At 40.3% G+C, this 55,179-nt stretch overlaps 3 protein-coding genes across 3 annotated transcripts in view; 2 read left to right on the plus strand and 1 right to left on the minus strand.

Moving 5' to 3' along the window:
• Positions 1–964, plus strand: part of CCR6 (chemokine (C-C motif) receptor 6) — a 15,352-nt gene extending 14,388 nt beyond the window's left edge. Inside the window, exon 5 of the mRNA XM_008947220.1 lies at positions 4–964. Coding sequence (XP_008945468.1) covers positions 4–964 — 961 coding nt within the window. The remainder of the gene's footprint in view (positions 1–3) is intronic.
• Positions 965–2,954: 1,990 nt separating this feature from the next.
• LOC103779584 (centromere protein J-like) lies at positions 2,955–46,882 on the plus strand. The gene is made up of 14 exons (XM_008947222.1): positions 2,955–3,074; positions 18,390–18,486; positions 20,578–20,673; positions 21,545–21,683; positions 22,764–22,835; positions 23,441–23,549; positions 33,470–33,685; positions 38,746–38,904; positions 39,160–39,258; positions 41,621–41,719; positions 43,929–44,069; positions 44,774–44,858; positions 45,220–45,340; positions 46,693–46,882. The coding sequence occupies exons 1-14, from the start codon at positions 2,955–2,957 to the stop codon at positions 46,880–46,882; spliced, it is 1,743 nt and encodes a 580-aa protein (XP_008945470.1).
• A 3,147-nt stretch (positions 46,883–50,029) lies between these two features.
• On the minus strand, positions 50,030–51,685 carry TTLL2 (tubulin tyrosine ligase-like family, member 2). Its single transcript, XM_008947223.1, has one exon. It carries the CDS (start codon positions 51,683–51,685, stop codon positions 50,030–50,032), a length of 1,656 nt encoding a protein of 551 aa, XP_008945471.1.
• Positions 51,686–55,179: the final 3,494 nt, after the last annotated feature.

The raw sequence follows: 55,179 nt of genomic DNA on the forward strand, positions 1-55,179 counted from the left end.
GATTTGCATCATTGGTCTAGTTGGTAACATCTTTGTAGTGATGACCTTTGCTTTATATGAAAGAAACAAGTCCATGACGGATGTGTACCTCTTCAACATGGCCATAGCAGACATACTGTTTGTTCTCACTCTCCCACTGTGGGCAGTGACCTATGCTGCTGACGAATGGATTTTTGGTGATTTCCTTTGCAAAATGACCAGAGGTATCTATGCAATCAACTTTAGCTGTGGCATGCTGCTTTTGGCCTTCATCAGCGTGGACCGGTACATTGCTATTGTACAGGCAACAAAGTCCTTTAAACTCAGGGCAAGAACCCTTGCCTATAGTAAACTCATTTGTCTGGTCGTGTGGGTATCATCCATTCTGATCTCTAGCTCCTCTTTTCTATACAGTGAAAGTTACAGCTTCTCCATCAATGAAACCAAAGTGATCTGTGATCACAGATTTGACAGAATGTCTGAAAGCACGATGCTGAAATCATTGCTGCTGTTCCTACAAGTTGGATTTGGATTTTTTATACCTTTCATATTCATGACGTTTTGCTATACATTCATTGTCAAATCCTTACAACAAGCTCAGAATTCCAAAAGAAACAAAGCAATCCGTGTGATCATATTAATTGTAGTTATATTCCTAGTTTGCCAAGTACCTTACAACATTGTTCTTCTTGTGATGGCTGTAAATATGGGCAAGCTAGGCAAATCCTGTGACAATGACAAGATAATGGCCTATGCAAAATACACCACTGAAGCCATAGCATTTTTACACTGTTGTGTGAACCCTGTGCTTTATGCATTTATTGGAGTGAAGTTCAGAAGTTATTTTGTGAAGATAATGAAGGACCTATGGTGCATGCGGTACAAGAAATACAACAAACGTGGCTCAAGGACAAACTCTGATACTTATCATTCAAGACAGACTAGTGAAATTCTGACTGACAATGGATCTTCTTTTACCATATAATACAATTTGAACAGCACTATTACTGAAAGACTCTTCTCGCCGAGCAGCCCAAAACAGTGCCACTGTGCCTATGACAGCAAGCCATTTGGGCTTCTCTGCACCTTTAAGGTAGCTCCCATGATCTACAGCTTGTTTCAGGAAAAGAATTAAGAAAAAAGAATAACGCCACCCTGTGGAAAATTGAAATCGTATTTACCTCTCTTAACATTCACATTCTTCTAAAGTACACTCTCTTAGAATTATCAAAAAAGTGAAGTTTACAGAGGAGCCCTCTGAGTCTTTTAAGGAAAAATTTAATCTCATCTGTCCTACATCACTGAAATATCTGCGAAGTACTAAGTAAATGAATCAACTTATGTCCAGGGTCATTCTCCATACTTTTATGTTCTTTCTGTTAATTAATTCTACCTGGAAATCCTATGTAAGTGTAGGTCTCCACTGTGCTTTTGTTGCAGACAGGTCATGCTGTGGCAATACTAACCTGAAGAGAAGGCATTTTGAGCAAGGCATGGCAAAGGAAGTAATCAGAGAAATGAAAAAATGCACTTAAGACTGGTGACATAGGTGGGCTTAGGCGTCAGGTCTCATAAATCTTTGCCCAGTTATACACTCCACCTGCTCATCAGGTGAGCTCCAACAGCTTACACCAAGTCTGTGGCTGGTGAAAGCCAACAGTGACACAACTAATAAAGAGAACACTGTAATATCCATTGAAAGGTTTTCTGACATCTGGAACTTTGCTTGGGAGAATGGAGCTTTGCTTGGGAGAATCTTCTCTTCATTTGGCACATGATTGGTGCTGGAATCCATCAAAGATGATAATCTGCTGAATGCTTCTCTGTGAAAAGTTGATTCTTTCTGGTTGCCACTCACACTCCTCTTCTTAAGAGGTGACAAACTGGATAGTACTGCAATTATTCCAACACTTCTTGTCAGAACTTGGTCAGTGACAAAATGAATTTACCAGCACAAATACGCCTGTACAAAATATATTTCATTAGCTTCAGAATTATTAAGGACTATACCTAAAAATGAGACCATAATTTTACTTAATTTGGCCAGAATTTTTACTGAGTGAGCATTTATTTGAGTCACTACAAATATAAGAATATTTATAATAAATTAGTTTTACCCAGCCGTGAGTTTTCAGTGAATTCTCAGTGGATCTTCTGCTCCTTCAGTAAAATTCATCACACTGCAGCAGTCGCGGTGGTATGGTGAAGCAGAGAGGAGGAGCAGGAGCTCGAGGGCAGAGGGCAGAGGGGCAGAGTGGAGGAGAGAACAGGACCACCACTGTATGCAGTCTCCTGAAGTACCTACCAGTCCTCTACACTTCTGCTGCAATGGGAGCATAAGCCATGACGATGTCTGGATTTGTCATTGTGTGGGACTTCACACTCCTACGGCTGTGTAAATTAATGCAGCTTGCTCTTTACCTTGGTTGTTTTTTTAAAGAAAAAGTTCATGGCTGAAGACACAGTAGAGCTTGGATCATGAACCACATTGTTCAGTGGCAATGTAAAAGGCCAAGAAGGACGGTGCTGGAGCTGAAGATCCCTTGAGGAAGGGCATTGAGATGGCATGACACAAAACTAGTACTGCCTTGGCTGGTGCAATCCATCCTTGTTTACAGTGCGGTGTGAGGTTCTTAAATATCAAGGCCAAGTGTGATAAAGATTGCATATATCTATCTTGACTGAATAACAACTTCGGCAAGAATATGATACAAAATTATGTAAATGCAGAAGAGGCATTTGCTGTATATAGCACTGACAATTTTTTCTGGAAGAGAATTTGAGAAATAAAAAAAGTAACTGAAAAGGAAAAAATCCCTTCAGATTAATTTATTCCTTCATTTATTGCCTAAAAATGTTCTCTTATTTGGTGCAAAATCTCTCATACCTGAAAAATTTATCATCTCTCCCTCAGCGGATGCGTGAGGAAGTGTGTCCTAGGGTGGGAAGTCCACGACTGAAGCCCACTGACCGCTATGGCGGCTCTTGGGCAGAGCCCCACACGGATACCCCCACCCTCCTGGTGGCCCTGCTGTCATGCCTGCATCAGCCTTCAGCCACCAGACTACCCAAACACTGCCCTGGTGGCCAACAAGGTGGGGCTGGGGTTGACTTGTCAGCCATCCTCCTTCAGGGGTGAGGGATGAAGGTCTGGGCCTTCCCCAGAGAGAGCGGCCCACCGGGTTGCCTCACGGGTGGGCAGTCCCTGGTAACCGTGAGGGACCCTGGTGAATTGGAAGTGGTGGTGCCTGGGCATCTGTCTCATGTGGGAAAGAACACAGACTCCTGGCTGCTGTCTTGTGGGAGGGAAAAAAGCTCACTGAAAATGATGTTGAAACATAGAAAACATACCCAGCTGTTCCCAGATCCTTGTGAGTGAGAGGCGTTGATAAGAGAAGGGGAACATGGTGCATGTGTGGGAGTAAAACAGTATTTGAGGTATTGAAGGGCTGCAGTCTGAACCCTAAGCCCTGAATTACAGTTGACATATGAATGATTCTTAGAATCATGCAGAGGATTTTTTCAATAGTAGGAGAAACCTTCCTCTTGGTTTTCTCTCCAGGCCTGGCCAGTCTTGGGGGGAAAAGCAATTAGAAAGTTAACACCAGGTGACCCACCTTTGAAGTTAATGCCAGGTGTCCTGTCTTTGAAGTTAATAGTATAAAAGCTGGTTCTGGTTTCAATTAATTTTGGAAGCCCTATTTGTGGGTGGATGTGTGGTGTAAGGTGTTCTTGTTAGTACAAGGGCTTTTTGACTGTCCACTGCAACCAGAGTTTGCAGCAATAGTGGGACAGGACTGGGAGCTGGACAGAGTGGAGATGGTGTGTCTGGTGGTGCATCTCCTTGGCAAGTGCTAGGGTGCCTTTTGTGTGATTGGACTTTTGGCTTGGCTTACTTCTTGGGTGCATTATCTATATGAGTGATTATGTTGATTTGTTTGTTTCTCTTGCTGTTAACTGTATCATAATTTTCTTGTATTCACTGGAATTGGATAATAAAGTCTGTTTTCTGTTGATGGCCATATCCTTTATGCTGGGCTATGTAATTGGCAAAATGAGTATGAACCATGCTGATGTCAAGCCCTTGTTAAAAAACCCACTTGAGGTACAGCTGAAATCTCAATTGCCACAGATGTTCACCCTGTTCCTGGGAGAAACAGGGGTGAAAGGTTGGATGGACTGTCAAAGGGCTGCTGAGCAGTGGAGGAGGAAAACCCCACTGCTTGGGCTTCAGCAGCAGGAGGCTGTAGTGGCCAGTTGGCCAGTGGATGTTGCTGATGGGCCCTCAGATACTCTGCTTTTCCTTTGGTGACATTGTCAGGAGAACTGACAGGTGGCCTCAGGTTGATGCTGGGAGTTTAGAGCATGAAAAGAGTACAGATTTATAGCAGCTTGGGTGTTACTTTCACTGCTTATGAAATAACTTTTCACTGCTTGCTATAGGTGCTGCTTTTTATTATTTTCATGTTGTGGTATCTGTGCAGTACACTGCCTAGTAAATAAATGATGAAACTTTTTTTGTTGCATCTATTCCATCTATTATTTTTTTAAGAAAAAAGACTTAGGCTGAGACTGGCTTGTGACATTGTTTGCATATAGAAGGTCTCTGCTTGTTAGTGGGTTCTGCTCTACTTTTGGTGGCTCCATGATGGCCCTGGTTGATGCTTCCACCTCAAGCAGTTCAGAAGGAGGTAGGTCACCAGTGCACACTGTTAAGTAAAAGCAGAATATCTCAGTGCAGACAGCCTAAAGCTAAATCTGTTTTCTGACACATGTTATCTTGAAAGTGGGCCTAATTTATTAATTGGTACCCCATTAAAAAAAGGCATTTCTTTTCCCACAATTATTACATTTCGTGTGCTATCTTTTCTACTTTTATATTAATCTTCTTAGATGAATGATAACTATAAGTTGGTGAAATTGCAAGAGTCACGGTAGACTGAAGAGGTCAAAGCCTTGCTACTAGCAAGGAAAGGTAGAGGAAAGAAAAAAATTATATACAGAGATAGATAACAGTTTGAGAGGATAAGTGAAAACTGAAGAGGAACAGGAAAAAATTTAGTCTAGAGAGGAATGTTTTTGTGATGGAAAGTTATTGATAATGATTAATTACATAACAGAAATAACTTTTTCTTATTTAGACCAAACTCCACTTTGGATCTTTGTATGGCAATATTTTTGACTAGAATTGTGAAAATCTGGGGGGAGATTTGCTGCAAAAGTAGCAAGAAAGTGGTATTTGAAGCTGTCAGAATTTGGACTGAACTGGAAAAAAACAGTTTTAGATTAAGTGGAAATGATAAAATTTTTGAAACGTCAAAGCATTTGTCTCATGAAACATCTAAAAGTTTTGACATTTCCGGTTAGCTTTCAGATACTATAATAAAACCCAAGGAAATTATTTCACAAAACCACTGAAAGAGGCTCATAATCTGTTTTTTTGTTATGCTGCTGCCAAGCAACCAGGGTATTTCCTCTACTGTCTCCTATGGTAGGTACCACCTTCTGACGTCACCTGTGGGTTAGGAGCTCATATCCTCTTTGAAGCAGTCTATGTGAAGTACAGCTCCAACAACAACAACAACAAAAGAGTATATTTCACTCTTAAATTGTACTACACCAATAGGTCTTAATTCTTTTCTGGGTGGTGCATCTGCACATCATCTTCAGGCTGAAAAGGGAATTAAATAATATTCCCTCTACTGTAGGTGAATGACATGAGACTTGATGGTAATGATGTGACCACTAAGCAAGGATTTGTTCTCTGGGAAGCTTTGAGCACAGCTAAGTTGGTTTTTTTTTATGAGTTCCTCTAAGCTAAATTCTCCATTTGGGGTTGAATGAGCTCCATTCTCTAATCTGAGTTGAAAATGACTTGGTTTTATTTAGTCAAGAAACCAAAAACTAATTAAAAAGTTATTTTCATGGTGAAAGCTCTTGTCCACGACGTCAGCAACCCTTTTCCTACAAACTAAAAACCTGGTGCTTGTACAATTTTCTACCTCATATCCATAGCCAGTTTCCTTTGGATTGCTGGTATTATGTAACCCAACTATATATCCTGATGTGTCATTCATATTTTTAATTGTATCATCTTCTTCCATTTATTTTCATTGTCTTTTTATTAGAAATATGCACTGAATTAATACATTCAATTGATCAATCCATTTGATTCAGTCAATTTGATCTATCTACATAGAGCTGAGCTAAACCAGTTAAATTAATACTCTTCTATCAAAACTTTATAAAGCTCTTATTCAGTTTTAGTATAGCTTTGTCATTGCTAGACATTTCTGTCAGTTAATACAAGTTAATGTAATAATATATATTTAATCTGCAGTAGCTGGAATTTGTGAACTTGTGACTCACTGAGGTTTAGGGAAAGCAGAGAACACTTGGCTCCTTCCATAAGAAACAATGGCTGAACATTGAAGTAAGAGCTTTTCTTCAAAATATAAAATATCTGTGAACTTGATTTATGTCAATCATAGACAGACCTGACACTTGGTGGTCTTATTTGTGAAGAATTTGTGCTTAGTCCTATCTAGTGGTTAGGAGTTATAAAGGAAAAAAGTTAATTGCCAGAAAATCAGTAAAATTGCTGCTGCTTCTTGTTGGTGAAGGAGGAAGAAAATTATGAACCTCATTTTCTCTGAAAATAGTGTAGTTTTCCTCCTGCCAAACTTTGTGTTTTTATCTGACCCTAAAGCTTACCATTATTAAACCTATTTATTTTACCATGAAACATTCACTGGCAACTAGGATTGCAGTGCCTGGAGGGGCACTGCTCTTGTGCAGAATCTGTTGCTTTTACTCTGTGTAGTTAAACATTTAGACAATTCTTCTCTGGATCATACTAGTTTTATACTGCTGCAATTCTGAAAATCTGTATCAACAGATAGTCAGACACTGATTCACACTTTATCCTATCTCAGAAGGTTGCTGAAAATAAAGGGGTTTTGTCCACTACGTTCAGTCTCTGCTTAATCTGTAAAAGTTAAATTCTGGTCTATATCTGTGGGTTTTCAATTCAAAAAGTTATGATTAACATAGTTCCACAAGGGGGGGGAGGGGGAATAAGCACGTGTAATGCCACAAATGACACTTCTCTTGTCTGAAAATTCTGTCTCTGGGTTCCAAGTTGATTGCGTCGTAGGAGAATACTGAAGGACAATTTCTTGCACAGCTCAGTCTGATGGCCCAAGTGATTTGTGACATTCACTAACAAGTGACATTTAAGTGAAAGCCAAGTTTTGATACAGCACAGGGAGAATGAAGTTACTGGCAGAGAATTTAAAAAAGTTCTGTATTTTGCGGCTCTATTATAGTGTGTGATCTCCGGGGAATGCAGTGAATTAAGATGGTTGGGGGATTTTTATTTAGCCTTTAAGAAAAAAAATCTTTGTGTAAAAATTACTCCTAAATACTGCTTAATTGGAGAAATGTTCACAGTTTTATGTAAATTTTATTCATTCATAACAAAAGCGAGAGTAACACTTTTAAGGAAAAAGAGAGAAAAAGGTAAAATAAAGGCAAACAAAGGGCCCAGTCTGGACTGAAGTACAAAATCCAAGCTACAGACATTCTTACAGCTTTGTGAAGGTCCTCACAGCAAACTGCAAACCAAACAGAAGGATTCTGCCTGGGTGCTGTGGTTCAGTCTGTGTTTTCTGTCACTGTTTTTGATCATCTGAGAATAACTAGTATTTATTGTTAGGGCCATAAAATCAGGTTTTTAGGAAACCTTCTTGACTCCAGTTTCTCTGCTGACTTCTACAGTGCAAGAGAACTTTTTGGGAATGCAGTTAACAGAAATTAATAGTGTTCAAAATCTGCTTCCTCCTGCAATGGCAGCTAAGATCCCTAAGACACCAGGCAAATTGTTGGATATTCCAGAGTGCCTGACAAAGTCTAGAGTATCTCCAGCAGATAACTGGAGCATACAAGAATCTTGTTAGGCATGGACTAGTTCCTGTCCTTCTTGCCTTAGGATAGGAGTGAAAGCATCCGAATGGACTAAAAGGATAAACAAAAGCTGCTACATGACAGTGCAGGATACAGGATCTGACAGCTGAAAACATCCTGGGTAATGTTTTTAGCATATATTTGTATATGACTTTTCCCATGAACCTTAACATTCCATAGAACCAAGCATCAGAAAAATCTCATGGGGAAAATGCTAAAAGGAAACATCAACTGTTGTAGAACGTGACATCAGCTGAGATAGTTGTATTGACAGGGTTCTGGTTGCAGAGAGGTTTACACTCCCAGATATTGACTGCCACTATCAGATGCATCCTGTTCGAGTGGGGAAGATCACCCAGATGGAGTGTGCATGAAAGGATCTTACAGTGAAATATTAAAATATCTTAAAACCCAGAGGCCCAGCTGTCAAAATAATCCTGCCCATGGACATCTGTCTTGCAAAGGAGGTAGGGGGTGAATGATAATTGGCAGAAAGCCAGTTTTATTGGTGTAAGCTATGTCCACATTAGTGCTGTTACAGTCTGTTACAGCCAGCGTGGCTCCGATGGCAGTGTCCTTCTTGTGGACTTCACTCAAGGTGGGCTGGTAATTCCAGCTGAAGTGGATGTCCCAGTATTAACAGACTGAGTCAGTTAGGTAGGATCACCTAGTTCTGAAATAGAGCTGTGCTCCAGTTTAAAGCCTGCCTGCAAATCATTGCTATTGCTTTCTTGACGTGAGTGTGGAGGCTTGGGTGTATTTGGCAACGGGGCTTTTCATCAGTTGAGTAGACAGTAGGGTATAAAAAAATGTTACTGTTCATTGAATATGAATTTTTGAAATTTCACATTTAAGGTCATAACATTTTGCGAGACACTGATACTGTCCTAAGACTCTCCTAAGATTACTTCGGAAGGTATGCGTTTCTTTTAGAGGTAAAAATATTTTAATTGTTACTTCTAGTTGAATCAGTGTACTTCCATTTTAGTCTGCTCACTCAGAAGAGTGCAAGATTTCCCTCTTGTGGTTAAACTTGGTTCAAATTGTCTGGAAGAGTAATGTAGTATCTGTACTGTTGATTTTTGTTGGTATTTTTAATATTCCTGTGTGCAGAGGATGCACAGGAATGTCAGACCTTAAATACAAGCTATTACTTTGAAGATGTAATCAAAGCTTCTGTGCAGCCTGAATGAATGGAGACATATTAGAGGGCACAATGTGGTCGGGCAGTTTGCTTTCTTCCCAACACCAGGTCTTTTTCCTTGTTTTGACTTGAGTTGTCTTTGTATAATGGCAAATATGTTCCCATTTATATCAGTACACATTGCCAATTACTTGAGCCTTTTTTCTTGGGCCGGGGTGGGTATTTCCCAGTTAATAGAAATCTTTTTTTTTTTTTTTCCTTTATAGCAGATACCAGTATCTGCATAGAATTGAACTCTGGCCTTTTTTACTATACCTGAAAACTTCTCTTCTTCTAAGACACAGTAACAGATAATACAAGGGACAAAGAACCATACGCCCACTTCATAATTTCAGGCTTGCTTACTGGGACGTTGTTTGGTGAATGCTTCTGTCTAGGGATTAATTTATGGAAGTGAATGACAGAAAATAAGTTTGAAATCCATTCTCAAGCTGCCTTTAATAACTATCCTATTTTGGGGTTCAATTTTAGCAAGTTGGCCAAGCCTACTTGTTTTGTCTTAGGGAGGTACTGTTTTAGCTAGCTATAGGTAACTTGATCCTAGCTCCACCCAGACAATTCAACATATCCTTCATTGCCAGGGATTAAGCAGAAATATTCAGAATGATTGTGCTTAACTTGTGGCAGTGCATTGTAGAGATAAATGTCTTCATATGTAGAGCTTTCTTTCCAGATTTTGCTGTATGTGATTCTGATAGCTTCATCATAAACTCTATGTAACCAAGAACTATATATTGATGTGTATATTTGTGTAATGTATTTATACATTATTTATGTATGTTAAGTGTTTACTCTTATGTAGTTCTTCCTAACTTATGAACTTTAAGGCCTCACTTTTGTCTAGCTTTCATCTTCCTCAAAATGCTTGTCGGAGGTCTTTGTGTCCTAAGCGATCCTGATGTTTTGGATTTTTCTGCTGTGCATGTCTTTGGGTTTGCTTCCTCTGCTAGACAGCTCCTGACTGTCTACCTGTACATCTGGGTAGACTTCAGGTGGTTTTGGACTGAGTTTTGCTCCCATCCACAAGGCTGCTTCTGCATTTCCAGATAAACAATCATTAGGACATGCTGACAAATCTTGTTTAGCTTCATGTAATTTGTGATCTCCTTCCAGGGTTGCTTTCAATTCCAGGTAAAAGGCACTGAAACGCAGCTGGCTTTTACATCATTGACAGGGAGAAGCTATGTGGTGTGTTCACAGGCAAGTGTTTCCCATTGGTTCAGCCTCTGCTGCCAATATCTGTATTTTTTCAAGTTGTGTTGTTTTGGTTTTTTTTCCCCACCGTGACTGAGAACAAATCAACATGAAGGGAATAAACTGTGTAGTGCAGATGTGTGAGGAGGGGGGAGGGAGGTGAGTACACAGAAGGAAACTCAGAGAAAAAAAAAAGAAATTGAAATAAAATCTCCATATTGGAAAGACAGTTCTTTCTGGAATTACATTGATTTATTTTGTTACACATAGGAGTCTAGCTTTCATTATATGAAACACAACCTCATCCCTTCCTCCAAACCTCTTATCTGCCAAAATTTAAAGGAGACAATGTGGGTTAAGTAGTATCTGTTCCTAGTCACAGGTCTCTTCTGACATTTTGCCTTTTTTTTACCCCCTTTAATTTTCATCCTTTCCATTTTCTTGAGGTACTGTTTTTTTCTTAATCTTGTATCTCTGTAGTGTTATCTGAGTTGGTCTTGCAGTAGACTGAAGAAACCTAGGAATCTGAAGTACAGGGAGCTGACTGCTACACAGATGTTCTTTCATTGGTGACTTTTACTCTCCTCCAGCAGCATAGAACTTTCCTGAGCAAGCCAAACAAGGCAAACATTTCAGTGCTTCTTTCTTTCCTCATCTGGTTTATCTCCTGTTCCCTCTGCTTGCCTTAAATTCTATGGGAAGAGCAGGGAAGCAGGGGTTGCTACTTTGTCTTGGCTGGAAGAGCTGCTGGCCACATGGCACTGGTGGCCCTTTCTGGTCTTTCTCTTTCCTCGTCTGGTTTATCTCCTGTTCCTTCTGCTTGCCTTAAATTCTATGGGAATATTCAGGGGTTGCTACTTTGTCTTGGCTGGAAGAGCTGCTGGCCACATGGCACTGGTGGCCCTTTCTGGTCTTTCACATGCAGCCTTGCGGAGCTTCTGCTGTTTAATTCCCACCTGTTTAATATCCCAGAGTGTCTAAAGAGAAAAAGAGGCAGAGAAGAATTAAGACACCTTTGAGTTACATTTTCAGGATGCTGATCATATTTAACTTGAACAGATAGCAAAACCATGCTACATCTATCAGAGGTCTTCTATATGGCAGGGTGTACAAAGAAGAAAGAAAACATGGTAGATAGTAAATGAGCTGTGCTTAAATAAGTAACTCATGTCAACTAGATTATTACACTGAATTGTGGATACTGTTACTAAGTTGCTAGTAGTGCACACTCAAAACTACTAAATAAATCACATGAACAAGCTACTGATTCAGGATGAGCAAGTTCCCATGCTCTGCTGTTGCAGCTGGGTCCTGGCAGAAGTCATGAGTTCAGTCTGAAACTACTTACCCCCAAAAATTAGCAGCAGGCACCAAAAAGCTGAACATGGAGGTTGCATTGCTGCTACACATTTCCATGCTGCAGCACAGGCTGGGGCAGGTGGCTGCCCATGCTGCCAGCACCTGAGTGAAAGCTAGAGATTTAAAAAACAAACAAACAAACAAACAAACAAAAGAGTCTATGCTCTACGTTCTGGCTGCTTGTTAAAGACTTCAGCTTCCTCCTGAGGTGGCTGGCAACTTCTTGATTATTCCTCACCTTAAATAAACATATGCTTTCTGGTTACATCATAAAACAATTGTGTATTGCATAAGAAGAATAAACCTAAATAAGCACAAACATATCACAAACCCATTAATAACTTTAAAAAAATCATGATCACCCCATACACCTTCTATATGTATTTGTCTGCACATCTCTTACAACAAAAGACTTGAAGCTTATCATTAAATCCTAAATATCGCTAGGAACTGTCTGCAAGCTCCGTTTTGTTTAGCTTGATACCAGTCCTGCTTTTCTTCTGAATCACTCTGAAGTGTCAAGAGTTAGATATTGCTCTGGTTTTATAGATAGCTCAGTTTTCCCCCTAAAAAATTCACTGGCTAGCTGAATAAATTTTGTAATTGTTCATTAATTTTTTTGGTTGAGGTATGATATTTTACATTGTATCAGCTTAGATATGTCCTAAAGCATACAAAACTTAATGGGAATTAATAGGTAAACCATTCTTGTTATTTCATTGTTGGTTTTGTCTGTTCATGTTTACAGAAGCCCAGTATAACCCATGAAGCAGCTGCACACTTGTTTGCATAAGGAGATTCTAAAATAAAATGTCATTTTGTTATGCGGTTGTACCATTCCCTGCAGAGAAGGATCAAGGTCTCATTAGCTTTTGGAGAATGCAGTGTGTGCAGGATAAGTGTAGCACTTCAATTCTTAGTGAATATTTTATATTCTGTGCTGCTTAAAAGAAAATTACCACCACTGATTTAGGTCTCCTTGTTCTGTTTATCTACACGCATCAAGTTTATAGCTGTTGCTCCACTCTTAATATAAATTTGAAAAGCAAAAGAAAAATTTACAAATAATAACTTCTTGTTGCTGTCTCCAGTACGGAGACACTTGGGCAGCTGTTCCAGGGTTTAGGAAAATTCTTGTCCCAATAGTCTTTCAGGCAGTGCTACAGGAAGAAGCTTTCCTGGGGTGCCACCACCCCTGACAGCTCTGGTAGGGCTGCGAGTCTCTCTTTGAGGGCTGCAGGCTTCAGTGTGTATGATTAACTTCCCAATGTTATTGTAAGGGATCGTTATTAAAACTGTCGAGTCTTTCAGTCAGATTTCTACTTGTTTTCAGGGAAATTTGTGAGGATTTAACAGTGTTAAGGATCAGGAACCTATGCATAGGCACACTGACTTTATGCAACCCATTAACACACAGAGTGCTTTAAAATTACATGGATAGAGGGCTCTGTGAAAGTGTGAAGTATTTGACTTATTTACTTTGTCTAATATTTATTAGGAGACTACCTGAGCCAAAACACATTAAAATGCTTTTTAAATGAAAATAATCCACTGAAACAGAATCCCCACAACCACTTCACAAGACAATTGTCAGCCTGTACCACGCTTCCTTGTTTGTTTCTGCTGGCTGCCAAGGCGATCTGTGCAAAGGTATTTCTGCCTCACAGGGAGTAGTTTTGGTTGCCTGGGCCATAATTGCTGAAGGAATTGCCTTGTTGCCTGGAGAGGAGGAGGCTTCTTGTGGCTTCAGCTGAGCGGCGCAGTCCAGGAAGAACCGCAGGGATCAGGCTGAGAGCTTCTGTTCACTCGCTGATTCCCCAGCAGTCCACAACAATGAGAAACCAAACATTGGAAAGGTTCATGACAGAGCAAGTTTTAGTGTTCAGTTCCTTATCCAAACTGAAGTCAGACACCAGCCTAGCCAGTGTCAACTTTTAGAAACAAATAATTTTTTACCTATGAAACCTCATACATTAAGAATACACCACTCTACCCACCTTTCTGGGACTACAATACATAAAAATGATTATGACCAACTATGATGGACAGTTATTGGAATTTCTTTTTGTTTTAATAGGATAAAAGCTGACACTGTCAAGTTAGTCACTTGGACATCCTTACCAGTGTCAGGGTTGGAATATCTTTTCCTTGCTCATGATGCCAGGGAGGTTTCCTCACAAATTCCAGTTCTTTTTGTTTCCTTACCTGCTATGCAGTGGATATAGTGCCTAATGTGAATTCTGTGTTTGGAGAGAACATTGGTAAATGTCATTTGTTTCCAGACACCACCATTAGTCTTCCTATTATATTTTCTTCATTTTTATTTTGGAGAAAGGATGACTAGGACACAGAATCTCAATGCACCTGGTGCAAAATGTGACATCAGTGGGACAGGCCACTAACAGCCTTTGTATTGCCCCCTGCTGCTGAGAGTAACCTTCATGCTGACAGCTGATAACTGTTCAGCTTTTGAACTTTGCACCCTCTGAACAGCTAAATTATTTTTGTGGGTATATCTTGTCTCATAGGTTTAAAAAAAAGTTAAAAAAAAAACCAAAAAACAAAAAACAACCAACGTGCATATAGTATCATACTCAGAAAAATCACCAGCAGGCTGGAACTTGTAGTTCCACTTCACTTTGACCAGAAGTTAGGATCTATAGGAGAAGCAAATCATCATATGGTGATGGGTGCAACCAATACTGCTGTTGACAGCAGAGGAATAGGGAGGCTCATGAATTTTATGTTCCCTCTTAGGGTTGGGAGGGATTGCCATATAGTGTCATGGGCTCTACTCTTTTCTTTAAATGTGATTTCTTATCCTATCCTTTCTGATTCGTCCCTGTCTACTTCTCTGTCTTCACTGCAACTGTTCCTTTTTTTCCCTCCACTCCTACTGAAGATCCATTCTGTAGGGTTCTTATTTTACTGTACAAGCATCTGCCCAGACAGCCTGTACTTCATTTGTTTTAGATTTTTAGATTTGCAAAATTCCCCCAGTGCAACTGTAGATTACTCTAAAGGGAGTTTAAGCCTGCTAACAACATAGTGTTTCCTAGCTACACATGATAGATCTGTCACAGCAGGTATCAAGCCTGGCAGGGTGTGTATACAAAACACTTACATCATTTTCTTGTGAACAAGTGAAGTTCTTGGAGACGCCACATTTCTCAGCGTTCAAATAACCTACCTTTGAATCCTGCCATAGCAGACAAGAAGGGGGAGCTCACTAGCTTTGGCTGCTGAAATATATCCCTCTGTATCCCCTTTTTTAAGGTAAGTAGCAAATGCCTGGCTCCTTCCTCAAAGGACTGGAGCCAAATGCCTAACGAGGGGAAGCAGAACGTTTGTGTTGCGCAGCCATGTGGGTTTGGGGGAGAATAGGTGCAAGCTGTGGCTGTCTTATTCTACCTTTCTGAAATAAACGTTTTTCTGATCTACTTGAACATCAGGCAGTTTTCTACTGATGGTTTTGTTTTGTTTTCTGTAATTGTGTTTGGTACTTTAAGAACTTTCTCTCAATCTAGAGGATGAAGATTTAGATGAAAGACAAGGTCAGGCCACTTTGGCAAACGCTTCTCGTGGTGAATGGAATTTGGTTTTTAGTGTAATAGTCGTACATCTGTTCCTGTTTGAGACTTTCAGATTTAATAGTGAGAGAGTAGACAGTACATCTAAGCTATTTTAGCTGGCAGAAATATTGTGATTTTGTAGAGGTTTTGTACTGCATGTATCCTAACAGTATTTATATATATGTCTATTTATATATACATATATATATATATATGTATGTTTTACAGTTTCTGAAGTCACAAGATACTTTACATTCAGCCTGCACTTAAAAAAAAAAGAGTCTCTTGGACAAAAAAGAAGAGAAGAAAATCAATCACAGGATTTACTACGTCAGTATGACACATTTGTTCAGGGTGTCTTTTACTGCACATCCTTAACATGGATTTTGGAAAGCAGTGCATGGAATCAGATACTTCTAAGGAGGAAGACCGTTTGTCACAGCAGACTGCCAGTGACCTGGTAAGCGTGTTGCCACCTTGCAATATAGATATTGAGAGGGTCATGCATTCTCTAATACCCAGGTTGGGTTGATAACACAAGTGAGTCCTCCAGTGAGCAGCGTCTGCTTTTATACAGTTCAGAAGCCAGCGGTATGGTGGACAACAGTAATGTCTCAACAGATAGGCTGGGCCACAACCAAGCTTTTCAGCATGCAAAGCCATTATATTATTTGGCCAGCTCTGATTTTTTTTTTTTTTCCCTCAAAAGTTGTCTTCCAGTGTAACCCAGGATGGAGTCTGTGATACAAGTGTCAACTTGGAAATGTTCACTCCTTCTCTGCTCCCTGCCTCAGAGCCTGGGATGAACCACTGTGCTCCCACCTACAAAAGCCCAGAACAGGTTAGTCTGCTTGGAAAAAAAAATCACTGAATTTATACCTGCATATTGTATATTTCTGATAATTGCACAACCTCTTCAGGAAGAAGGGCTGGTAACTTTTGTGCCTGTCTATAGGTAGGAAGCTTTACTGGCAAGCCTGGGAACTGCATTACAACTTGGTGTCTGATGCTTTTGCTCTAATGCATTCATGCCATACAGTGCTTTTCCCAAGAGACAATTGAGCAATTTTTCTCTTACTCCTCTTTTTTTGATAATTATCTCTGTCTTCCTCCCTCTGGCAAAAAAGATGGCATGTGCTGGCTCAGCATTCTCATGTGTGTAAAGATTATGGGGTATGTTCATATTCTGATTTCTATATGTCTTTCTATCAGTCCTCTTCTCATGCTCCATCTCCTTTTTATATCTTTTTTCTATTTCTGACCTTCTCCTCTTCTTAGTTTTGATGAAGTAGTGGACAGAAGCAGCTCTACAACATCTCTTCCAGTGAATGCTGTGTGTGCTTCTTGTAAGATAGTGAACAATACAGTGCCTTAGTTGCATATTTTAGAGAAACTCATGTTTCCAACATGGTTAAATTTATTTAGGATGTGTCTGTGCTGGCATTTCTCAGCACTTTCTTCACTGGAAGTCTATAATCATTTTAACACTTTTTGGTGATGTTGAAATCAGAAGTGCCTGTGTTAACAAGGTTGCACCATCTGCCTCTTGCCCTAAGCCCACGTCACGTCAGGGCTTCATTTCTTGACGCTGTTGGTACCACCTCTGCACAACAGATAAGAGCTAGGAAAATTGTTTCTTCAGTCATATGTCAGGAGATTTGCAGCTGGGCTGTGCCATTGCAGTGGCTCTTTGACCATCTGACTTTCCTGTGGCTGAAAACTGCTAGGTGGGGCATTGAGGCTGCCCTAGAATCCAGTTCCCCACTGCCCTTCTCAAGGGGCTACAGTCAGGAGTCCTCACCACCTTCAGCTCTCCATCAATGAAGTTTTTAGTACTTTACATACAGGGACAGGAAACTTCTAATTTCTTGGTTGTTGAGACATTAATAATGTAGGTAAGACTGCAGCTGTAGATAACTTCATGTGAGTCACAGAAGTCTGTTACTTCTTTTCTTGGATGACAAACCAGATCATAGAGTTTAATGACCAGAATGTACCCTTTGATATCCTAAAATGTCAACAGCTGTTCATAAAATCTGATACTGGGTCTTAGGCCTTCTTTGTTCTTTGGTGGCTTCTGGCATCTGACTGTGAATTGTTTGAAATATTATCAAAGATTCTGATATAAAAAATAAAAGTGAACTTGGGATTTGCTTTGTTACATGGTGCTTCTCTGGTGATAGCAGCTGGGGAGCTTCAGGCCCAGCAACAATGTGAATGTGTCTTTACACTCTAAGTTTTAGCTCTGGAACAGATCTGGTACTTCACAATAACTTTAAAAAAAAAAAAAAAAAAAAACCAAAAAAGAGAAAAGAAACCTATCTCTTTCACTACTGATCTTTGGTAGTTTTTCCCAGTGGAAATGACAGAAGAGACAGATGAGTGGGAGAAGGAGTCATATATGACAAACTGGGAAACTCAGAAGACCAAGGTAATTTGGATAGGTGTGTACCTGCAAGGAGGCAAGGGGGGTGCCTGGCCTGCAGAAGGACTGAGGAACTCATGGCAGCAGTTTGGTCAGAGATAGTCAGTCCTTTCTCCATGCTAGTGAAGTTTTCTGTGGAGGCAAAGACTGGACTTATTCTTCTATCCCTGTCCCTTATTTCATACCATGCTCGTGTTTCCTCCTAATTGCGTCTGTGCTGTGTGGATATTGACTTTTGAAAGCTGCTTTTCATCAACAATACTGACATTTCCATTTATCAGATTATTAAATGTTGGACCCTGGCACATTTTGCAGTTTTACAGTGAAGGCTAACCTGAGGGTATTATTTGCTCTGATGCTGTTCTAACAACTTACAGTGCAACTCCTTTTTGTGCTTTAGTCTCTGTGGGAAGGAAATCCCAGCACACAGACCAGAAGAAAATGCTGGCTGCTGTGAGGCTGAGCAGCAAAATCTAGCAGGCACATGCAGCCTGCATAGTGTCAGTGTACCCTCTGAGTTGTAAAACGGCAAAAGAGTTTTAAATAGTTTTAAATAAAAACATCTATGTTCTTTATTAGAAATACTGCTACTTTAAGTAATACCTACCCCCAAAGTCCATATGGTGACTCTTTCTGATTAAAAACCACTCAGAAATGTAATTTGATACTATATCTTCATCATATTTTTCAGACGTCAGGGCAGCAGGACGAGGGGATGAGACAGCAGATGGAGCAGCTGAAAAAGCTGGTGGCTGAACAGCAGAAAATCATTTCACTTTACAACTCAGGTACTTGGGGAATCCCTCCTGATGCTGCAGCACCCTCACCTGCCACTGCTTGCACTCCAGAAGTGAAATGTGGCAGTGCCTTAAGGAAAGAGGAAGTTTGATAGCTGCTTTTAGTGGCTGGGGGTTATTCCTTTGGCAGCTAGGCTAAAACATGAAGTTATTTCATACAATACACGCAAGCTGGAAGCCCCAGAAAATACTACTTTCCACTTTTGTATATTAAAATTCCAGAGCTTAAAGGAAAACTTTCCCTTCTTTTGCATTGAGGAGTGCTTGAGAGATACTTTGCAATACTTAACTTTTATCTGCTAAGAGACCTATGGAGTGCTAGGGGAAATGGGTGGTTTATGTGCTCAGGACTACTTTGTAGATTCTCTTTAATTCAGCATCCCTGTAGCATATGGTTATTTTGGTTATGACTGATGGTTGCAGCAAGCATGTTTTACAAGTTAAATAAAATAACGAGATCTGATTATTTCACTCTGAACATGCAAAACACCAGGCAACACGACAGCAACATTGTTCTTGTGCAATGCCAGCTTAGCAAGAGATTTCTAGTTCAGTGCAAAAGATATTTGTCTTGAGCTTCTCTAACTTTACTTGTCTGGTAATTATTTTTAGGTTTTTCTGGTTCTCCTGGGATACCTTCCCACCTAGTAGCCATGATGCCACCCCTTCCGTGCTTTCCAGCTACGTTCATGCCTGGCCAGTTCCCAGCAGAAAATTCTTCCCAAGTTAAGAGTGCAGAATGCTTACAAACTTCTCCCTTGGCAACGTGCTCAACTTGGCAAAGCAGATCCCCACTGTTCATGCCAAACGAGAGCAGTTCAGAAATCTCAGGAGAGCACGTGCAGCTTTCAGACTCAGGTGGGTAAAAAAGCTCTGGAAATCTGAAGCTAAGGCTTCAGTGCAAATCCTGTGAATTTTTTGTCCTTGCTAGTCAGGGGAAGGTGCTTTGATTTTATGGTGGTTTGTTAGAAAAGCTTTTAAAGTATTTTAAACTTTATTTTTTTCCTTTTTTTTTTTTTTTAATCACAGTCATTCTGCCTCATACTGATAGAGTAATTTGGCCTTGTAGATATAAACAGAGTAGAAAATCATTAAATTGGAAAAAAGAAGTTATATGAAGTAGGGAGTATGTTATATTTAAGGGGAAAAGCATAAAAAGTAGGAAGTGGATATATATAACTTCTAAAGGTGAGAGAACATGTTTCTTCACCTAAGAAGGCCTGGCCTTTGTCAACAGTTTTGCTGTTTCTCACATTGATATGGAGTCCCATGATTTGGAGAAAAAACAATGTAAGCTGCTGTTTGGTGTCTCCTCTGTGCTACACTTTGCCAGCCTTGTCTTCTGTCAGAAGATACCAAAGGATGAGAAAGAAGAAATTTGCAAGAAATTGAAAGTTGATTTCAAAATCAGAGGAAGAGGAACAAAAAGAAGTGGGAATGAAACCACTCAAAGGGGAAGAGGATGTAAATCAGGCCTGCATCCTGGATTCCTTTGAGTTTTTATAGCAAGACCTGACTGTGATGTTGTGAGACAGTCCTATAGTACAACTGAAACTTTAATTTAAAAACCTTCAAGCTAGCTCAGGACCAGTATCTCTCTGAAAGGGTCTTGTCTCCTTGTGTGTGGCACTATTATTTTCTGGCTGGATTAACCTGAACTTGGGTCAGTCGCCCAGTGAAGTTCATCAGAGAGCTTTGGAAATACTTCTGCCAGCACAAATGGCTTGGGTGTGGGTGTCTGTGTGGATGAGGGCAGCAGGAACCTGAGAGCAAGGACACATTAGGACAGGGAGTGCTAGCACTGCTATGTTTTTTTGACAACAGCTCTGACTTACACCTGCTTTGTGCATGTAAAACTAAGGCTTGAAGGTGCAGAGGCCTTAATACCTCGGATTAACTCCTGACTGGAATTTGGTCAGTGCAGTTGCCTTTGAAATATGCTTCTCCAGCTGAATGTGTGCTGGAGGACTGGGCCAAACTGAGACTTTCCTGACTGTTATGATGAGTGTGGATTTTTACTGCTGGAAACATAAATGTGAGTATGCCAACAGCTTGTTTAACATTTCACATTCTCATTTAAAGGGATAAGCACTGAGCCACTGCTTCAGTGTACTGAGACCCCCACAAAAAACCTTTCCAGACAAGATGGTCAGGAAGAGAACAGAAATGAAAACAAAGGTGAGTTACACAGCTGCTGGGACACAGTTTTCTTGACTTGCTCTGGGAAGCATAAATTGAAAATTACAGTGCTGGGGCACCTCTCCTATTAGAGCATTCTGGAGACAGCATAGCCTCACACATGGGACTGTGAGGAGGGACATATGTGTTCTCCACCCCTTGCTGCCATCAACCTGCTGTGTCCGGTTGACACCATCTTACAAACTTGTAATTTCAGCTTTGAACTTTCAGTTTCCAACCGGTGTTAACCCTTAATAAACTGTACAGCTTGCATAGCAAATCTTGGTCTCTTGACAATTCTTGAGCGTGGCAAAGGGTTATTTTTGATCTACCCTTGGAAGACGAGCACCACGTAAACATCCCGGTCCCGTCTGAAGCCCTCTCTGTCTCCAGGGGCAAATAGTCGCGGCCCTGACAATCGGTGACCTTTGGCACCGGTTCACGACACCCAGCTAGAAAGTCTCATGTGTATAAATACTGGTGTTAAACTGTTTAATGAACTAGCTTCAGGTCACATAATTACAGACACGTGAGTAGTTCAGCACTGTCAAGGAAAGTATCTCCACTGCAATGTTCTGCAGTGTACACAGTAACCAAGCATTATGAAACCCCAGAGGCAAGGAGTACAAACCATGCTCTTTCTCCTTCCTTTATTTGCAGCAACCAAACTTGAAGATCAGGAGCCTGTTTTTTTTTCATGGGTTGCCTCCTTCCACCTACTTAATTCAACTGTGTTCTATAAAGTATTTTCAAAAATCAAAATCTTGTCTATGTTGTTAAAAATATAAACACTTCTAATTTATCTTATTGTGTTTATTTTTCGTTTATTCATTCTATAAAGGCTTTTTTTTCATTTCTTCTTGTTGCTTAGATAACAGTCGATTAAATGAAAGAAGTTTCCTTGAAACTTTTTCTGCTGGCAAAGAACAAAGAGAACACCTAAAGGAGGAGATTCCTCCATCTCCTTTTGGCATAGAGGGGAAGATGAAGACTGAGAACATGCAAGACAGGTGAGAAATTATCTTAGTCAGTCAAGCTACAAAAGCAAGTTTTCCTTGATTGTACACATACTGTACATGTTATATTTGCAACACAAAGGCACTTCCCTTCTATTGAGAGCAGCAGGAATGCATGGGCAGAGATTGGACAGCTCTAGGGACTGGCAGTTGATACACTTCTATAAAGCAGGATGCTGGTTTAGCCAGTTTAAATGAACTGGTTTTGTAACTATGATCCTCAAAGTATAGAAGCAAGGCAAAAGTTCTCAGGGAGAGATAACATCATCTTTTATTATGTCATCATTTCTTCTGTAGTAACCATTGGGTTGTGACGGCAGCATCAGTCTGAGTAGCTCATTCTTTTCCTTGCTCTGCCTCTTCAGCAGCACTAAGACAAATTTTTAAATGCCATTATAGTGAACAGGTCAGTGACATAACCCTTATCACAAATTTCCTGGAGAGAGAAGAAATGTAACTTTTAACTTGGATCACTTCTCTGACATGGTTCATCACCACATTGCAAAAGGACTTGTACCAGCACACTGAAAGGATGCTCATGGCTAGGCAAGGATGGGTAGGTTGACATTAGTGATGGAAGAAATGCTTCTATAGTTGTTACTTTTCCCCAGCTGATGCAGATAGAAACAGCAGCTTTTTTTTTGGTACACTGAGCCTTCCATCAAGTACAAAAGAGACAGCAAACTTCTAGGCAAGTATATGTGGGAGTTGGGCAGAGAAGGAAGACAGGGACCTCCAAAGTAGAATGCTGGGAGGAGGTGGCAGGACCATAAGCTCCTCTAGCAAGTGGGCCTGTCCACATATCCATTTTTGGATCAGCAGTGAGCTTCTGAAGTATGTCTCCCAGTCACTCAACCCATGTTTAGGTTCACATCATTTTCTCAGCATGAGCTGGAAGAAACTACAGCACGGAATGTTCTCCAGATCTTCATGACATTTTTGCTATGGGACTAGGCTACACTTGGTTTAAGTAGACTTCCTTGAAAAGCATATTGTCTAACATTAAGTCTTCAGCAACAACAGTTTTGCTCAAAAAATCTAACCCAATTATTAGGCCATTCTGTGTTCTAACAGAGTCAGACTGGCAAGCAAAAAGATTATCCATGGTATAGTGGTGCTAGGTGGAGGTGGGGTATACAAAGAATGGTAATGAGCTGCATAGCCAGCACCTCTGTTAAGAATGGTAATGTGCATAACCAGCACTTCTATTAAACCCAGGATTTTTTAATATTCAGTAGATTTTATGAGTAAGTGACTAAATGAAGGCTCTAAGCACATTGCAAATGAAATAAGATACATTCACGTATGCTGTATTATGCTTCACTTTGAGTCAGGGTTCACTTTGTTCCTCCAGAACACTATAGACATTATTTTTCTCCTCTATCACTTTTCACCAGCTAATTCAAACCACTCTGTGAGAGACAGTGAGTTCTTTGTGACCATAACTAGCTCTAGTTGGGAGGAAATGCCTGAAATTTTTTTCCTTTTGAATATTTTCTATTTTCAAGGAAAGACTACCAGCCCAAAAATGTTACTTTCTGAAAGCATAATTAATGTTTAGGCCAGAAAGGATGTTTTAAAGTGAGATTTGGATGTAACATACTAATGGGCTTTTTTCTAACAAGCTTCACATTTATAAAAAATTGTGCAGAACATTTCAGTTCTAAACTCAACATCAGCTCCATGAGAACTACTGAAAGAAAACTAACTGAAGAACCTTACAAATAAGTACCCTCTTTTTTCTTGTCTAGTCCAATCACACCAGCAATTGGTATTAGACAAAAGGCTTCTGAAGAATTTGTTGGAGAACAACGTAAGGCAGACAACCATCTCCTAGAAAAGCAGCAGATGCAGCAGCAGGTACTGTGCCATTGGTGCATTCACTTTGTTTTTGTCACATTTGCATGGACTTGGGTATTGTGTGGGCTCTGTTTTGGTTCATTGCCTGGCAGCACATTTATACACTTCTATGTGATATTGGAAGATTTTCCCCAAAACTTAAAAAACTGTATTACTCAGTCACAGTCACATTCCCTACTGATTCCCACTGGATTCTTCTCTTTCCACACACTTTTTGGGTCATAGTTTGTGCTTAAGTCTCAACACGTTTAGCTAAATGATATCTCAAGTTTGATTCTGTTAGTTTATTTTATAATAAATGTGCTGTGCATTCTCTCGTGTGGCACTAATACAAGATCCAAATACAGTTTTTATACAATGGCCAAGTATAGTAATGCTGGTCTGCTTTTTGCCTTATGTGCTGTTTGAGATGAGTTTGTCTGACCCCTCTAGATGTCAGACAGAATTTTGTTAGGCTTGTTGACTTGGAAGATACACATTTCATCACTGAGGAATTTTCTCTGTCTTCCTGGCAAAATAACATCTCAGACTGATGCATTTATGTATTTGTGTCACATTGTAAAAAACACTCAAACTTCCTTTAAAAACAGAGGCAGACAGAACTTTTCTCATCCTCTATCACAGGAACACTTAGCACCATCTTAACCATCTGATTCCACTAATGAATTAACAGAGGAATCACATAACAACTGCTTCTAAAAGTTCTCACACCTTCCTCACAGTCTTGGGGCTGTTACTTATGAACTTGGTTATCCATAGACAATGTCAAAGACTTCTGATGTCTCAGCTTTCTCAATTATCATAAATATCTTTATTTCTGGGTAATGATTCTCAGACTGTTACTGTCATCATTGCTGGTGTTTTGTTTTTTTAGATCAAGACAAAAGTAACACCTCGTAAGGCTTTTCTGAGACGAAGAGAAGGTATGGCAAGGCTCAAAAAAAATAAATGGAAGCCTTTAAAAGAAGACAGCATGCATTCCAGAAAAGCTGTTTTGGACTGCTGGGGTCATTTCTCCCAGCCTGGCCAAGTGGAAGCAGGCATACTGCAGCCAGGGGAATGCTCTCAGTTCAATCTACAGGTCAGTAGCTCCATGCAGATGGGTACATGTGAAAAAAAAGCAGACTGCGCTTCAGCTGAGAGGGAGAGAAAGGCTCAGACTGACTATGAAGAAAAAGTAGTTGAGCAAAGTGCAGAAGAAAAAGAAGTGACTAGGAGAGACGAAGATGCAAAGGAAAATCCTGTTGACACACCATGGAGAAGGTGGCCTAAAATCCTGCAACCATGTTCTGAAACAGTGACAGAAATGAACCTACAAGTAGGTGAGGAAAGGGAAACTCATCATATGAATTCTCCAGGGCAAGCAGGCAGAACTGATGGAAGACCTGGGGAGGGTACCCTGCAAAAGGACCTAGGTAGGATGGATCAGCCTCTGAAGGGTCATGTCACAGAGGGAGCAAAACTCCTCTTGGAAGTCTTGCAGAAGCATTGTCCACTTCAGGAGTTAGAAACAGATCACATCAAGGAGTCAGAGCAGAGTGCAGGCCCTGCATTCACACAGGGTCAGAATTGGGTTCAGGTATGCCCACAGGAACCTGTTTTAGGGAGCCAGAGCTCAGAAAGCAAAAGACAAATCACTGGGTTTAAGATGGTCAATGATAAGATAGTAAAAATTACATGCAGTTCACCTGAGGCTGTGGAGAAAGGCAGCTCATCCTCAGCCTTGCAACAGGAGTGGCAAAGGAAGGGGACATCTGCCTTGACATGGTGTATTTTACCTTTGTCCCGTGAGTCAAGCTGCTTAAGCTCTAACAGTGATGATGACCCCAAATCTCACCATGCTCTGTATCCCCCTATCCAGCCTGAGCTTCAAGGAACAGATCATACTGACGGACCTTTGGACCTCTCTGATGGTGATTATGCTAGTGATGAACCCAGTGGAACTGAAATAATATCTGTTAAAAAGTACAGCAAATCACCCCCAAGGAAAGAGATTCAAGGGATCTCAAGACAACAAGGCCTCTCCTGCAGCACAAGCAGCAGTGATTCCAGTACTGAGGCTGTCAAGCTGGAAGGGAGCAAGGCTTGCTCTTCTCTTCAGCAGCCCCTATTTCATCCTACAAGATTAAAAGGAAGAGGGGGTGAGCCTGGTTCAAAGAATGAGGATAGAGCTGGGGATGTTAAAAGCCTACCTCTGCCATCCTCAACAGTGGCTGGTGAGATGCCTGCTTTCAAGATTAAAGAAACCCCTGCAGTGAAGGAACCACAGAAGAAACTGTTTACAGGCACATCAGGTAAGAGCTACGTGAGTTTTGATTTACATTTATCTTCCATGTGGGAAAACAGTTCTTTTGGATTGATGACTCATCCTGCCTGTGCTCCCTAGGTATATGCCACCTCTGTCAGTATTTCTCATTCCTAGCCTTGAAAAAAAAGAGAGGAGAGATGTATCTGCAAGCTTCTTGTTGTGTTTGGTGCTCCACCATCACTAGACATTTTTTCTAAGTCTGTTGCTTGAGGTGCACCTTCAGGTGCAGACTTTTGACCCTATGAGACAGGAGAGAGATTCACTCAGTCCCTGGAGTCAATGCTAGAGCTCTCTGCAGCTTAAGTAGTTCCTCTCACTGACACTTCGACTGTGAGATGTTCACATTTACTATTTACCCTCCCCTGGGATAAAGTGACTTTAAAAAAGGTGGGCAAAATAATTTCTCAGATTTGTGTTTTGTCACAGGTTTTGTCCCTGTGACAAAAAGAGCCTCCCGTGAGTGGGAGAATGATTTCTTAGGAACATCTCTGTTCATCCTGAATGTGATCCTAGTTCTTTGGTCAACCAAACTTTCTAGCCTTTCGGTCTCAGTGATCTTACTTCTGGCAATTAAATGGTATCTTGCTTAAGCAGGATTTACTCCTTGAGTTTTGTTTTTGTTTTTGTTTTGTTTTGTTTTGTTTTTTTAAAGAAGTTCATGCCTTTTCTTCTCTCACAGTTTTAACTGAAGGACATCTCCTGCATTGAGTCATGACAAACCTATTGGCCATCTTTTTGTGTAGGATCAGTGAAACTCAGTTGTCCTGCCTGCAGTAATCACTGGGGCAGAAATACTTGCTTCTGATGGCTCTCAATTACTCTGTCAAAACTTGCTAAGAACACTCCACTCCATGTCATGCTGCTGTTAAAAAAGGGCTCCTGAGGCTTCTCTGAAAGTTGTATTCAAAATAAGATTGAACTATCATGTGGCATTCACAGTTCAGAAAAGGAATTCAGCTATTGACATCGATATATCCCCAAATCCCATTTCACTTCATGATTTGCAGAGCTTGGATTGTGCTACTAAGAACTATGCTGGGAACAGAATACTTGCATAATTGGGCAAAGATAAATTAATTCTTTTTGATAGATTAAGCAATAAACCTTCCTGCATTTAATGCAGTCTATATGCAATCTTAAATACATAGAGTGGGTTCTTTAATATTCACAACATTCTGAGTCTTTACAGAAGAAACCCAGAACATCCTCACCAGAAGATTAGAGACTGGCATATGTCACAGAGGAACCCCTTCACTGACTAGAGTGAAAGAAGAACAAGAGAAAGCAATGCATTTTCACAGGTAAATCTGTATACACCAGAAATGGAATTGTGTGTGCAGTGAGGCAAATATTTCCTTTACAATCCTTAAAATCTAAATTATGTTAAAGTTCTTCTTATTAGCTAACTTCTTTTTGAGAGCATCTATGTTGTCTCAGAACTGAAACCCCTATTTAGCTGTCTAGATTTAAAAGTGCCTAACTGAAGGGGGCCAACTCTGAAAACACTGGTGCAGTTTGAATCTTAAAGCTGAGTAATGCCAAATGCTTTTTGTTAGTTGCTGAACATCTTCAGATTACACTGAAATCAGCAAGAACTCAGGATGATTTGCTTTATGGAATCAGGCCTGTGATGTAGTACAGGACAAAATTCTCATTCACATTAGGGTAGCCCATATTTCTGAAGTTAACAAAAAGTGTGTAGCATATGTCAATGCCAACAGCTTTTTTTATTTCAGGAATACCAATCTTCGGGCCAGACTGAGGGTGCATTTGGTACCACATAAATTAAGAACTTAAAAATTCAAGAGGCTTGTTTTTCTAATTTGAAATTAAATGCTGAAAATTGTTATGGTTTTATGTGTTCATCAAAGAAAAATAGTTCCTTACCACAGAATCCCTGCAAGAAACACATTTTGAAACTGTGGGGTTTGAAATGAAAGGTCCTTCACAGCTGTAACTAATTACAGGTTATGCAAATGCCTCTAATAAAAATTAAGTGTGCTTACAATCAAATCAAAGGTGTATTTTTAATGTGATGAAATCTGTTAAAAATTACTAGGTAGTATCTACTGTAAACACAGGAAAGATTATTTTCATTTTTGCCATTTCAAGCCTAGTTCTAACTGCTTCCAAGTTAACGTAATTTATCGATTTAGATTTTTGTGTTAATATATAATGCAAAATAAGAAGGTTTTTTTTTTTTTACATCTGCTTGTCCATTCCTCTTGATTTCAAAGACCATAGGATTACTGTCAAAGGATATATCTGAATTACATTTATCAGTTTGTATCATTTTCTCCTATTGCTGTCTTTCAGGAAAATACTTTCAATGCCTTAAAAATAAATGGTGTCCTTAAAGTTTGTTCTTGTTTGTGATCTTGCAAACATATTGAAAGATGATCTCTGGCTGACTGTGATAGGTGTTCCAGATGTGAATATCTGGGGCAGTTCATAGAATTACTAATAACATTAGGTGCTGCTTTTACTTTTTTCTGGTGTAAATTTTGGCTGTGGAGTGAGTGATGTACTGGTGCAGAATTGCTGCAGGGCTGCACCCTGCCAGCACTGCATTCTCTGCCTGCTGACAGTGCTGCCTCACAGATGACATAGATATGATTTATTTCATAAAAGCGAAGATTTTTAAAAGAGCTTTCCATAGGTTTATTCATGTCATTAGCCATAGTAGCCCCTAGAATTTCCATACAGACATTTATCTAAGTCCCTGCCTAGTATAAGATGTACATTTGTTCACTCACTTGTTCTAATTTATGAAATAGAACTAATTGCAAAAGGCAGCTTATTCTCCCTACTGTGTCAGCCCTATTCCGATTTATGCAGTTGCAGAATCTGCTTTGTACTTTTAAGCCAATAACTCTATTAGGAACACAAAATGGACACCACATTGACAGCACTTCACTTGAGCCATGTTGACCGCTTGTTCTTGCTTGAAGAAATGAAAATCCTTTTGAGAGCAGCATGACATGCCTGGACCTGCCTAATCTATCCATTCTTTCATTTCCAAGCACTTTGTTTTCAGACCTTTGCAGGCACAAATAATACAAGCAAGAGGGTGAAAACAGTTGGAATCTAGTGTGCTGGGTGTATCTGGTGCCTAACCCTGTTACAGTGCTCAGGGCAGCAGACTGTGCCTCCACCCTTGCAGCACTGAGGTAGTTGCTGCTGCCTCTTGGCATCAGTCGGAGGATTCGATGATTCTTTCTTTGTTCATTCAACCAGGACAGCTTGTTTGCCATTTTTCATACATAATTTCCTTGCAGTATTGAATCTGCACTCTTTCTGGACCAACGGCACTACTAAACATGTTGTGGGGCTACTTCCCACTGTGCTAAAAGACTTTTACTTGGAAAAAAAGACTTTAGTTTCACATATGGTTTTGCCTCATGGCCAGTCTGCTGTGATGTGTCTCGTGCAGAGATGTGCCTGGGATGCACCCAAGAGTCTGAGCCAGCACAAAGTGACTAGAATTTTTAATATATTTTATATCCATTGTGCACGTAGCTCCTATTTGCAATTTATAGCTGGAGCATGAAGTGATTGTTGGAAGCTCCAGGAAAGTGACGTGGGTACTCTTGGTGTCTTTGGTTATTACATTTCCTCAGGCCAGGGTCTGTTTTCTAGCCTTGAGGCAAAGAGGCACAGCAGAACACCTCCATACATGACTAACCTGTCTTACCCTGCAGACCAGTGAGGTTACACTAAAGCTGTCTCCTTGACCTGATCCCTGGCCTGAACTGACCTCAAAACCTTGCCCCTCATGCAGTGCTGGATGGCTGATGCCAAGACCAGAGGTCATGATAGCAATACAGTGCTCTGGACAATTGTGCACTTGGGTTCATGCCCCAGCTCTGATTAATTTATTTGTACAGCTTGTCTTTATTTGTACAGCTTTGTCTTGTGCAATTCTGAAGAGGCTGAAATGCTGCAACAGCTACCTGGGTTTGATTTTACAGGGTGCAAGAAACTTAAGACAGTACTGTTCAGTTTTTGGTGAAAGATATTATGTATAGATCCTGTGTCTTGGTTTTGTTATAGTATGTTATATTTCAGGGCAGTTGGTCTGGATATGGAGCAGTGACAGGCTGCATAATCATGCAGGGGCTATATTTGATAATTTAACTGCATTAATGTGAGGAGAATTAATACTCCTATTGACTTGGCTGAGACTGTTTTAATCAGAATATTAGACAGGCTTATTTAGGATAAATAACAACAACAATTTGGTAATGAATTTTAACAAGCAGCAGGATATATGGGGAGTTTGTTAATTTCTTAGTATCTTTGAGAACTTTCATATTTTGCTTCTGAAGTGGTAAACTCCATTACTGAGAAGAAAACATGAGGTCAGGGCTGCCTTCTGTGGTTCATGTTGCTTTTTAAATAACAGTGAGGGACAGATGGTGGCTGTAGGTCATGAAGTGAGCTGAAGCAGGAAGCTAGAAAATTTAATATCATATTAAAAATGAACTAGGCAACTAGATCATTGTTATACAAATATACTCTGCTTGAGGATATGTAAAGATTTATACTCGTCTCCTCTTGCTGAATTTTTAAGTGCACTTCCAGACCACTTATGCTTTCAGATATTGAGTTCAAATCAAAAAAAGACAAAAATCTCTTCTGGATTCTGAGCTTCCACATTTAACTCTTGGAGTATATTTACCTATGGAAAGTAAACTACTTTGTTGCCTTTCATTCAGGCCCGTGGCTGTTCTGATTTGTAGTAATGACTGGGTTCAGTCACCCAGCCTTGCATGAAGTGCTTCATAGGTGCAATGCCATGGAACAAGTTGTGCCTTCTGCAGGTCTGCCCTAATTCAGCTATCTCTCTGAAGAGAAAATGTTTAAAAGCCATGGTCATTACATTGTCAGAAAATTTAAATGAGGATTTTTTCTATCATCTGCTGAATAGAAGAGTTTTTTTCAGCTGAACGCACGTGTGAGTGTTCCCAGTGATGAAAGACCTCAATTTTGACAGGTGCTGAGAACTTGTTGCCACTCCTAGCAGTATCAGCATATATGGGACATACTCAAGCCCCCCAGAAATCATGCCCGAAGAAGGCGCATCTAAACACAGTCTTTCTTTATAGTCTTTATGCCAATTTCATACTCTTTGTTTAACTTCTGAACAGAACACGAATGGACCAACTCAAGACTGTCAGGAGCCAAGAGTTGACTCACCCTTTGCAATACAACAGAGACCAAATTCACTCGCCACAGAAAGAAAAAATTGCCCATAGCAAGTTCAAAGGAACAGTTAGAATCACAGAAGAAAATGTGAAATCAGAAGAAATACAAGTAAGCTGTCTTCTGTAGAATAAACATGAAGTTTTCATCAGCTAATACCCTTCCATGCAGGCATCTTATGCTAGTACATGAATCCTTCCATTTGCCAAAGATGGCCATTTATTCATGCTAATTCTTGAAGATAGTTGTGTGTAGAGTAAAGATTTTTTATGTTAACAGGACATGGCTTTGGTCTGTCTTTTCAACGTACATCCCACTTTCTTTATATAAGAAAAATACTAGGTCATGCCTTCTACTTTTTAAGAAAGGTTGGGAGGTTCCTGTGTTTCTTATACTTCCTTGTACTGATTTGCCAAGATCTGAGCTGTCTCTTGAAAAATCTGCAACTCCTGCCACAGTGAGATTTACATCTTTTTGATATGAAGAACTATCGTGCCAGAGGCACAGAGTTATTTGCCATCATTCTTTATTCTCATCCCTGAGCTGGGTTTTTGTTGATTTTTTTCTTTAAACTACCCTGACCTTTGTCTTTGAGGTATTTTGATGGTATCTAGTTGTGTATCTAACAACCTAACCTGCCTAATAACATCCCTGAGTCATTTACTGTGGTTTATTGTAAGTTCCTTTAGGGGATTCTATCTGTTTGAATCCTCTCTTTCAGCCTCCTTGGATGACAAAGTAATCTCTGAATATCTGTGGCTATTATCCCTATTAAAAACAGATAGACATAATATGATTGTGAGTAATTTTCTGGAAGAATCACTGATAAAGAGAAGGAAAAAAATGGTGAGACGTGAGACAGTGATAAAGGAGATGGGGGCAGCTAAAAGATTTTATTTTTTTCATAGGATAAAATAGTAGGCAATAGTAATGCTTAGAAATGTCTGGAACAATGTTCTGCTACAAAAAGATGTCTAAACCAAAGTGATATATTTGACAGCAACCTGACAATTTCAATGATTTTCTTAACCATAGAAGTTTCAGAAGTAATAAAACCCAAAAGATAGTGCTTTATTCAAACTTTCTATACTGTCTTAATTTTGCATTTGTACATTTTTTAAATACATGTTTTTGTACCATATACATAGTGGATGTTTTCTTGACTCAAGTTCCATATTTCTCTAGAGGTAACATTTACAACAGGAAAAAAATAACTGTTTCAGAGAGGTTATTTTAATATTTTGAATGAAAATATTTTGAATGTCCTCTCTGCACAGTATTTTGAAACATCATTTTTCTTTCCACTAGGATTTAAAAAAAAAAATTGTTAGACTTTCTTCCCAGGAATAACTCTGTTTCCTGACTAGGTCCAGCCCTAGTGATGAAGTTCAATAGAACTGTTTTAATCCTTTGTTCCCACATAGCATAATGAATACTTCTTGATAACATAATGAATAAAGGTTCAGAAATTTAATTTTCCAGGAAACAATTATAAAACTCTTTCTGAGTCACTTATCTGTGTGATTCCCAAGTTCAGATGTCTGCTTCTTGGAAATGGCTGATGGATGTGCCAAATTCTGACCAGGCAGCTCACAGAAAAGAAAGGATGGTGATTAGAACACAAATGGGCAGATACACAAATAAAGGGAAATTAGGAAATGGGTGCATGTGTTGCTTGGTTGACTTAGAGAGCAAACTGCACTTTTCTATCTCAACTCCACCAGTATTCCAGTTTGCAGTACCCAGCATGAGTGCTCTGAAGGAAGAGGACTCAGTGTTGGCATAAGCATGGGTGAGGGAAGGAGAAGGCAGTAGGGAGAAAATAATGGAGATGCATGTATATGGGAAAGTCCTCCCCAATATGCACCCAACAGGCAAAATTTCACTACTTTCATTTTCCTGAACTGTTGAAAATTATGTCTTTGCAATCCCTTGCTGTTTGTAAGGATCATTTAACTATTCATATGTGATTATCACTACATGAAGATCTGATGAACTGACATTTTTTTTTCCATTAAAATATACCTTGTAGTCTTGCTTTTTTTTAAAAAAAAAAAAAAATTCACATTTAATAGTGTTTGTTTGCATGATTAGTTTGCATTTCCTCCTTTTCCTTTACCCAGCAAGGAGTTCCCTCTGCTGACTTTGTAACAATTGGCTTCTTTTAAGTATAAGGAGTTTGCAGGGTAGTTTGGTTTGTGGGTTTTGCTGTTTGGTTTTTGTTTTGTTCTAAGAAATAATTTCAAATATGTTCTTTTTGTATTGCAGATGTTTATACTGAAGATCTTTATACTGTAGACCTTTAAGCAGAACAAAAGACTCCATGTTTCTTTCTGGATATATAAGGTGGGCATGTCTAGTCCAGGGCAGGCAATGACATGGCACACTTTTTTTTTTCTGCTGGTAGATATTAAAACAACAGATTGCTGGACTACAGGAGGAGTTCAAGAGAAACGAGTCCTGCTGGCATGCTGCCTACAGCAAGCTGAGAGACCAGGTTGAGATGCTGACCAGGCAGAACATGGAGCTTCGAGATGAGCTCAGAGTTTCAGAACATCAGAGATGGAAAGCAGAAGAAAAACCAGAAACTGTGAATTTCATGGACAGAAAATCAGAGACCCCGGTACTGGAAGATGTTATCTGTTTATTACTGTCTCAAAAGTTCAGAGGTAGTTTTTCTTAGTAGCTGGCATGTGTGAATACTGTTCCTTCATTCCTCCCATGCTTAGCTTGAAGCAGGGGGGAAATCAGCTCTGTAGTGTCATGTTAAAATGTACTCTTTTTGTGGTCCTCTTCTATTTAGGCTTACTTATCCATGAGGTCAGCACCTCTACAAGGTGATTCAGCCAGCCTATCTTAGACATTTGTATCAGGGTAGATGTCTCCTTCCACTAACTAGGGAGGGAGTCTAGACAACTAATTTACATTCAGTACCTAAATTAGACAACTAAAGTCTCCTGAAATGAATTCTACTCCTTATACCTATAACACCATTCACCTTTTTAATAAAACAGCACTTCAGCCAGACACAGGCTGTTTTCTGGCAATAGATACAGTGGGATCATCTATTAAATTTCATTTCAGTCTTATCTGGTTCTGTAAACTTTCTGGGAAGCTAACACTGTCAGTGACCTGCCTTATAAAGGCACAAGTTGTACTCCTGAATGGGAGTTACACTGGGGTGGAGCAGGAAGGACAATCAAGGTGAAAAATACAGGTGGCTAGTGTAAATGTCTCCCATGATCTCCTGAAATCAAAACAGTGTAATCATATGCTTACAGATTCCCTTGCCATTTCTTCTCTGTATCCCGTTTGCTTAATATACTTGTAGGGTTGTTATCTTACTATGTAACTGAGTAAATTCATCTAAAGGAGTTAAAGGAACAGAGAAGAATGCTGTTACTCACTTCTTACACAGGAGATGGCAAGTCTTGAGGAAAATAAATAGTTCAGACTAGAACCTAAAAGACAGGATTCTGGTTTGAAGGGGGCATTTCCTCTCCCTGTGTATTCCAGGGAGAAAATATGTCTCTTCAAAGAGGAATCAATTTCATCCTGTATGCACCAAGGCAACTAGAACAAATAGTTATCATCTAGATGGTGCAGTCTGGTGAGATGAATCCTACTCTTCTACAGAGTGTCTAAATGTAGAAGACAAAATTAAGCCATTTCCCTAATTTGCAAATCTAATTTCTAGTAATGTATCTTTAAAAGATGTTATAACCACCAACTAACCTGTCCTTTGCTTTATGGAGTGAAAAAGTTCTGGTCTCTCTTTTTATTTGATTTTAATGTGCTTGTTAATGAGATTTTTCACATAACACTACTAAATTCCATTGAAAATGTCACTTCAAGTTACATTTAACTTTATTTTTAATTTCTCCAAAACTACCTGTTCATACGACTTATCCTTTTATAGATTGTGAAGGTCAGAAAAAAAATTAGAGGCACATGTACAGAATGAAAATATTTTAAAATTCCAGTAAAAGCAAGGATAAGGAAAAGCTAATTGACTTCTGTTGTAAGCCAGATTTCTGTATTATTTCTACTGCTTTGGGACATTTAGTGATGTAGAACAACTGCTCAAGTCACTGAAGATTTTTGTTATGTGAGACTAATATTAGCATGCTGTATATAAAGATGTTAGGATGCTGTACACAAAGATGCTGATTTTGTCTGATACTGGGGAGTTTCAGTCCCTAGCAGAACAAGTTGTGGAATTGCATTCATTGTGTTTAAAGCTGTAATTTTTATTACAACAGAAAACCAGATGCCTTTGAGGGTTGTTTGATTCTAATAGCTGTGACTCAAACTATATTTTTTTAAACAAACTCTCCACTAGGTTGCAGAAGCTATTCTGCAAGAGACAGCACCTTCATCCAGACAAGAGGAAAGATCATGGAAAGATAATCACAAGAGGCACAGCATCTGCCATGTGGGGCCAAAGACATCTCTGCAAAAACACTTCTTCAGAGACGTGAGTAGCAAAGTACGCGTTCCCATTGTTAGTAGTCACCTTTCCACAGGTGACTGTGGAAATAGTATATTTAAAAGAATGTTCTTTGGAATCAAAATTTGTACAGATGAAAGTGTCTGTGTAAGCATGGTCATGTTTTCTTGCAGTGGGCTTGTGCTGTTACTCAGCATAATTTTGCTTGTAGCTTTTATTCTGGTTTTGTAGTAGCAAGAGAGAAAACTTGGGTTTGTTCTTCTAGATCTAACTGAATTGCCTGTTGTTTGCAAATATGCTCTGAGTTCATTGTGCCTGCTACTTCACAGACTGGCTGTATTTACAGGGAGCTGCCATACTTTGCCTCAGCAAACCACAAATCCAGTATCTTGCCATTCAAGGTTTTACTTCCCAAAAAGCACTATAAGTACAACAATCAATAAGCCTTCTAAATAAAGGCAGTGGAAAAATAAAGTCAGATCTTCGTTTCTGACTAGTACTTGTATGACCACTCCACAGCCAGTTTACCATCTTTCTTACACATCTCACTGTTTAGAACACATAGGTATCTAAAAATCTCATAGTGTTTTTCTTTCTTTTCCTTTTTTTTTTTTAATATTTCTTGCTTCTTATTATGAGTATCTTGATTATTACAAGTGCCCTTTCTTCAAGTGAAGTCTCTCTGAAATTCCTCCTACCTACCAGAAACTAATCTCCCAATTCCATTGGCTAAAGCCAAATTTAGCTCAGATCAGCAAACACACCACTCACTCTTCCTGTTTAAGGACTGAAATAATATGTAAAACGTGTCAGATGGGAAAGGAAGTAAGTATTCCACTCCAGTGATCATGAGAGTGTGTGTCTTGAAAGTCACTAGATAGTGTCACTAGACAGATTTAGTGAGTCCTGCATGGTGCCAGAAATGAAAAGAGAAAATGATAAGAACAAGTCTAAACTGAATATGCCTTAAAAGAGCAGAATCAGTCATATTCAGAATAGTAGCTTCAAAGAGGATTCAGATATTATGTGCCTGTCTTCAAGACTGGCTACATTTCTGAGCAATATATGTTGTTTATAAGTCAGAGAAGGTTTAGCTGCAGGAAATTGTTTTATTTGTTCTATATGGATTGCAGATCTCCCTAGTGCCTTCTACAGCTGGGATCTCTCAATTCCTCTGTGCTCTGGTAGATGATAGACAAGTAATGTGCAACATACCTCCTGTAGTTAAAGTGCACAGTAAAGTCAAAAAGCTATCTTTGGTAGCTCACCCTGGAAATTTTCAAGGTATGAAAGAGTTTGGAAGGGGGAAGTTAAGTACAGTAGACTTTTGGGCTTCCCGTTATCTGAGCTTTCACTATCTAGCCAGCATAGGATCCAATCCAACTGGAATCCAGCACAAGCATCACAAGCATGAGCTAGACTGGTGGGCATAGTGCCCAGATGCCCTGACTGAACTCTGGAATATTTGACAGAGCCACATGCTCTTTATCTGATTTGATGGAAGCAGGCCTTGCAGTGAATAGAGCAGCTGCCAATTATTTTACCCTAGAACTGAAAACTCAGGTAAATGCAACATTAAACAGAAGCTCCAAATCTGTGTCGTAACAACAGATATGAACGCAGTTACTCACTTGTGCTTCCTTTGTGTTTGAGTTCTTTTGCTAGCAGGGAGATGCTTTCCCTCAAAGATTCTGTGAATCTGAACAATTCTAAATTTGGGATATAGATAAAACAAACTCTCATGTTGAGAATTGAGAAACTGTCTGTGGGAACACATCAAAGTGAATGGGATACCCTTGAGCCACAGAAGCAGACGTGTGCCACAGGCACATGCGTAGACCTGCAGCAAGTGTTTTAAAGCTAGCTAGGACTGGTGAGTTTCATCAGCTGTAATCAAGAAAGCAAAGCAACACTAAACATCTGACTTAGTTCTGTCAAAGCTATATAGAATATGAGGTTATGTACAAAAGCAATCGGGGAGCAAGTCTGAATTAAATTGTAATGTCGTTTATTACTATAAATAGCAGGTGGCCATACACAATAACAACAGATCCCCTAAATTTCATTGATGAAATGGAGAAAATTTTACAGCTGGCAAAAAATGGCCATAACGACTGTTGTCAGAGAAGGAATTGTGCAGCCTTCCTGGGTTTGTGCTTTGCTAGTCCTGTGTCCCTGGAGCAACAGCTCATGGACTTCAGCAAATGAAGCTCATGGCAAATAAATTCTTTCCATGGACTTTTTACAATCACCTTCCCATGCAGTCGCTCTCCAGTGTGCAAGACATTTCACAATCAGAGTACCCTGTACAATTTCCACAGATGTTTAAATTTTTGTTTGTTTGTTCCTGCCCATCATGTGCTTAATCCTAGTGTTTCACCAGCTCACTGAATTACAGATTCTTCTGCTATTGGTTCTGACAGACACAGACATCACCTCTTGTCATTTCTAGGCTGACTGCAGCAATGTGGGCAGTGAGACTATGGCATTTCTGTACCTTTGTAAAGCCTCAGTTTTTCTGTCACACCAATGTAACATTTTCTTTGCAGTTGTCAGTCCCTAGCAGTCATTGTGTAAATCACGTACATCTCATGGTGGTCATGAAGGAATATTGTATGGTTTTCTTTTGTGCTCTGATATAAGGTCTCCAAGAAAAATTGGGGAAGTTCTTTTGCGTAAATGTGATCTTTTCAGTCTAAATATCTGCTACAGTTTGTTTGGAACTGTTCACATCTCATTTCCTTTATGTGGTTCACATACGTCTTAGGGTCCTACGAGGCTTGTGTAAGCCTTAATTGGTGGACAGGTATGAGGACAAAATATAAAAAAGATATACATTTGGCAAATAAAAATGAACTGTCATGCAGTATATCTTACTGAGGTCCACTCAGCTGTGATATCCCAAAGAGAGATATCTTCCCTACCGTTGGCAGAGTGGCTGGGACTGAGGGATGAAAGCATGGGAGCAGCTGTTGACCTTGTACTATGTGTCCTGGATTACCCTTGACTTGCATCATTGTCCAAGTAGAGAGAAACGTGGGAAGCAAAATAAGATCCTAAATAGAGAACTACATATAAAATATATGCCTGTGTTTGTGTGCGTGCTCACACATAAAACTAATCCTTTTCCTAAAAGTTTAAAACACTTCATGATGTACATGTTGCAGAAGGATTTTTAATGCAATTTGAAGATGCTTATATCAACTTAATACAAATGTAGCCTTACCTTTTAGGCAACAGAAGCCTCTGTGCAAAGAGTTGATCCTTTGCGATTGGTGACAAAGGAATACGAAGAAAAGAAACCATCTAACTGTTCCTTTGGCAGAAGCACAACACCAACTGGCAGGAGGACACCTCACCAGGGAAGACTGACACCTGTGGAAACAGAAGAAGTAAGCCAGCAGCAAGGTCTATTTAGATTGCCTTTTTTTACCTTTTATGGTACTGTTCAGAAGCTAGATGGGGATCCTGATTGTCATATAGCTGCTGCTTGGTTTTGGTTTTGTTTGGTTTTATTTTTTTCCCCACCAGTACTGCATTTTGTTCCCAGAAATTATCTTAGAGACTGTTTGTACATTGAGCTGTTTGGGCACCTCCAGGCCAGAGTGTGGGTGAATGGTTTTGAAACCTGCCCTTCTTGCCCTCAGAAAAAGTTCAGAGGTGACCAATGCACCAAGGCATTGCATGGGCCTGTGGCCTCCCGAGTGCCAGGGGCTGGGATCATTAGTGACTCGCCATCCAGTACGGTAAGGCAGAGCCTGTCCTACAGCCCCAGCCAGGGAGGAGGGCAGGCTGGGGATGGAAGACAGGGTCAGGTCAGAATCCCAACCATCAAAGCCCATAGTGATGAGTCAGGTCTGAGGTCACAGCAGGAAGTGAGCCCATGGGCCAGGGTTGGGATTTGGATCAATGACGTGCATGGCCAGGCACAGGCATGGCTGCAATGCAACCCAATGTGGACTGAGAGTGAGAGCTGCTGAAATGTATCTTCCAAGAAAAGGAATGGGGTGGGTGGCCCTGTCTAAGGCTTCTTCCAGCCCTTCCACCCATGTCTCTTTCTCCACAACAGTCTGAACCAGTATCAGTGCACAGACAGCTAACCTCCTAGGAAGGGGAAATGCACTCTGGCCATGTCACTGATAGCTCTCATGTTACAGTGAATCATGACTGTATGTCAAGGCCTCTCTATTCTGCTTCAGGTTGTACATCAACCCCCTCCTACTGGGAGGAGAACAGTTGATAGCAAATCACCTAGAGCTGTCTCGCATCTGACTAGTGGTTTTAAAGATTCTAACTCATCTTCCTATGTAAAAGGTAAGATTTATGGGAACTGTCTGCCTACTTAGAGTGGTCTGTAGATGGCTTGGAGACACTGGTCCCTAACTCTTGGCTCACAGGCACTACGTTGTTGGTAAAACTCTCCTATAATTCTTATAAGAATAATTAAATTTATATTTTACAAGAGAGGGAGAGCAGATTGTGCTGTTGCCTGTTTACTCATTGAGTTTGTTGACCTAGAAGCCCAGAAGGTGGGAGAATGGTTGTGGTCTGCATTTTACTATGGTCCAGGACAAAACACCTTCAGAAGGGTGGACAAGCTGTTAGAAAACATTACTGGTATAAGAAGTAATGTGTTGCAAGTATCTGAGAGCTAGCATGTTTTAAAAACCTTCTGAGATAGGTATGGAGACATGGGATTCAACAATTTTCATATGCTTTCAACGTCCCCTTTTACTTTGCTTTTCTTATAGAGAGGTCTTTGCCCATTTCAGGCAGCTCAGAAGACATGCCCCTCTCACACAACCACAGCAAGGACACTTGCAGATTTGCACTCTGCAGTAGCAAGGAAGAAAGAGAGGTATTTCACCATGTAACTCTATAAAAACAGTGAGTCTGTGATCTTAGTTTTCATATGCAACACCCTAAATCCCATTCAGCTGGGAACAATCCTATTCTAGCTTTATTTTCTTGCCACTAGTAATGATAAGTACACTCTTTAAAAGAATATTGCAATGGTTTAGAAATAATGTAGTAGATTTCTTTATCAACATACTCCTGCACAAGTTGCACATTAATAAATTAATGTTGCAATTTAGCATTTAAATTTTGGCTCAGGAAGAAGAGAGTTTTAGTATTAAAAAGACAGAAAGATTGCTAAAGCCTCAGAATAAAGAGGATTTTGTGACCACACAAAAGAGAAGTGACGAAACTGCATGTGACAACAAAATATCTACAGACAGTTCTGCTTTTCTGGATGCTGAAACAAAGGTTTGAGCAGCTTATGATTCTGGCTCTTATATAATCAGCAACTGCTTTCTTTTCATTTGTGAACTGAAATGAAACACACTAAGAAAAAGCAAATCTTCTCTTCCCATTTCCTACATTATGCAGCAGACACAGGGAGGAATCTGGCAACTTCAGGTACTGTGTTTACAGCTTTTTAGTGAAGCATATCATTGCCCTTTGGGAGCAGTAATCCCTGTTCCTTTGGATCCCACAATTCAAAATACACCACATGTTCAAACTATAATTAACATTAGGTAGTAACTGCTCTGGATGCTCTATGCCAGATGTCAATCAACTTCAGGCTCCTTTACACTGCCAGACAGCGCAAAGAACACTCGTTGTAATAGTAAATTGGATGTGTGACGTCCTGAATAGCCCTCAGTTACACAGTTAGCATTACCTACAGTGAAGAACCATGTAATTAGTTTTGGAAGAGTGGATCTAGCAAATAAAGGTACCTTTCTTTGCAAATTTAGTCCAATATTCAAAGGTAGTTGTGTTCTTTGTTCTTGAGTTTATTCTCACCATTTCCGATAGCGTCGTTTTGACAGAATGTGCTCTTGTCAACTCATTTTTGGACTTTTCCTATGCCATCTTCTGCTTTGCAAACTGAAGTTAACTGGAAGTAATGTGCAACATTTCTAGTTATAAGTAAAAGATCAAAATTCATTACAAATGCAAGGCAATGCCAGAAAGGAGAGCAGCTTTTCTCTGTGTGTGTGAAAGTAAATATGGGGTTTGCACAGCTGATTAAAATAAATGAAAATATTTTTAACACATTTCTGTTTATATAACACTGACTGTGATTTTTTCACAATACAGCCTCTAAAATCAGTATTATCTAGAAGGTCAAGATTACATCAAGAGAGAAGAAAAAGTGAGGAAGAGGTGCAGGAAAAAATAGAGTATCGTGACGGAAAGGTGAGATAAAACAGGGTTCAGAAATACTTGAAGAGATCACCAATAGGATTGTGCTATCAATGGGAATCACTGCTTCCAGTAGCTGTAGAAAACCTAGTCTAGTGGGAGATGTCCCTGCCCATGGCAGGAGGGCGAACTAGATGATCTTAAAGGTTCCCTCCAACCCAACTCTGATTCTATGTCTCTAATCAAGTGTCTGTTCCTTAAAGGAGAGCTGAAAGGTCAATGTCACTCCATGAATGGTATGAAATATGAATAGATGATGGGCTGGAAATCAAGTAACCAAATTATTTTCTTATCTCCCACATGGATTTGCTCTACGACCTTCAACAAGTCCTTTTGGTTTCACCTACCTCATTTTGGGGCTGGAAGGAATGATATGCTTATGGTGTTTTTCAGTACAAGAATAAAGGCCATTCTTTTACTTCCTTAAAAGTGAATCTAATGACAGTGAGCCAGCTGGACACCACTTGTAGAAGTCTTCTGTTATACACAGCTGGCTACACCTGGAGCAGCATCGGTGGAGTTTGGCTCAGTGCACCCTATGCAGTTTGCTCAAGCCACCTATCAAAATTCCCACTGATTCCCCAGCTACATCTAGAGATTGCTTCCAGCTGCCCCTTGTCTTGAGATCCACAGCTCAGTTTGGCAGCTGGTTTCATCCTTTTCCTGGAAGTCCCTGTATTCCAGGAGGTGATGAGCAGGCAATTCCAGCTAGCTTCCCACTGTGTCCCTGCACTCCTTGCCACAAAACTGGATAATTCATTCCTCAGTGTCCATGTTACTGTTCCTGCACAGCACCTCAGGAATGATCTTGAAGGGCTGATTCTGTAGATAGTCTATGCACTGGAAATTTGGTGCATTTGTGTTGTCACTGCTCATTTAGGCCAGATCTGAACTCAGTCCCAGATGTTTCTTCAATTCCTCTGCTCCAAGTAGTCTTATCCTCTTAAAACATTCCCTCAATACTGACCAATTTGTCTATTCCGGATAAGGTTTTTGGCTAGATAAAGTTAGGACAGTATTTCAGTTTCTATATCTGTCCAGTTCTGGGCTTCTCTTTTCACCCTGCCAATAATGAAGTTGTGAGCAGTCACAGAAATAGCTTCACCAATATAACAGTTGTTAAGGGAATACTGGTTTGAGATACCAATTATTTTATAGCTAATGCTGATACGGGCTCTATGAAAGCTTCTACCACTTACAATTCCCTGTTGTAGAAGTAGTGAATACAGTATCTGTTGTTTTCGTCCTCAGAAGAAAATAATTACAAAAAAAAGTTCACTTTGACATTTTTACCACCGGATTTCACTAATAAAATTGAGTGGTGGTCTGCACTTCCTTGTGCAATGAAAGGCAGATGTCAAAATGAGGATTGATGCCTTTAAAAAGAGAAAGCAACTCTAAAGTATGTGGACTTCTTGTAGAAATACCTTTTGTCATGAGGAGGCATAAAAACATTTTTCCATTAATAATTAGTAACTTTTAAATCAAATTATTTCTCAAAACTAAATTCTTGTCCTCATTAATCAGTACAATGCCTGTTTGGAGAAATACAGTATTTCTCGTCCTCCAAGCATATTACTGCTTTAAAAAAAAAAGTATGAAGTCTTCTTTGACTGAAATATTGTTTGTAGAAAAACACACTGATGACACTATTGCCCCCTGTTGTTAAGAAGTTTTGAGCAATTTTGCAGACCTCTGCATGCAGCCACATTTATTTCTGTAGTACCTAGTATCCATGCAGGGTTATGTTACCTGGAATAAAATGGATGTTAACGTATGTCAGCAGTCTGTGTTAATATGTGAAGTTAAATCATTTGGGTGCACACAATCCAGAATGGAGGTTTACTGAGTGACTTGTGTGGAAGATGTACCAGCTATGAAATGAGTAGAAGCCATAATTAATTGGTCAAGGAAAAACCTGAATAGCTTCCCTGTTGCCACAGGACTGTGTGTCTTAACAGAAAAACAAGGTGGTGGGGTGGGAACTTGGGCCAAGTGATAGAAGTAAGTTCATTTTGTGAAAAGAAAACTACTTTGGGCCTTTTTTACGCACAAATGAGGCAAAAATAATGTCCATGTGCTGCAGAGAGCTTTCAAAATACAAAGGCATAACATGACTTAATTCAAGCTCCAATTTAATTGGAAGGCAGCTCAGTGTTACTAATTTCACTTAATTTAAGTTAGATGCTCTCTGTGTTTGAAGGTAGAAGAGGTGCTTACTGATGGGCGTCGGATCATCACTTTCCGCAACGGTACTAAAAAAGAGATCAGTGCTGATAAGAGGATGACAACGATAAGCTTTGTCAATGGAGATGTAAAGAGGATCATGCCAGATCAGAGAGTGGTGTGTGACTTTTTTTTTTTCTTTAAGGAAAATAAAATGTTTAAGCGTTTTTCCAACAAGATCCTATCATTTATCTCGATCTATCAATTCAGGGAAAAATTGATGAGGAAGGGTGTTGGTTTAACATCGCTGAGCAGTGAAACTGCTTCATCTATAAGGACAAAAGTGAAAGAAACAAAGGTGACAACCAAAGAAGGAAGAAATGGGTAGTTGGCCAAGCAGATGAAAGGAGACTGAAAGAAAGAAAAGGGCAGGGGCAGACAGTCGAAGCAAGGACTGTTTTTTATTCATTAGTAAAGTAGGTAGTAGAGAGGTTTCTTCCCTCTTTGCATTACGTGTATATAAACAGTTAATAATAATATAAGCTAGAGGGGAAATGAGGCCTTGGCAAAAGTGGGACTACTTTAAATTAGTAGTGCCTGGGTGGGAGCCAAAGCCAAGAGGTGGGAAAATGACTTTCAGGTGTGCACTGTTCTCTTGTATGCTACAGAGATGAAAGTAGCACCATCTAGACACAGCTATGAGGAAGGCTGTGAAGGAGAGGGAGGAACAGCAATGCAAACATAGCTTCTTTTATGGGTGGCAGACACAGAAAATGACCTTGAAATGACTTTTTAAAGATGGCTAATTTTTACGCACATTGTTGAATCTGCTTATGCAAATATCGTGAACATGTTGCACAAGGAACTTCTCTCTCTTTCCAGATTTATTATTATGCAGATGCACAGACAACCCACACTGCTTATCCAGATGGCCTGGAGGTGATGCAGTTCCCTAATAATCAGATAGGTATGAAAGAGCTCATAAATGTGAACTATATGTGCAGGAAATTTCCTATTAAGAAAGTGCTGTCTGATCCTGACTCCAGATGGGTTATTTCCTTCCTGTTTTGCTTTGTCTTTGCATTTCACTTCCAGCATGTTCCATTGCTTTATTTCTCCTTTTCCTCCTACAAAGCAAAGATAGTAATGGGATGTAAATGCAGTTCTTCTAATTTTGATGATCCAATTATTTGATACTTTAATTTCTTTAGTGGTATGCTGGATATTATTTCCATTCTCACTACAATGTCCAAAATAAAAACCTGATCTAGCTTGGTATAAAGCAACATGCAAGAATATTTGGACTTTTCACATCTTCTTTTCCACAGAAAAGCATTATCCTGATGGCACACAAGAGATTGTGTTCCCAGATCACACAGTGAAATGTCTCTACAGTAACGGATTCAAGGAGACTTTTTTCCCAGATGGTACAGTAGTAAAAGTAGAAAAGTAAGTCTTATGTTAATGACAGTAACCAGGCAATGGACACAGGTACAACGATACTGACATTTAAAACTCATTGGATTCTTCATGTCTGGGAAATTTTCAGATGAAGGGAGAAAGGATTTGTAAGATAATGAAAGTTTTGCTACAATGAGGCACTGAAAATTGTTCACTTCCACCTTGATTGATAAGTGACCTTTTATCACTGGCAAAGTGTCTGTGAAATATTCTTCATTTAGTTCCATGTAACTTTACACTGGCCAGGGTTGCTAGGAGATCACTGGTTGTCTCCATTAACAATGTGGGCACTAAAGCACTCAGGATGAGGATTCCTGAGCTTTATTCCTAGCTCCTTGTCTCCCTTTCTGATCTTGAGCAAAGCGTTTAATGTATTATCTCTCCATTCCTCCACGTACAAATGAGGAAAAACAACAACAGGATTTTCTTGCACATGACTCTTCTGTGATTAGGGAGGATCCTGTTGTAAACTAGATTTCCTGCTTGCAAAACGCCTTGAAATCCTTGCATGAAGATGTCAAGTAAAATGCATATCTCACCATCCATTAGATGTTATACTATAGAATCTTTTATGTCAGAAAAGACCTTTAAGATCATCAAGTCCAACCATTAACCTAACCATCAGTAAACCATATCCCTAAACACCACATCTACATGTCTTTTAAATACCTCCAGGGATGGTGACTCAACCCCTTCCCTGGGTAGCCTGTCCCAAAGCTTGGCAACCCTTTCAGTGAAGAAATTTTCCCTAATATCCAGCCTAAACCTCCCCTGGCAAAACTTGAGGCTGCTTCCTCTTGTCCTGTTGCTTGTTACTTGTGAGAAGAGACCAGCACCCATCTCACTACAACCCCCTTTCAGGGAGTTGTAGAGAGTGATAGGGTCTCCCCTGAGCCTCCTTTTCTCCAGACTAAGCAACTCCAGTTTCCTCAGCTGCTGCTCATAAGGCTTGTGCTCCAGACCCACCACCAGCTTCATTGCTCTTGGGACACACTCCAGCACCTCGATGTCTGTCTTGCACTGAGGTGCCCAAAACTGAACTCAGTACTCGAGGTGTGACCTCACCAGTGCTGATTAGAGGGGAATAATCACATCCCTTGTCCTTCTGGCCACACTGTACTGAAGTACCTTTGTATTAAAAACTTCCTGTGAGATCTGATCTCTGATACTATCCCACGTAAATGCTGAGGTGAATTATAACCTATCTGAGAGTTAATAATGTCTCAGTTTCCACTTGACGTTGTTTTCCACGTTTATTGTGTCACATTAGACAGCTCAGTGTGACAGGTTACTAATTGGCAGTTCCTTCTCATCATTTCATTCATTGCTGTTCCTTTCAGGAATGGAGATAAAATCGTGGAATTCAGTAATGGCCAAAGGGAGATTCACACTGTGCAGTTCAAGCGGCGGGAGTACCCAGACGGCACTGTAAAAACTGTCTACTGCAATGGCAGGCAGGAAACCAAGTACTCCACTGGGCGAGTCCGAATCAAAGATGAAGAGGGTAATATCATCCTAGATAAGAAGTGATTCCTCCCCTCAAAGGGCTGCACTGTACGTAAGTGGCTCAACCCATTTTCTTGGCAGGTCAGTGCTATTAGGAAGACTTGAGACGTGTCAAAATGACTGGATGGATCTGTAGGGCTGAAATTTACTATGGCTCAGTGATTGGTGCATAGTTTGGAACAACCTTACCTGAACCAAATGTTTCCTGGGTGAGACTCAAAGGAGATGCAGTCATGCCCTCTTTGTGTAATGTAACATTAAAATAAATGTCCATAGTACTTCTCATCAGAGTGCTTGTTTCATGATATTGATCACACTTTCCCTTGACTTTGTGCTAGTTACCTACAAAAGTGACTACAGTTAAAGAGCATGGCATAAGAACCTCAAATCTGCAAAGCTTTTTGCATTTCTGTTTGGTGCTGCCTTACCCTGAGTCTTTCCTCAGACCTCCTCTGTGTTGCTTTGTTTTTGAATCAACCTCTCCTACTATTGCCGTTATTTATCCAACAGTCCACAACTATTTTTGGTCAGTGAATCTCTTCAGCTTTAAGGCTCTTGGGATGGCACTTGATAGCCAGGGGGATTAACCGTTAATCAGATGCTGGTTTCAACTATTTTCCCCATAGACTGCCTGTCCATCAACTGTCTTGAATTTTTCCAAAGCACTGAAGCATTCCCCCTGTAGGGCTCAGCTCATTACCTGCCCATTGACTGAGAAGATCAATTATCTCCTTACGCCCTTCCAATTCCTGTAGCAACAAACACACTTTCACAGCATGCTGTTTTAGCCTTTTCTCACACCTAAGTGCAAAATAATTGCAAGATTATGGAATTGCTCTTTCTCCTCTTCAATTTCCTGTGGGTCAGACTATTGACAAATCACCATTCAAATTGGCAGGCATCTTTGGAAGAAATAGATTCAACAGAGCAAGAAGTGTTGCTAATACTGATCATACAGATGCTTCAGTTCATGACTTTAGTTATGATGCCATAAACATCCACACAGCTCGATGTTGGCTGGTGTTATAATAAAATTCCATTGTTTTTCCTTCACTCCTGCGTAACAAAGGAAAAATTTATGTACCCGTGCTTTTCACTACTGAAATTTTCAATATATTTCATATGTTTTGCAAAGGCAAATTCTAATTGAAAGAAATCCAAGAGATCATTCTTTTCCACATGTTTCACTAGGAATTTCAGTTCAGTGCTGCCTTACAGTGATCAAAACAAACCTACACATACTTTTTTTCCTCAATTAAGCATTGTGAAAAAAAGTTAATGTGATTAATGCTTTCAGTTTGGCTGGGAAACTAGATGTTCTCTAAAGGACTGCTGTTTTATTCCTAGGAATTCCTTTTAACAAAAGGTCCCTGTTCTCCAGTTAGTATGATGAGATTCTGTTTCTATAGTAATGCAGAAAACAGGCTTTGTTTTCAGTTTTTAGCCTTGAACTGTGGTTTGCCATTCCAGAACCTGTGTATATAATCCCTTTGTAAATTAAATAAGGAATGATTTCATTTGTATGCTGCTTGTTCCTTGCTTTCTTAAGCACTCTCGACTGTAGTTGCAGGAAGCATTTAGATTCTGGAATAATTTGGCCTCTGGTCCTGCAGAGGTGTGAGATCCAGGGCACAAGTGCCCGTCGGCCTCCAGAGCTGTGTGTGTGTGCGGGCACCTTGCTGACGTACGCGCTGCCCTGGCTGATGAGCACGTTCACCCTGTCAGCACCTGCCTACAGGGAGCTTGTAACTGTGCCTAACTGTGGGCCTGGTTCTGCCTTCTGCCAACCCCTCTCTCTCACTGTTCTTACTCAGACTGGTTCTTCAGGGAGACAGAAGAACAGCTACATAAATGACAGGCTCTGACAGGTATGTTACAACTGGGAGTCCTTCATGGACCAGTTATGATGTGTGCCACGCTGTTTTTCACAGGCTGCTTTTCACAGGCTGCTTTTCACAGGCTATCTCCTCCATCTTTCACTTGCAGTAGTTAACCAGGAGCAGTAATGGCTCTACCAGCTACAGTTCATAGTTGCAGGAACACAAATAATCCAAGTTAAGTGTGACTGCATAAGTACTTAAAGTGTAGCAATACACACACCTACTTTACTATGGCTTTTGTCATAGAGGGTTTATAGTGAACAATTTTTATGAATCCTTCAGGGAGATGGAATGCAGTTGGGAAACCCCACTTCTCATCTTTCCACAGGTTTTCTGGCATTAGCAGAAGCATGCTACAGCAAGCATTTGGCCTCCATTTTGATTGAAATTTAGAATACATTGTGACTTCTGAACAGTGACTTCCATTCAGGCAGCTGGGGGCAGCAAAGATGTAGAAGAGCAGGGTAGTATTTTGATCATCATCCCAAATGCTCCAGTTCAGGGTTAGTATTTTTCTATGAACAGCTGATCACCAGTTTTATTGCAAGCACAACAAAGCTGCCTAACCACTGTACCAACCCAGTGGCTAATGCAGTCTGTGAGAGAGAGGTTTAATCCAGTATTCTGAATGTGATACTTGCAGTTTTATATTCTACTTTCTCATAACAAATTTCTCTGTTACCTTGGGAATATTAATTATCTATTTATTAAGAGTATATCTGAAACAAAACACTGGAGCAGTATATAGATTATTTTGAAATTGTAGAAATTCTTACAGAAAGTAGAGACCTACTGGTCATAAAATGAAAGTAACAGTTGTTTCATGCAGTGCAAAATTAATTTCTGGAAATGAATGCGAAGAAGCTGACTGGATTCTTCAAAAACCTGACAGTTTTGTGTACTTCACATGACCTGCACCTTTGTAAACTGAGTGCATATGGAATGCCCCCTGGTGTAAAGTGACCAGTTTCTCAAGCTGTAAAGCCCCTTCAGTTAGGAAAAGAAAAGAACCAAAGATAGCTGAGAAAAATAATAAAGACTGGCATTTCTGAGGATGTTTTGAGACATGTAATTCTCCATTTTTATTCTAGGATTCCGTTAATATTCCAAGAATTAGTAAAAAAAAACCCAGTACTTTAATTTTTAAAAATAATCTGTCATGCTAAGTCCTAAATTACAATTTTAAAATTGTGTATTGTTTGAGATGTCTCTCTTCCAAATACCATTTCAGGGTACTGCTACCTCTTTCCAGCTAAAGCCATTTATGGTAAGGCCATATAACTTCATGAAGTTACACAGAGGTTAAATAGCCTGTCCTTTTCTTTGTGTTCTGCTGTTTTGATGGTAACTGTTTGCTCACTAATTTGCTTATTTCCTTTATTATGCTCTTTGTATCTGTCCCATCCCTGGAAGCCTGAAGTGCAGCTTCATTGAAAGGAAAAATAAGGACAAACCCTCCTACACGGGGGATAGGCCTCTGGTCTTTATCGGAGAGGAAATAGGGGTGCATGGTTAACTTGTAATTGCAGAAGTCAGGTGTGGGCGACCATTGGCTGAGTTGGGCAGACTTGGGTGGAGAATGCCCAGCTCCTGGGTGTTGTTTATTTTGAGCTCCAGTTTTTGCTTTGGAGGATGTTTTTGGCGTGTTCATCCTTTCCCGCAGCTCAGAAGTCAGTGTTTTTCTTGGATGTGCTCTGGCAGTTTTCTTGGTCTGAGTAGGCACCTTACAAATCGATCCTCTGGCAGCCTGCAGGGCAGGTTGCACAGAAGAAGCAGAAGTACATTTAGCCACTTTCTGGCAAGTGCGTAAGCCTGGAGTCTCCTTGGTGGCATTCTCACCAGCTGTGCTCCAGGGCACCCACCTTCTGCCACCCTTTATCCCAGCCACTTGGTTTTGCCTCAAAGCGTCAATCTGCTTGTAGTTCAGCAGTTCAACAACATCATGAAGAAGTTTTCTTTTCACTGCGACATCAATAGAACAGTCTAAACACAAGGCTGGACTGTAGTTGACTTCTAAAAGCCACGGCTTGAATTTGTCATCAATCAGGATGTCAAAGCCAAAGAGCTCAAAGCAATTGGGAGCCACTGGTAGGGGGGTTACAGCGAGCAGAGTGAGAATCACTATGTTATTGATCTTCTGCCAGAGGACCACATCATCAACCCCAAATATTCGAAGGTAAGAACGAAGTTTGCTGAATGTCCATTTGCAGCCACAGCCAATCCCTTCTTTATATTTTGTATACGAAGCTCCATATTTGTTGATGCTGGTGTTTGTTAGGTGCGCATAGACGTTGTCCAGAGAATCGAGGTCAAACTTCTCTGTGGCAAATCTCACCAGTCCTTCTTCGTAAGTGTAAATGGTGAGGGGGCAAAAACTGGTGACACACACATAAAGGCGCAGATCCAGTTTATACCCCGAAATGAGCAAGGGGTTACTAATGTACTTCTGCACAATGACTGCACAGTCATACTCTAAGTCCTTAACGTCTTGGAAAATGAGTATACCCCTTCCACGGGAGAGATCCACAGGCTTGCAAATCCAGTAGCTAGGTCTTCTGCCTAATGACTGTCTCTCCTTGCTGTATTCTGCTATAAATTTGACATAGTCGTTGGGCATGATGAATGCCACTGGACTAAATTCATACAGAGCTGATCCGTAAGATCCTTTCATACGTTTCAGATGCCTTGCCAAGTAGTCTTTTCTGGTGATCCGGACAGCTTCTGGGTAGTGGTTGAGCCTCTGCCATGGTTTAATGCTGTGGTGGTCTGTCATGCGGAAAGGCGAGTTCCGCCAGTACAAGTTCCAGTCTGTGTCATCTTGCTCCTTCTTGTCAAATTCCGTCCAGCCGCGTTCCAGTAAAACCTCACGGACTATTGCGGGGACGTTCTCGTGGAGGCGGAACACCAACGGTCTCAAGGTATCTCTTGTGTCACAGTCATCTGCCATCACTTCACCAGCTGGAAGAAAACAGAATCATCAGGAAGGAAACGATGAAATTAATGCCACAGAGTGTGCTAGCAGTCATCACCCTCACTGTGGTGCCTTCACTCAATCACTTCAATGCCTGTCACTCTCAATGTGTGCTCAAAGCATGTTGCCCCTCTGTGTGTCTGTGGTGCACAACTAAGCCGTCAAAGACTGTGTTTAAGCTGAAAGACATGTAAAGGGGCATCAGCTGCAGATAGCTGCTAGGGCAGCACAAAGCACGGACAGCTGCAAAGTTTTATGTCTCCACGCTTTATTTTTTCTTTGAGGGAGCTTACTACAGCAGAGTTGTCCCAAAGCTTTTGTAATTCTCAGATACTTGGACTTTTTGGGGTTTTTTTTTGTAACTGCCCTCAGCCTAATGGCTGGAACTGTGACTACTATGATTCACTTTGCACTGCTGTGTCACTGAAACACTGATAACCTACCACCTTGTCCCACCCTGTCCCAAACAAACTCTCTTGGTTAAGGTTATAAAACCTGGTGTGAAACTGAGGGTAGGCATCCATTTTTGTGGGAGTTTTGAGTTATTTTGGGCATAGCAATTTTAATATAAACAGTTCATGAAATGCGGTCTCCCCTCCCCAGCCCGTTCAACACATACAAGACTCCTTCACATCCTATTACCAGAGTGACATCCTTGCCTTTTCTTTTCAAGATGAGGTTTAGACTCCAGAATAAGTAGCCTCTGTCTTCCAAACAAATAAAGAAACAAAGGGAGCGTGTCAGACCTGGAAGTACTCACTGCAATAAGCAGCTGAGTTGGCCAGGGATGCTTTTTCTGTAGAAAAATTACAGTTTGATTTAACTGAAGGCTTTATTTCTAGAGAACAAAAGTAATAATTTGCCAGTTTTTAATTTAATTTGAATTTTCTTGTTTTGAAATTGTCAGACTATCTTATTTTCTTTTTTTTTTTAAAGAGACAAAGGTTTAGAAAGACTTTTTCAAACTGCTAAATCAGTTTTAGAAGTAAAAGCCCAAATGTAAAACAAAATGCTTTACTGTTATCAGAATGAAAGCTTATGTAATCTCAGAGCTCTTCCGCTAGCAGTGCTGCTGAGACTGTAACAAGTGTGTTATGATGCAGAGAGCAAAACTAGGAGGGTCTCAACAAGGGCCTGATGAGAGAAGGATTTTAGAGAAGGGTCCAGGAGCTGGGAAGCAGGGCAGTGGTGTTAGAAGTATAGGGCTACTTTACCATAGGTCTATATTGTATAGGTTAAAAGTAGCCCTGGACCATCTTATATCCTGCAGTGAGGGGAATCATTGCCTAGAAATGCAGGAATTTGAAGCAAGCTTTGGTCCAGCATGTGAGGAATGAGGCTCCTATTCGAAAGGGACTTCAGAGCTCATTAATGGGCTGAGATTGTGGTCAAAATCTGTATTTCTGTATAAGATGACTTTCTATATTCCAAAGTAACACATAATTCTATACTCCAATAGTAATATGTATAAATAATATATTTTGTGATGTGTTGCAGTCAGACTTGCAGTACCCTTCCATCTCAGATTTAACTTAGTGTTGGAAGAGAGCAAGATCTAAACTGTGCTGGGATTATTTCTCTCAGTCCCCTTGGAGGTGAGAGGTACCCTCCCTGTACAGACTGCAGCTGAACCAGGCCAAGGACAATGGCACGAGGTTCAACAAGGCCAAGAACTGGGGCCACGACAACCCCATGCAACACTACAGACCTCTGGAAGGGTGCCTGGAAAACTGCTTGGCAGAAAGGGACCTGGGGGTACTTACTGATCAACAGCTGGCTGAATATGAGCCAGCAGTGTGCCCAGGTGGCCAAGATGGCCAACAGCATCCTGGCTTGTGTCAGAAACAGTGTGGCCAGCAGGACGAGGGAAGGGATCACCCCCTGTACTCAGCACTAGTGAGGCTGCACCTCGAGTACTGTGTTCAGTTTTGGGCACCTCAATACAAGAGAGACATCGAGATGCTGGAGTGTGTTCAAAGAAGAGCAACTAAGCTGGTGAAGGGTCTAGAGAATAGGTCTGATGAGCAACAGCTGAGGGAACTGTGGTTTTTCAGCCTGGAGGAGGCTCAGGAGAGACCTTCTTGCTCTCTACAACTACCTGAAAGGAGGTTGCAGTGAGGTGGATGCTGGTCCCTTCTCACAAGTAACAAGTGACAGGACAAGAGAAAGTGACTTCCAGTTGGGCCAAGGGAGGTTAGGAAATTAGGAAAAATTTCTTCACTGAAAGGGTTGTCAAGCACTGGAACAGGCTGCCCAGGGAAGTGTTTCAATCACCATCCCTGGACATGTTTAAAACTTGTGTAGATACGGTGCTTAGGGACACGGTTTATTAGTGGCCTTGGCAGAGTTAGGTTAATGGTTGGGCTTGATGATCTTGAAGGTCTTTCCCAATCTAAATGATTCTATGAATCTATGAATTCTCCTTAGTGAGAGTTTTCCTTGGGTGGGTGGTTTATAGGGAACAGCAAAGAAACAATTAAGTAGGCACTGGAGTGCAGTCACAATGTAACAGGGCTTCCATAAAACACCTTAAAAGGGAAAGTAGTCTTCCTGTGCCTCTTCCAGTCAGTGCTTCTTCTCAGACCCCAGGAACCTGGGGGCTTGCTGCTTAGCTTGTGCACAAGCCTAACATGGTGGTCCCAGGAAATGTTTGTTATATTTGCTTCCAATTCCTCTCCTGGGAGTTCTTTTTCCTGTCTGCTTATTAAATAGCACTATGTCACATGCTAAAAACAAAACAAAAACCAACAAGCAACTAAACAAGTTTTATAGTAGCTGGTTCAAATCCTTGATCAAAGACTATTAAATTAAGAAAAAATGATGCAATTTAAAGGAGCCATCATTTGGAGGAGTTAATTTACAGACTGCAGTCATCTTTGGCTTTTTTGCACTGGTCAACATCACTACTAGCAGTGTTGCAGTGAAAGGCTCTGCTGTACATGAATCCAGTGCATGGTAAAGTGTGCCATCACGGTCTCTGCCAGGTAATTATAAACTAAGCTGTTAGTAGTGTCTGAACAATGAAGCCTTCTTTAGTGGTTTGTTCATGTCAGCTTGTATTAATGCAACATCTTTCACACCTCTGGCATTCAGGGAGTAGTTTACAGGAAATTGGCTCACCAAGCCTAGATAGAAAAAAACATCAGCTACAAATTCCCTGGTAATTAAGTGCACAGAAAAGAAAACATTTTAACTAACAAAGACCATTACCCACTTTTAAGGAAGTCGTAACACATATAAGTAGAAACTCTTGAAGTGCAATTATGAAAGAGTAACCCTAGGATTAGGCGTTGGTCTAAAAGAAGGAACACAACCTTAACTCACTTTACTTTGTATAAATGTGTGCCCAGATGAACCCCCATCTCGTCATCAGCCTGCACTCCCAGAGGGCTCTGTGTTCAGCCCGCTCCTTAACAGCCTGGAAACTCCTCTGCGTCTTTGCAGACCTTCTTCCCCAGTGCCCAGACTGC

The sequence above is a fragment of the Merops nubicus genome, unplaced genomic scaffold, assembly GCF_000691845.1.
Source record: "Merops nubicus isolate BGI_N331 unplaced genomic scaffold, ASM69184v1 scaffold12619, whole genome shotgun sequence".
Taxonomy (NCBI): Eukaryota; Metazoa; Chordata; class Aves; order Coraciiformes; family Meropidae; genus Merops; species Merops nubicus.

Bases quoted from the DNA above. Each gene is read 5' to 3' on its own strand.
- LOC103779584 (XM_008947222.1), top strand. From the start codon at position 2,955: ATGGCGGCTCTTGGGCAGAGCCCCACACGGATACCCCCACCCTCCTGG. The intron at 21,684-22,763 runs GTGAGAAATTAT...GTGTTCTAACAG, and splicing joins ACTGAGAACATGCAAGACAG to AGTCAGACTGGCAAGCAAAA. The intron at 45,341-46,692 runs GTAAGTCTTATG...TGTTCCTTTCAG, and splicing joins ACAGTAGTAAAAGTAGAAAA to GAATGGAGATAAAATCGTGG.
- TTLL2 (XM_008947223.1), bottom strand. From the start codon at position 51,685: ATGGCAGATGACTGTGACACAAGAGATACCTTGAGACCGTTGGTGTTC.